We start from the raw sequence: 72,089 nt of genomic DNA, 5'->3' as shown, positions 1-72,089 counted from the left end.
TATGAAGACTATTATTGGGCCCCATTAAAGCCATTCCCTCAGTTCCTCATACTGTGCACAAGCCTTTGTTAGTTGTTACCACCAAGTTTACGTCTCTCTCCCCCTTAGGATTTAGTTTAAAGCTCTCCGGATGAATTTTTCCATTCTGCGTCAAAACACATTCTTTCCAGTCCTTGTGAGATGCAACCCATCACTTGCCAGCAGTCCATCTTCCAGGAAGCGTAGTCTGTGGTTCCAAAATCCAAATCTCTCGCATCAGCACCACCTTCATAGCCAGTCATTCACCCAGAGTATTTTTCTTTCCCTTTCCACTCCTCTTCTAAGTACCATAAGGATGGATAAGAAAACTATCTGGGCCCCAACGTCTTTGAGTTTCCTTCCCGCAGCATCAAAGTCTGATGTGATTCCTTCGTAGCTCTGCTTGGTAGTATCATTTGTTCCCACATGGATGAGAAAAAAGGGATATCTGTCAGTGGGCTTTATGAGCAATGGCAATCCTTCCGTCACATCTCTAATTCGTCCTCCAAGGAGGCAGTATACCTGGAAACTCCATGGATCTTCTAGGCATATTTGGGTTTCAATCCAATGCAGTAGGGAGTCTTCCACTATTACTACTGTTATTTTCTTCTTGTTGTGGGGTATGGTTTCATTGCCTCAGCTTAAATGAGCTTCAGCCTCTCACTTGCTATTGCGTAGGTCTCCTGCAATTCTTCCCCAGTCCTCTAGTCTAGTCCTCAAATGCCTGGAAGCATTTCCATAGTTCCACTGATGATGGGTGTCTTCTCACACTTCTGCTCCTGTCACCCTTTTCCATAGAGTTTCTTCCATTTTGTTGTTGCTCTCCACAACAGTCTCCTCTTCTGCTTCAATATGCTGTTGTTCTTCCACCTTCTGTACGTCTCTTTGTTGCTGTTGTTCCAGGGTTCTATCTAAGAACTCTTCATCTTCTCTAATATTCTTCAGTGTGGCAATCTGCCACCCATTCCAGGCTCTCACATTTTCTTCAGCACCACCAGCTTGCACTTGTTGCATGTGTAAGCCATGTTCTTCTCAGGCAAGAAAACAAACATTGCACACACCTTGCAGGTCACCACCACTGGAGTGTCCTTGCCATCCATAGTCTCTACTGCCTTTAGTTTCTTTCTTTCTACTTGTATTGGAATGGCCTGTGCTTTGTCCTGTCCTCCTTCAGGGTAAATAGGAGAGTCCCAGTGGTATGTGATGAGCCGTACAAGGGGAAAATTCTTTTTAGGGACCTCCCCTTTGACCTCCCCTACTGAACTCCTCTGCCAAACTCCTGTTAGCTCTCCCTATTTGCTCGCTCTCTGAGAGCTGGCTCATTTGCATCTCCTCTGGACCAGCTGACACATTTCCCTTTGCTCAGCTCAGCTAGGCGCCAGGAAACAGAATCCAGCTTCCTCTTTATTTGGAATCAGCTATTGCTCATGTCGCAGGGCTTATGAAGTTGCCGTCCTGGACTCTTAGGGCATTTAATAAATAAATATTAAACAAAATAAATAAGAACTTTGAGGTGGTCACTTGATTGTCCTTTTAATAATATCCCAAATGTGTGGCTCTCCTACCAGGATAATCATGTGATTGTGTCCTTAACCACATGAAAACATTTATGCAACTCTTTGCAAACAGAACAAAAACAACCCCATCTATTATGTTGCCTGGAACTTATGATGATTCAGTAGCTCATGTTCTTTTATACAAACCACACTCATGTCACCCAAATGGTATATGTTGGAGGAGAAGAAACGGTCAGAAAACAGAAGTAATTTGTTCCTGAAATTCAGTAAAACCCTCCACAGGTAATATAGCATTTCCAGTTCAAGAATTATTTATGACTTTCAAAATTGTGCCTAAAAGCCTTGCGCATGTCATCTAAATTAATGCAATTATCTGTCCTTGAAACACTGCTAGATGAAATGTTTCTTGCCAGAAAGTGGTCATCTCGAATGCATGATCCAGAATTTAGGGCTAAGCTGAAAATTTCTCTGTTCAGTTAACGGTTAGCAAAATGGGACCGGGGGTTGAGGAGAGACATTTGGCAATATTTCCAAGGACTAGGGGCATGTTTTCAGGTGGAATGTTTAGCCCCAAGCACCTTGTACTGCTTCTGGCACCCATCAGCTGGTGCCTGCCATTTCATTTTTCCCATACTGCCTTTGGACTGATGTTGCATTGCACATAGTATTGTTCTGAGAGGCATGAGGGGCAAGAAAAATTGCACCCCATGGTTGCCAGTTGGCAGCCACCATTTTATTTTATCCTTAATGCCACTGAGTGACACAGTTATTGGCTGGGTGGGGCATTATTTTGGCCATAATGGCTGTTAGAATGATGCTGTGTGAGGATATAGCATGAATTGGAGGACCCCCGGGGCAGAGGATGGTAGCCGCCAGAAGCAACAGTCTGTGTTGCTGTGAAACAGGCAGCAGTGGAGACAAAAGGGAGTGTTGGCTGTAAAAAAAAGTAGGTGAGTATTGTTGCCTCCAAAACCACATTCATGTGCATCTGAAAGATCTCCTGTGAACTTTTCTGCCTCTTCCCACTCCATATTTCTCTTACCTAAGATCAACTCATGGCTTTCTGATGGATTTGAAGGAACAGCTTGTGTATTGTTAACCAATTACTATCCTACATGCAAAAAAAAGACAATCAGTGGCCATCCTCTGACCATGAAGTGGAGAAATAATACAGCAGTAGCCCTTAAGAACAACTAGTAGAAATGTAAATATTCATAAAACAGCTCCCCACTCCTGTTTTATAATTTGTGAGTTATGTTTGCCATTTCCCAAGGTTCCATTGTACTCTAGACTCACTCTCTGTTTTCACAATCCACAATGGGGCAATATGAGATTAAACTGTCTGCTGTTTTCACAAATTCCTACTGAGTTGTGTGGGGCAAAGTAATAGATTTTAGATTTGCAATGATGGGCTTAGTTGAAAGGGGGAAAAGGGCACTGGCTCACACAAATCTAGTTTAGCTCTCATTCCATTGGTGTCCCACAGTGTAGGCTCCGCTTCACTTTCTCTGGTGTAAGTGACTGGCTGCCATTCATTCCTACAGTGAAAAGTTCAGTGCACTCGGAGGGACGATTTGTAGTGGGGTTTAAACTACCCAACCAACCTTGGTTGGCTTGGTTTCCACCAGTAACAAAGGCAGAAGTATGCACTGTCTCTCTGTATGTATACCACCATCCTTCCAAACACACCCTGCCCACGATAAAGGCCCTCCCCTCAAATTCGGAACAGTGCTGAAACATAAGACGCTGCCTTATACCAGGTCAAAGTATTTCTCCATCTAGCATCTATAAAACATGAACAACTCAAACAGAACTTTTCATGGCATGCAAAGATGTTGCCAAAAACTGGTTATGTTGTCTTGTAGTTTTAAAATAAAGTTTTTCTGTCAGTTATTTTTTTCTCTTTGAATGATTTTGTAATTGTCTGCAATGAATTCTGGACTTCCTGATGTACATTTCACTTATTGTGTCTCTGTGATGTCTCTGTGAAGCATGTGCATTAGAGCAGGATACCCAAATTTTCTACTTCCAGGGCACTACTTCGGAAGGCTGAAAATCACCTAGGCCCACCAGTCACAAAATGGCAGTGCAAGGGCATGGCCAGTTACAAATGGCAGTGGATGGAGTTTGGCATAATCAGCTGACAATTACTGGCATTTTCTACTAATCTCTAACCCCTGTTTAGGAATTGTGAGATTCTTTGCACATCAACATCCTTGTGGCAGGAGTTTTCATATAGTCCAGCTTCCCTTGGCCTAAGTACAGGCAATGTATCTAGGGAGAATTTTTTGAGCCAGAGACTCTTAAGTCAGGGATGGAGAACCTGTGGCTGTTCTTCATCCCTGCTCTAAGTGCTGGAGGCTGCTTATCTGATATCCCTCCCCACAGGCCCCTTAATATATATATATATATATATATATATATATATATTCCACGTTTATTATTTAGATGGCAGTGGCAAAACTAATCCTTAAGAAACCCTCCCTGGATTCAGAAAATCTGAGTAATTACTGACCAGTTGCCAATCTCCCCTTTGGGGGCAAGGTCCCTGAGCGTATGGGTCACAGGGTTCAGGCTCTCTTGAACGAAACTGATTTTCAAGATCCATTTCAATCAGAGCTTAGGCCTTGGCTGTCCTGTATGATGACCCCTCTTAGGAAAGAGAATGTGTCCCTATTAATTCTCCTTGATCTCTCAGTGGCTTTCGATATCATCAGCCACAGTATTCTTCTGGAGCGGCTTTCTGAGTTGGGGGTAGGTGTCACCATCCTGCAGTGGTTCCAGTTGTACTTGGATGATTGTTTTCAGAGGATGGTGCTTGGAGACTATTGTTTTGGGGTTCCACAGGGTTCAATTTTATTGCCGATGCTTTGCAATATCTACATGAAATTGCTGAGTGAGTCATCTAGAGTTTTGGAGTTCCTTCTCAGCAATACACCGATGACACACAGCTCTACTCCTTTACATCTGCAGATGTGGCAGTGGATGTGCTAAATCGATGTCTTGTGTTGGTAATGGACTGGTTGACTGGACTGGTTGAGAGCGAATAAACTGAAACTTAATCCAGGCAAGAAGGCACTGCTAGTAGATTGTTCCGTAGACCAGATGGATGGGATGTGGCCTGCTCTGGATGGGGTTACACTCCCCTGGAAGGAGCAAGTACGTAGCTTGGTGGAACATCTGGATCCATTACTGTTGTTTGAGGCTCAAGTGGCCTCAGTGGCATGGAGCCAGAGTACCTTTCATCAGCTTTGACTGGGGGCCCAGCTCTGCCCCTTGGTTTTGTTACAGTTGGTTTAATGTTTTGTCGTCGTAAGCAGCTTTGGATTGCTTTGCGAGGATAGTGACTAATAAATCATCATCATCATCATTAGTATTATTTTTGAAATATTAACCCTTTATTTATCTTTCCAATTTCCTTCAACACCTCTTCCGGCCCTTTTTCCTCCCCCCCTTCACTCAGTTACCTTCTTCCACACTGCCCCTGCCCCATCACAGGCACACTCAAAGGTGCTCTATTCCCCAAGCAGCTGCCCAGTGCCTGCTTAGTCTTTTCAGGCAGAGCGGACAGCCATCCGTGAAATCAGTCAGCCTGCCTGAGCAGGAGACTGGGTGGGAAGGAAGGAGAGCTGGGCTGTGGGAGTGTTAAGCATTAGCGTCAGGAGGTGCAGCCTTAGCCTCAGACACTTCTCCTTTTCTTCTTCCTCAGTCCACCTCTTTTGCCGTCCTCATCCCATTATTCCTCCTCGTTCTGTCTCACTTAGGTAGCTGCTATCCATCCATTGTTGTTTTCCTCTCTTTCCTTTCCTCTCCTCCAAGTCTGTGTGCTACAACTTGCTCTCTAATCGCCTCCCACTTTCATACGTTCACTCATTCATTGTGAAAGGCAAATGTGAGAACTTTGCAAAGAGGCTTAGGCAGGCCTCCTGCTTTGCAGGAGCTAAAGACCAGGGACTCAGTAAGAATTCACTGTATAGTGAACTTACAGTACAATGGTGTACATGTCTACTCTGAAGCAAGTCTCTGTGTGTTTTAATGGCGCTTACTTCCAGGTAAGTGGGTAGAGGATGGTAGCCTAGACTTTGGTTTAGGGTGGGCATTGGAGGGAAACAGGGTTCTTGTGCCTTTAACAGTTGCATGGCAGGCAGAAATTCAACACTTCAAGCCGTTTATAGTATGGAAATACAATTATGGGGAAAGCTTCATCATGACTTCTCTCTAATTTTGTGTTTTGCCATCCATTGCCTCAGGCATCCATTTTGTGACTGGTGCCCACAGCAGTCTCTCCAAATTTGAAATGTGGCTTCTGGTCCAAAAAGGTTGGCACCCCCTGGTTTGAACTATAGTTTGAAATGTGTGCTAAAGGCCAGTTAATGCCCAGTCTCTCAAGTTCAGGAGATCCCTTCCATGTGCCAATTCCCTTTTCTAAGCATGGTTGGCTTCTGTTTTCATTCATAGTTAGAAGTGGTTTGGAAAACTCTCTAGCTAACATTAGCATTGATGCAGCCAAAATGTTAACCATGGTTAGTTGGAAATAAGAAAGTGCAACCATTAGGCAGCACCATGCCTGTCTTCCCAGGCCTGAGAGCTTCCTAGCCCACCAGGTTTAAAGGCCGGGTTGCCTTTTAGCCAGGTTAGCATTCAAGTGGAAACAAAATTTAGTTTTTTAAAAAAACTTATCAAGTCTGTTTTCTGAGTGTGTGTTTCACAAATTATATATCTAATAACACTATGAGGGTTTGGGGCTTTTTTGAGGGTTTGCTTGTGATGGTGATGATTACTGTAAACCACCCAGAGAGTTTTGGCTATGGAGTGGTATATAAATGTAATAAATAAATAAATAAATACGTGCCTTTGCACTGTGCATGCAGAGCGCTGGTGGATCTAGGTCTGGTCCAACCAAAATACTGTGGCATGGACAGCGTGGTCAAGTGAGAAGGCACTGGGTGGAATGCAGTGCTGAGGCCTACCTAAATGTGGACTGAGGCCCACTGGTGGTCCCCAGCCCACAGTTTGAGGAACATTGCATTAGAGTCACTTAGGGATGGATCTGTCAATTCTGGTTCTCCAATTTCTCATTTTTTTTATCTTAAATTCACACGTCCACAAAGTTTTTTTTTTAAAAAAAATCATCATGAAAATTCTTCAGCATTTTAGCATGAATTTCTTCTAAAACATATTTTTGTATGCAATTTTGACAAATTTACACCTTTTAAAGCAATTTCTCCTAATATAATGCATTTTTGTATGTTATGTTTACCACTATTTTTTATGCACATTTCCCCTAATATATGCATTGTTGTAAACATTGGCTGGAGAACTGCATTGCAAAATTCACGTAAGTGTGAATTTCAAATGATGGCTATGTTTCAGTTCTCACATTGTTTTGGAAAGTATGGATTTGATAGATTCGGATTTAAATGCAAACCGAAGCAAATTTCTCCCCATCATTAGAGTGAATACACATTTTATTGAATTTTGTTGTTCAGGAGTGTCGTGGCAAATTCAGAAGTGCAGGGTCCCTTCCTGACAGTCATACCATGCTGCCTCATAGCCATGTCCCCAGGATTCCCCTTCTCTTCTGCAATTACAGAATTACAGAACCAGAATAAAACTGCTGTGTACATAGGGTCCCCCCACCTATTATTTATTTATTATTAATGATATTTATTAGTCGCTTTCCCCCAAAAAATGAAACTCAAAGTGACTTACAAAAAAAATCTCAAAAACATACACAGAATAAAGTTAACAGTACAAAAGCGTACCAAGCAAAACTCAATACAATAAATAGAGCAATACGATAAAAATCGCAACACACAATACAACTCAAATACAGGTTTTGTGCTACCCCCCTCCTGTCCTCAAAACCTATTTATCTCTCTAGGGCTAAATGCTGCCAGAAACGTTTTGATTTTAAGAATTCTGAAACTGAGCCAAGTGTGGGACTAGGATTTGGGAGGCCAATGTATTGTGCCATGAAGTTCATTTCTCACTTACCCTAGTAGCCAACAGCATGGAAGGGGAGGTGTGTGTTAACAGAGAAGTGACTGACTCACCTCCTTTCACTCTGATTGGCTCCAGTCAACATGAAAGGACAAGGAAGCATGCTGTTAGCCACTGAGAAGAGTCTTCTCACTTGGTTAACACACTGCTTTCATGTTGATTGGCTCGTACATAGGGATACTGCTGGGACCCTGCTCTCAAAAAGTAAGGGGTCTGTGACCCCCTGTGACCCTCAATGACTACACCCCTGGTTTTGGTAAAAAAAAAGCAACCTGTTGCATGCGAATAGCAAATACAAACAACTATGCCAATTATTTGCTTTGTTTACTTTCAGAAATCTGGGGGAGGATTAAATTGGTGGTGCAGGTAGATCTCTTTGTGAAAAGATCTGCAGTTATTACAAACTTCCAAGAGAAAATTATTTAATATGCTCTTCAAATTGCATGTTGTTAGTATGAGTAATTAAGGCTAATCCTTGTTTAGCTGTCATCTGAGGTTTACAATGCAGCATTTTCTTGATTTAGCTAGGAGAGTTGTATGATTGAAGACTCCTATGGCTTAGAGGCATTCACACTACTTTTTACACGGCTCGTGCCTATGCTTGGGTTTATTTTTCTGTTTTATCATGCCACAAATGCAAATTGACATTTTGTGGAATGTAAAGGTTGCTGGTTTCATCTATGCTCAACAAAACTCTCTTGTGTGATATATTTAGGTGGTTTTTATTCTCGTCTTCTGGGGCACCCTGGCGTTCCTTGGCCCCAGTTACCATTTAGGAGCAAAGCTTTGGTCTGGGGGTATACCCAAACTGTGAAACTGATAGGGATGTCTATAATATCCTTCTTTGCCATATTTCCTCCTTAACTGTGGAGGTGTGTATTACCTGAAATGTTTAGTGGAAGTCATCACAGTGGAATCTGAGGTGCTTCCAAAACTGTGTATCTGGAATGCATGCACTGAAAAGAAGATTTTTTTAAAAACAGTTTTTCCACTGATGTAGTTATTAGGGATGTATGGACATTCCTTTGTTCTCCCTGAACGGGCTTGATACTTTGCATGCTCTCTAAGCAAGTATACACAAAAAAGTGTCCACTACACACTACCATGTCCATAGCCACTATAGGGATGGGGAGGAAATTAGATTCACTCTCATTTAAAGGCAAACAACCTAATTTGCACTTTTGGAAAAAGTGGGGGAACTGAAACACAACCACCCTTTGAGGTTTTCACCCCTCCGAATTTTGCACTGTAGTCCTTCAGCCAAGTAACGTATATGCAAGTGCATGTACTGGGATAAAGTGTCCGTAAAATGCTCTTCGTGAAAATAGCATACAAAATGCATTGTTTTAGGAGAAATTGGGATACTTGGTAAAATTGCATACAAGTGTGTATATAGGGAGAAATATGCATTAAAATGCTGATGAATTGTCATGAGGACTACTTAAAAATTGACCACAAATGAATGTGGAAATGTGGAGAACTGAATTTAAGTCTGGAAAAAAAGAAACCAAAATGGACAGATTCACCCATCCCTATCCCTTCCCCTGCCCTTCCTGAACTTAACAGGGACAGGAGAAAGAGGAAGCAATTGAGGCAGCTCCAAGGGCTTTGGTGAAGCATAATTTCATTTTCAGGTCACTGGAATTTAGGGAGTGAATGAACAAAGTTCTGGGTTCTTGTGAACTGGATCTCCCTGCCATGTACATTCAGTGTATCTTCACTGAAGGCGTCTGTCATCTTTATGGAATGATTAAGACACTGGTTTTGTGGTCGTTGGGAGTTATCCCTAGTTTATTCCTAGCTCTGTTCATTATATATGTTAGAAGAGTAGCCCAAACAACTTAATTTAGTCTTCATTGATATTATACTAAACCAGTGGAGACTTGCAACAAAAGGTTGCAGCATATCCCAAGTTAGTCTGAAACAGGAGCCATGTGCAGTGCTGTTAGCATTACACCTTTCTATATAGCACCAGGACATGATGCACATCCATTGATCCCAACTTTCCAGGATACAAGGCAAAATATGAATTTGGAATCAGACTGTTGGTCCATCATAGCTCTTCAGAATCTCTAGGAAGGTCTTTCCTATTGGCTGCTGAGGATTGAACCTTTAACTGGATATGCCAGGGATTGAACCTGGGCCCTTCTGCATGCTAAATATGTAATTTACCACCAGGACCCCTTAGCACCCTACCCCCCTGAGGTGGGCATCTCCCTCTGCCTAATGGCAGGGCCAGCCTTGTCTAATGTTCCGGTCCCTCTTCCAACTGACACCCTCAACGTTGGTCCTTCTCAGGAGAGAAATCATCTTAGAAACTAACACAATCCTGTTTGCTTAGTCTGCTGAGTAGGTAGAAACCACTATATCATTTTTGGGGATCCCAATTTTTCCTCCATACTGGTAGGCACGCAGCCACGTGAGTTTGCAATTAGTATATAATGGATGTGTGGTTGATCCCATTTGCTGCCGATCCTTCCATGTAATGTCTGGTAGAATGTTCCTTGCATTGGGATGCCATTGCATTTCCCCAGCTGCTTGCCCCATCAGCAGCAGTCAGTGATATATGAGGGAGGAATGAAAAACAGAGGATGCTTTGCATTTGTTTAAATATTGATAGGACATCTTTCCGGATCAAGTCCATGTAAGGTGGCAAACAAAAGACAAGCAGAAAATTACCATACAATATTATAATACACTTTAAAGTTTAAAAAATACAACCCCTCCCAGAATACATTAAAATATAATTCAGCCAGTACAGAAAACAAAATATTTCCATCTAGCCTCATTTTTATTGCAAAATAGTTTTCCTTTGCATTAAGAGAAGTATTGTGTATCATACTAGAAGTAATGGGAGGTACTGCTGTATTCTTTCATCCTCCGATCACAAATCCCAGGAAATATAATGAGCCTGGCTTTTTCAGCTGAGATGCATTCGGGTTAGCATTTCCTAGCTGCTGAGAGAGAGAGAATAAATTATTTGCATAGGTACAATATCCCTGCCAAAAGAGCACCCCTCCTGATGAAAACATACAAAGTGATGCCCAGAAGAAAATCTTGGAATGCTTTGTTTCTCAACCTAAAATAAAGCCATAAGTCTTGAGTTAAATTGTTCATAGTTGGAGCCTTCGCAAGAGAATATACCATGCTTTGGAGGTATTGTATGAATAATGTAAAAGGGAAAAAGTGATTCCATATAATAATGCAATTGTAAAGGCATAAATTGGCATAAACCCCTAATTCTCATATTGACTTGCTTATTATTATGTTAAGAATGATGCCAATAATGTTAGATTCCTTTAAGAGGGGGGAAAAATCTTTATATCAGGAACATGTTACCCCATTCTTATTTATTTATTTATTGCATAAAACTTTTCAATCTTAACACTAAAACAGACCAAACAGAGACCATTTCTACTGTGCAGCAGGCAATGTAATCTCTTGAGCCTTCCGTAGGGAGGAGGGCCTTGTTTCTGAGAGAAGATGAACACAGCTTAAATTGTTACTCCCTATTGCTTTAGCTGGCATTCTTCACGGAGGCTATATGTATTTTGGATTGAGCAATGCCTGAAGACCCAATAATACTGGCTCCACCTTGCTCTGAGTTGTGTACAAAGACTAGGGATGGGGGAGAAATTTGATCCATTCACATTTCAAGCCAAATTTATCAAACCTGCACTTTCTGAAACAATGTGAGAATTGAAACACAGCCATCCTTTCAAATTTACACTTATCTGGACTTTGTGATGCAGTTCTCCAACCAATCCGTGTTTACAAAACACATATATTAAGGAAAAGTGTGCATAAAAATGAATATATTTGTGAAAACAACATGCAAAATGCATTATATGAAGAGATGTTGCTTGCAAAAATATGTGCACTAATCAAAACTCCATAAAAATGTGTTTACGAGGAGAAATTCACACTAAAGTGCTGAAGAATTTTCATGAGGATTTTTTAAAATGCAAATTGCTCCAGAAATGTGGAGAACTGAATTTAAGATTGGAAAAAATGAAAAAACAGAGAGAACTGAAACTGACAGATCCTTCCATCTCTAACAGAGATACAGGCAAAGGTCTCTTGGTTCAACACCCACCCACTCCCCAACACAGATGTCCAGAGGGGCTACGGGAGAGCCTCTCATTCTTAGGTACTTCAGCCATGGGCAAAGAAGCTCTTAGTAGCAGCTCTGCCAAAGTTCTTGCCTTCTCAGTCATGATGCCAAAGGCTGACAGAACATCTGTTGTTGTCCATATTGAGTAGAAGTGGATAAAATACATACATAACACTGAGGGTGTTCTTGGGCAAAGGGACTGTGATAGATGGGAAGCTGCATCCCCAGATTTCCATTTTCCTAGCTCCAGTTGCCTGCTTTACTGTTACTAAATGTAAGTGTACTGCCTTCAAGTCAATTCCAACTTATGGCAACCCTATGAATAGGGTTTTCATGGTAAGTGGTATTCAGAGGTGGTTTACCATTGCCTTCCTCTGAGGCTGAGAGGCAGTGACTGGCCCAAGGTCACCCAGTGCATTTCATGGCTGTGCAGGGATTTGAACCCTGGTCTCCCAGGTCGTAGTCCAGCACCTTAACCACTACAGCACACTAATTCATGAATATTGCTGGTAAATTCATCTTTCGACAGGTTCATTGTGACGGTTATAGGGAGAGGGGGAGCAAACACCTGTGGTCAGGTCATGTGTTATGCTTTCTCATGCCCACCTCTCCGACCATAGTTATGTGTTACCTTTCCCCAAATCACAAGCCAATCGCCCATCTAGTCCAGCATCCTGTTCTCACAGTGGCCAACCAGTTGCCCATGGGAAACCCACAAGGAGAACCTGAGTGCAAAGAGCACTCTCCCCTCTGTGGTTTCCAGCAGCTAGTATTTGGAAGCACATGGCCTCCAGCTATGGAGACAGAGCACAGCCATCATGGCTAGTAGTCACTGATAGCCTTGTCTTCCATGAATTTGTCTGATCCTCTTTGAAATCCATCCAAGTTGGTGGCTGTCACTGCCTCTCGTGGGAGCGAATTCCATAGTTTAACTATGTGCTGTCCATCTAGCTCAGTGTTGTCTTCACGAACTGTTAGCAGCTCATCAGGGTTTCAGACAGGGAGGCTTTCCCAGCCCTACCAGGAGGTGCTGGGGAGATTGCACCTGGGTCCTTCTACATGTAAAGCAGATGCTGTACCATTGGACTACGGTCCTTCTGGCGTGGTAGCTGCAGCTGGTGGGGAGTTGCCAGGGAGAAGCCATGGGGGAAGATCTGAGAATATCAGTAGATTCTAAAGCCTTGAGATGACACAAACTATAAAGCTACAGTCACAGACTGAGGCTAAAGCTACAAGGGGTCCTATAGCAGCTAAAAGGCTGGTCACCCTACTGACACGATACAACTATATTCTAGAAGAATCTGAGGCAGCCTCTTCAAATTAAGCTGAAGGGGGGGTAACAGATTTCTACAGTAGTGAGAACTCTGAATAATTTCAGAACATGATTCCCCTGCAAAGAAGTACAACCAGTAGACACACCATTATGTCCAGTTTCATCAAATGCCCATATCTCAGGTTGCTCACCAAATTCCTGTGTAAAAGAACTCAGTGTGGCCCCTATGATCCAGAAATGGAGATGCCAGGAATTGAACCTGAGACCTTCTGCATTGGGTTGCCTGGTCTCTGATTTTCTCCCAGACACTCCAGAGTTTTGGGGTCCTCTGGGGTCTCCAGGTGAGTCATCCTAATCTCCGGACTCTCAGCTTTCATTTAAAAACAGAAAAAAAGTTTCTAGGCAGTTTGGTTCAAAAGAAATACACCAAAACATTGGCACTCCCCTTTTGTTAAATGAGCTCGTAGCTGGCTGCTCTAACCCCACCCTTTCAGGTTTATAGCCAGTTAGTGAAGCCAGGGTTGTGATTGACAGGGGATTTGTTGACCTCCAGGCAATAGTTACAACTCACTGCGAGGCTGGAAAACTGTTGTCTTTTCCTGGTTTATAGCTTTCAGCAGTAGCAAAAGTCCCTTTCTCTGTGTGTACAGGTCAGGAGATGTAGAACAAAAAATCACCGCAGTATCTTGGTAGGCAATTGTTTCCTGTAAACTATTTCAGTTATGATTATAATAAAAGTGTACATGCAGGGTTTTTAAAATTACTTGCAAAGATAGCATATTACACATCTTATCTTTCAAACAAACAGAAACAGCACGATGAAAATGTCGACCCAGTGTGCGGCAGCTGTGAAAAAGGCAAATTCCATGCTAGCGATAATTAGGAAAGGTATTGAAAATAAAACAGCTGATATCATAATGCCGTTGTATAAATCTATGGTGCGGCCGCATTTGGAATACTGTGTACAGTTCTGGTCGCCTCATCTCAAAAAGGATATTATAGAGTTGGAAAAGGTTCAGAAGAGGGCAACCAGAATGATCAAGGGGATGGAGCGACTCCCTTACGAGGAAAGGTTGCAGCATTTGGGCTTTTTAGTTTAGAGAAAAGGCGGGTCAGAGGAGACATGATAGAAGTGTATAAAATTATGCATGGCATTGAGAAAGTGGATAGAGAAAAGTTCTTCTCCCTCTCTCATAATACTAGAACTCGTGGACATTCAAAGAAGCTGAATGTTGGAAGATTCAGGACAGACAAAAGGAAGTACTTCTTTACTCAGCGCATAGTTAAACTATGGAATTTGCTCCCACAAGATGCAGTAATGGCCACCAGCTTGGATGGCTTTAAAAGAAGATTAGACAAATTCATGGAGGACAGGGCTATCAATGGCTACTAGCCATGATGGCTGTGCTCTGCCACCCTAGTCAGAGGCAGCATGCTTCTGAAAACCAGTTGCCGGAAGCCTCAGGAGGGGAGAGTGTTCTTGCACTCGGGTCCTGCTTGCGGGCTTCCCCCAGGCACCTGGTTGGCCACTGTGAGAACAGGATGCTGGACTAGATGGGTCACTGGCCTGATCCAGCAGGCTCTTCTTATGTTCTTATGTTCTTAAATTTAAAAGAATTGTACATGGAACTTGTTTAAATTTTCCTGGGCTGTTGAAGAGGGCAGTTTATTTGTCTGATTCATAGCCTGTTTTGAAAGCCTTCCCAATATGAAGCTTTAATCCTATACGTGTTTTATGGGAGTAAAAATGCAATGCTAATCCCACATACTAGGAGTAAACCCTACTGAATTCAATAGGACTTACTTTTGAGTAGACATGGTTAGGATTACGCTAAAAATCAATGGGACTTTTGAGAGAACATCACAAAGGATTGTATTTGTGTTGTAAATCTTTCTCTCCTCCTCCAATCCTATTTTTTAAAGCAATTAGGCAGGGCTTACCTAGGTGTCACTGCTTTTATTTTGTAGGAAACTAATACTGATTATTTTAAAACATTCTGCAATAACCAACTGGTTTTGACAATAAACTATTATATGGGATGTATGTATTTGTACATCTCCAGTATGTTTGTATATGGAATCTTTCCAACAACCCTGTGAGCTAGGGTTGGAAACCAAGGCAGTTCACAACAAGAAGTAAATCCATTTAAAACCCAATAACCATAAAACAATTATAAAAGAGTTGCAAAACAGCTTAAAGTGGCACAATTCTGTATTTTGGGCTGGATGAGTGAAGTTCCTTATCACTTGAGGCTGCAGTTCTGTGCACGCTTCCCTGTTTGGGTAAGCCCCATTGAATACATTGAGACTTGCTTCTGAGTAAAAATGCATAGGATTGCACTATAAATATTTTTATGAGTCGTGCAAATAATAAACATCTTTGACAGTCATGTATATATAAATATTTATCCATACTATGTCCCGATAAGTATCTGATTTCACACTATGGTTTTACATTATTATTTCCTCTACATGGGCCGCGAAAAAGACAAATAATGGGTTTTAGAACACATTAACCCAGAACTATCATTAGAAGCTAAAATGATGAAACTGAAGTTATCATACTTTGGACACATAATGGGAAGACATGATTCACTAGAAAAGGCAATAATGCTGGGAAAACAGAAGTAGAAAAAGAGGAAGACCGAACAAGAGATGGATTGATTCCATAAAGAAAGCCACAGACCTGAACTTACAAGATCTGAACAGGATGGTTCATGACAGATGCTCTTGGAGGTCGCTGATTCAGAGGGTTGCCATAAGTCATAACTGACTTGAAGGCACGTAACAACAAACAGTTTAAAAGTACCCTTCTTCCTTGGGGTGGTCATAGTCCCCCTCTATTGCTTTCACTCTGAGGGACAGATTAGGCTGAGAGATGGTGAGTAGCCCATGGTCATCCAGTAAATTTTGTAGCTCATTTCCATTTTAAAAAATTAATTAAAATTATTGATATGCAGACAAAGTTTATTAAGCAAATCCATACAATACATTTAAAGCACATCCAACTCACATTTAAAGTACATGACTTCCCTCAAGGAATCCTGGGAAGTGTAGTTTCCTCCTCACAGTTATAATTCCCACCAGCCTTAATAAATTACCGTTCCCATGATTTTGTGGTGGGATCCATGTGCTTCAAATGTGTTGAATGTGCTTTAAATGAATGGTGCAGATCTGCCCTAGGTGTGCTGTGCATTCATTAGTGAATTGAAAAGAGCAATTTTAAAAGATACTTTTTTAAACAGGGGAAGGGTATAGCTCAGTGAAAGGGCACATGCTTTGCATGCAAAGGTCCAAAATCCAATCTCAGGGAAAAGAGTATTGCCTGGAATCCTGGAGAGCCAATGGTAGTCCATGTCATCAGAACTGAGCTAGATGGTACCAAATGGCCTGACTCGGTATAGAAGAGGAAAGAGGACTCTGAAATTTATTTATGTATTTTATTTATAATATTTATATACTGCTTTATTGTAAAAAAAACCCTCAAAGCAGTTTATAGAAGGAATCAGAGCTTGGAAGATTACTTTTAAAAAGTAATAAATTACAGTTACAATTACTTGGCCCAAAAAAGTAGTAATTACCGTTACAATTACAATTGCTCTGAAACTAACTGATTACTTTACTTTTTCTCAAAAGTAATCACTACAATTACATTTCAGTTACTTTTTAAAAAAAACTCCTACAAAGTGCTGGCCTTGGGTGCTGCACATCTAAGAAGCCTAAAACAATATTAAAAATAAACACACACACACAGGGGGTAGTAGAATAAAAATTTTTATCCATAAGATTCACATAATGGCATAACAGAATCTCACATCCTCCCAAGCAATGAAGATACCCCAACTCTTGAAATCAAATTTTACACCTGAAATGCTTTTATAATATGTTTCTGTTATGTCTCAAAAGAACAAGATGCTCAAAGAGCATGTCAGACAAGGAATGTCTTTTTACAGTCATTACGTTGCCACCAGTACTGAACAGGCGTTCTACTGCGGCGCTTGAAGGCATGCCTGTGTTGTGCTGCAAAAAACACCGCAGCACACGTGGAAAGCCATGGAGTGATGACACTTCCCTGCTGGGAGACCTCAGGTACCTCACCAGTTCCTCCTCAGCAGTGTCCACTGCTGACTTCTTGCCCTGGGGCAGAAAGTTAAAGAAGTCATCTTCTAAGTCATCTCCTTCCTGGTCTTTATCTGAAGACTGATCACTGTCCTCATTAACTACACCCATCTTTATTTCAGCTTTCAACAAGGCTTCCATTGTGTATCTAAGAAAGAGAGAGGATATGTTAACACATATGTTAGGAAACCATCATCTGCTCTTCATTTCCTGATGCTTGTCATGTCCCCTGGTTCAGGGTCCAGCCTGAGCCTGTGGATGATGACATGGAAGGTAGGAAGGTGACCAAGTCACCACACTCATGGGGCATCACAGCAGACCCTTAAGGATTACCTGCAGCAACCCAAGGTTGTGATGAGGAGCCCCAGGAAGAAAAGGACCAGCCCCTGCCTACCACCTTAAGCCCTCTGATGCCTCCCTTGAGACAACATTTCCCTTGGAGTAATCCACCCAAAGGGCTTCCCTAATGTTCTTACTTGTTGGTATGGGTGGTGGCCTGACACGATTCCAGCCAATCTAGTTTGAAGCGAGGGTGTAGGCAGGCTGCCAGAAGAAGCCTCTTGTCCTCCCAGATAGCTGCAAACCGCTTTCTTAGGGCTTTGCACACACCTCTCAGCAGCTGAAAACAGTATGTGTACCTCTCAGGTTTGTTTTCCAGTCCTTCTAACTTGCGGTCCAGATTGCAGAGCGTTGGTAGCAAATACCCCATGAACATGCCGTTCTCCCGTTGCAGGATATCTAGGGACTGGACTAGTGGCTCCATAATCTCTGTGTATTCCTGTACCACTTCAATCTCAGCAGCTGTGATCCTGGCCAAGGAGCAGCGGTCCATTATGGCATGCATTTTTAGTGGCACAGTTGACAGGAGCTCATGTAGTTGCTTCAACGCATCAAAGGTGGAATTCCACCTGGTCTTATTCGGTACCTTCAGATACACACCACATTGCGCACGGATATACTCAGCAATCCGTGCTGACTGGTTCTGCTTGGACAACAACTTGCTGCACTTTCCCATCAAGGAACGAAACTGTTTCTTGAAAGGACCAAGAAGACTACTTTTGGAGGAGTCAGAAAGCATGGCCTCTATGTCTTGTGTTGCCACAAGGTTGAGGGTGTGGCTAGCACATCTCTGGTGTGGTGGTAAAACAAAATCCTCTCCTGAGTCTGCAGCTTCTTTCTCTGCCTCAGGTCCTGTGTCCACGATCTCACAGATAGGCACAAACCTATCAGCCTCCGCCTCCTCCTGGTTATCACCATCATCGTCACTGGTGCCTGCAGCTTCCACTGGTTCTTTGGCCATGAAAACTCTAAACGCTTTCACAAAGTTGGAGCCATTGTCTGTAGTAGTGCACATAACTTTGTTGTGGATCCTGTACTGCACATGTACATCATGCAGTGCTTTTGAAAGGACATCGTATGTATGGCGCCCCTTCAGACACTTAGAAGCCAAGGCCCCGACCTCACGTTTCAGGGTAGTTGGGTTGATCCAGTGGGCTGTTACCCCAAAGTAACTCTTCTTGCCATTGGTCCAACAATCTGCAGTGGTTGCTATATATGCCACAGCACCCATTTGGTTTTCAAGAGTTTCTCTCATGTGGCATGCTCTCTTCTCAATTCTGTCTCTCAGAGTCTTGGCACATATGATGGTGAGATCTTTGGGGAGTCCAATGCGAACCAGATTAATGAATGATGGTTTGTCCACAGTCTGAAGTGGTAATGTCTCCTCTACAATGAAATCAATGATTCTCCTGTCAAGATTGCTCTGGGTGACAGGCTCCCTGCCAGATCCCCACCTCTCAAGGGTTGTCTGCTGCTGCTTCAGCATTTTGGGAGGAGGGGTGTCATGCATTGGTTCAGGAAGGCCACGTCTCCTTGCCTTTATTGCTTCTTCAATTGCTCTCAGCTTCTCAGGGTGTGCCCTCTGAGGAAGAAGAACAAAGCATGAATCCAAGAAAAAATGGAAGAGGAACTTCACAATTTAAACATAAATAGACAATGAACACTCTTTGAGGACCAGCATGATAAAGGCTTACCTCAAAATGTTTCTTCACATTGGATGAGGAGGAAACAGCTGATCTCAGATTTTTGATCCTTGGAAGGCAGTAATTGCATCGTACAACAACATTTTTCCCACTCTGGCTCACAAATGAACAAGCTTTCTCAAAGCCAAACCATGGTACTTGCTGTTCTGCAGATGTGGCTGTGGGCAACTGGCACTGCTTCATGCCCTCCTCCTCCTCGTGCACAGGGTCTCCTTTCTGAACCTCACTTTCTAGTTTTGCCTCCTCAGGATCAACAAGCTGTGACTCAAGTGGCCGCACTAACTGACTGCTGCTCTCAGCAGCAAAACCTGCAACAGGCGTCTCTGTAATAAACAAGAGATAATGCTCCTATATGGGTGAACTTCAGCTGTGATGTGCCCCCATCTCTTCCCCATGCTGCAAGATGCCCCAGTCAGAGTGGAAGTAAGCAGGTCGATAGCACAATTAAAAGAGATCCTATTTGCATCATTTTTGCTCACTAAATAACCCTGCCTGGGCCAGTCTAACCTACTATCTCACAGGGTTGTTGTGAGAACAAAATGAGACTAGGGTTCAAATCCCCACATAGCCATGAAGCTCACTGAGTGACCTTGGGCCAGTCACTGCCTCTCAGCCTCATGAAAACCCTATTCATAGGGTCACCATAAGTTGGAATCAACTTGAAGGCGGTACATATATTTTTTATTTTGAATATGATGATTATGATAATAAATATGCAGCATTTCAAATTAATTCTGTATGAGAAGCATTCCATGCCAAGCTTGGAAAACCAAGGATGAGGTATAAAATGTAGACAAAAATACAAATGCTATATCAGGCTGCATTAACAGAAGTATAGTTTCCAAATCATGTGAAGTATTAGTTCCCCTCTATTCAGCACTGGTTAAGGCCTCATCTTGAGTGCTGTGTCCAGTTCTGGTCTCTGCACTTCAAGAAGGATGCAGACAAACTGGAACAGGTTCAAAAGAGGGCAACAAGGATTGTTGCCAACAAGGGGACTGGAAACAACGCCCTATGAGGAGAGACTGAAGGAACTGGGCATATTTAACCTGGAGAAGAGAAGACTGAAGGGAGATATGATAGCACTCTTCAAGTACTTGAAAGGTTGCCACATAGAGGAGGGCCGGGATCTCTTCTCGATGATCCCAGAGTGCAGGACACAGAATAATGGGCTCAAGTTGCAAGAAGCCAGATTTCGACTGGACATCAGGAAAAGCTTCCTAACTGTTAGAGCCATACAACAATGGAACTAATTACTAGAGAGCTAGTGGGATCTCCGACACTGGAGGCATTCAAGAGGCAGCTGGACAGCCATCTGTCGGGAATGCTTTGATTTGGATTCCTGCATTGAGCAGGGGGTTGGACTTGATGGCCTTATAGGCCCCTTCCAACTCTACTATTCTATGATTCTATGAAAATATTTATATAAGCATGACTATCAAATATGTTTATTTATATAACCTCCTATGTTTGTTTACTCAGAAGCAAGTCCCAATGTATTCAATGGGGCTTACTCAACCAGGGAAAACTGCAGCTTCAAGTGATAAGGAACTTGTTCTTTTAACAAGTCCTTTAAGTTGAGACCTTATCTCAGTCTGCGTCTGTGTTGAAATTGCTTTTTAATATGTTTTAAAACTTTTTCTTAAAAAAATGTTTTTAAAGCTTTTAAAAATGTTTTTAAAGATGTTTTTTAATATATTTTAAAGTCTGTTTTTATGATTTTTAAAGTGTTTTTAGTGCTTTTGTTTGCTGCCCTGGGCTCCTACTGGGAGGAAGGGTGGGATATAAATCAAATAATAAAAATAAATAAATAAATAAACTTCATTCATTTTTTAAAAAAATGAGTATTAGTTTCCTACATAATAAAAACTGTGATAAACCCTGCCTAATTTCTTTAAAAATAGGGTTGGAGGGAGAGAGATTTACAACACAAACACAAGTCTGCACTATGTTTACTCACAAGTCCCATTAATTTACAGCACAATCCTAACCATGTCTACTCAAAAGCAAGTCCTAATGGAGTTCAATGGGGTTTACTCCAGGTACATGCTTTACTCCCAGAAATGGCTTTACTCCCAGAAGAGCAGATATTGGATTAAATACTTTCATATTTCATAGCCCAGGGTCTGACTCCTGGACAGAAGAGGAAAAAAAACATTAAGCCATATTACTTATGCAAACTGCAAAAAACTCAAAACCACCATACTCTGATGTTCAGCCTAGGCATGCCTGGATCAACAACTCACAACTCTGGCGTCATTGGCTACAATCATGAAAGGGCGGGATTACAGCCTGAGCTTTGAAAAGTTACTTTTTTAAACTACAACTCCCATCAGCCCCAGCCAGCATGGCCACTGGATTGGGCTGATGGGAGTTGTAGCTAGAGCATGGACTGTTTAAAAAAGTTGTGCAGGGGGGGTTTACGTTTTGGTGTATATCTTGGGAATTAGACCACCTAGAAACTTACTTTTTTTAAAAATTGAAGCGGAGAGTCCGGAGAGTAAGGGGTGGTAGCCAGAGAGCCAGAGCCCCCCCAAAACCAGAGACTCCAGCCGAAAACACACACACCGGGGCACACACACAAATCATCGTCACTCACCTCCACAGCTCTTCTCCATTCCGCTGCTGCCTTTCTTGCCCTGGCTTTTTCCTCCGGCGTCCATTTTTGTCCTCCGGCGTCCATTTTGTCCTGCCTATTCACCTCTTCCCTCGTGCCTCCTAGCACAGATCACGAGGGAAGAGACAGTCTGTGCAGAGGTCCAATCAGTGTGAGGCACATGTCTTGTGTTAACCAATCACAGCCAGGAGCTGACTTCCCCTTGTTCCCGCCCCCAAGTAACATCCAACCTAACGTGGAAACATTAAAGTTGCAGCTGAAAAGTAGGGAAATTACTAGTCATTCCTTTACTTGCCAAATGTAATGGAATTACCCACTCGTTATTTAAAATTGTAACTAATTACAAGTAACTCGTTATATTTACTTCCAAGCTCTGAGCAGTAGGGAGCAGCTGTTGTGCTCTTCACCTGCCTCCCACTCTATCAATTTCACTTGGAAAGGGCAGTTGGTGTTAGCTGGCCCTGTGGCTCAGATGTTTTTATACATGAAGAATTAATAAAAACCAGATTCTAGCAGTTTGAGAACTAGATATTGTTCCCTTTAGAGAATATTGCTCTAATGGAAGATGTTGAGGAAGAAAACCAAACGTCCATCTTGAGGAAGAATTTTCTGTAATTTGACAAGCTTCCATAGCTCATTATGAATTCTGGTTGGTTTCAAGTTTTAACAAAGTCATACTTAGAGTTAACTTATTGAAATAATTGGACTTGAGTTAGTTATTAGTTTTAGTGGGTCTATTTATTGATTTAAAAGCATTTCTAAATATTTTATTTATTTATTTATTTATTAAATTTATATCTTGCCTTTCCTGCCAGAAGGAGGCATACACCAAGTGGTGTGCACCAAGAAATGCCTCAGGTGTTCATTCTGTATTATTTTTAAACCTATCTTCAATTGTTTTTGTGCTGTTTTAAAAACTATATTAGCTGTTTTTATGATACCTTCGTGAATAGTCTTGAGATACATCTCAAAGGTTATTCATAAATTCAGTTATAATAATCATCAGTGCTTTTTTGGTAAAAAATAATAGTGAAGTGTCGGTACTCATATCTTGATAAATGTTTTGGTGCCAGCACAAAATGGCTGGCATGGGCACACACACACAACCAGCAACCAGGAGGTCTTGTGTATCTTTAAAAGTTGTGCAGGAGGAAGGGAGAATTCCACCTTGTGGTTTTTCCTATTACATGGTTGCTAGAACACCTGCACTTGGCTGACTTTCTCTTCTCCTAAAGATATAGGATCAGTCTCAGGGATTGAACCTGGCAACCCTATTGGTGCTTCACTTTGAATCTCCTGCAAGCCACAAACCTCAGTTGATGGGATTGCAGATTCATGAGGGGGGAGGAAGCTGCCTGAGGAGGGAGGGGGTAAAGTACTCTGGTAGTAGGCCTTTGCTGTACAAAGACATGACCTTTGTGGAAAAAAACAGGGCCTATACTGCAACCACTCTGAGAATCATCTTCCTGATGAGCTCTGGAGCTGTTCTTTTATTTTTGACTTTTGATGGGTTTGGAGAACTCACCTGCTCCAAAGAGCTTTTGATTACTGAGCTTTGCTAAATATATTATTGCTATGGTTGTTAAGTTTTATGTTTTGTTTATAGAAATGAGAGAAAGTTATACTGGTGAGGGGCAGGGGACAACAGAGAGGAGGCTGGAATAACAAAGGAAAAAAACTCCTTAACATGGCAACACCTTGGAAGGGAGTATACTTCCAGTTACCAGTTGCTGGTTACTAGTTCATTAGTCTCTAGTGATAACAACTCCAGAGCGTGGAAAAGTTACTTTTTTGAACTACAACTCCCATCAGCCCCAGCCAGCATTGCCACTGGATTGGGCTGATGGGAGTTGTAGTTCAAAAAAGTAACTTTTTCCAAGCCCTGCAACTGCCCTCTGCCCTACACATTTCCTGGCTGGGCTGGCCAAATTGTAGCCCAGGCTCCTGTAGAGGTGGATTGGGTTTTAAAGGACCACTTGTGGCTGAAGGCAGTACAGTATGAAGGCATGGGACCGCAATACCTGGTGGAACGCCTCTCCCAATATGAACCTACCCGTACACTACGCTCAACATCTAAGGCCCTCCTCCGAGTACCATCCCATCGAGAGGCTCGGAGGGTGATGACTAGAACCAGGGCCTTTTCAGTAGTGGCCCCCGAACTGTGGAACAGTCTCCCTGATGAGGTGCGCCTGGCGCCGACGCTACTATCTTTTCGGCGCCAGGTGAAAACCTTTTTATACTCCCAGGCATTTTAAAGTGTATTTTAAACAGCATTTCCGTATTTTGGATGTTGTTTGGTTCGTTATTGTTTGTTTGTTTTGTTTTTTGATTTATTGTATTTATTGTATTTATATATTGTGCTTGTTTTTATCTTTTTGTACACCGCCCAGAGAGCCTTCGGGCTTAGGGTGGTATATAAATTAAACTAAATAAATAAATAAACCCCTTGGCATCTTCACAGTAGGTATGGAACAAACTGAAGATTGGATCTGGGTGGCTAAGAGAATGAATGGATGAAGGATGAATGGGATCTGTGCTTGCAATGTGTGTGTAAATGGACGTACGTATGGAGTGGCTTTGGCCTCATCCACTTTTTGCTGTGGCCCTGCCCATTGCTGGCATACAGCCCGCAACATATTACCTCCAAGGGACTGCAGCCATTGGATGAAAAAGTTTTCTCACCCGTCCTTTAAACAGCACCCCTGTGTCTTTTATGCCTAGGAAGTACGTCTCTGTGTAGAAGCCAGATGAACCTTGGGCCATCCCTGCCACTCTAGATGGGCACAAGGGAAAGCGGGGAGGATCCAGTCCTACGTGCAGTGCAACTTGCTTAGAGTTTTCTTTGGCGTGGCACATGCTAATGCTACCATCGCTGCCTGCCAGGTTTTAGTTATAATTCATTTTAGCTCCATGTTAATTTCTGTATTATTATGAATCATCACCTCTGCTTTCCATTCATGAAGCTTATGGAGCATAAATTTATCCCTTGAATTTATGGAGAGTTTTAAACCTGGTGCCTGTTGTAATTGAAAGGTGGCAAGTAACTGACAACATCAGTGTATGCATGCATCATTTGAGGAAGGCTGCCTTAACATGCATTAGTTTTAATCCCATTTGAAATTGTGCCTGTACTGAATTATGCTTAGGTAGCATTGGGTATCTCTTCTATTTTGCTAAAGGCTTACATTAAGGGAAATAATTTTGCCTTTGTTGAAAGTTTTGAATTAAACCTGGTTGGTGTATAAGATGATCTTTTAGTATTAAAATGAAATCTGAATGCAGGTGATCCTAGTACTCCTGTACAATACTTTCTCACGATCAAGGCGGTGTGGAGCATGTCTACTTGTGATAGTATTCTGACATTATTGTTGGATGACATTATCAGAAGTGCTGAGCTTTGCAAACAGCGACTTCTACAGTGATCCAGTTGAAATGTTACCTTCTGATTGTTAAATACCGCATGTCTCCTTGTCTTTGACATTACTTCTGGGTCCAGACTTGTTGTGGATTTCATAAAACATGGTTTGGGCTTGCCATTTGTCTAGCAATATTTTTTGCATGGCATGATGGTCTTATTTCTGAAACACCCCCCCCCCCCCGATTGGTCTGTAGTCAGTGCCGGATTTAGACTTGGTGAGGCCCTAAGCTATATAAAGCTTGGAGGCCCTTTGTTAAAAAATTACACCATATATATATATATATATATATATATTCACTACACATAAAATTTAAAAAAAAAACCCAAAAAATTCTGAAATTTTTTGAGGCCTCTGCAGATTGTGAGGCCCTAAGCTGTAGCTTGTTTAGCTTATGCCTAAATCCGGCACTGTCTGTAGTTCTCAGGTTGGTGTGTTTTCTTCATAGGCAAGGAAGGCAAAAGCAGGCCTTCTTGTTTATTTTGTAGAATCATTGTAAAATCCATACTTGATACCATAAATGGCATTATCTTTGTCCAAAATGGAGCAAATGAGAGGACATTTCAAAATATCTGGCAAATGAATTGAAAAATATTGCAGAATTGTTCTAGATGTTACATTTGCCATAGAGGGAGTCAGCATCCCAGCATAAGTTTCCAGCTCCCTGGCCACATCACTTAGTATGACTTTCTCTTGGGGCCATTGTAGTATGAGCTTCCTCATCTCTTCTGTCAGATTCCATCATCATGGACCACTGTCAGGAAAATTTAAAATATGGTTGTCCCTATTTTAATAGTGAGTTGCACTGAACAACAAGTGCGGCACCCCATCATGAGTGTGACATACAGACCAGATTTAAGTTGATTAATCTACCAATTAAGAGTTGCAGACCCAGATATTATCTCCTTGCAGGCATCATTGTAGAGATTAAGTGGGGTGCTGAAGGCCACACAGGAAATCTAAGCCTGGTCTTCTGAGACTGAGGAACACACCTTAGTAATTAGCACACCTCCTGTTTTCCACATAAATTTCATGACAACTCAATTTTCCTCTGCTGCAACAGCGTTCCTGCTTATCCTAGAAACTTTGCTGAAGCTGAATGGCATCCCCAAGATAATATGTGCTCATATTAGAATCAGATTTCATCACCAAATAGGAAGGCAAGGAAGAGCAGAGTGATGGAGATGAAGATGGTAGATACAATATTGCAATGGAAAGAAAGGAAAGCTTAAAATAAATAGGACATAATGCTTTAATCGCATCCATGTATATACTTGACGTACTTCAGCTCACTTCAGCCCCTTTTCCTGTTTCTCCATGCCTCCTTTGAGGCTGGGGCAATTCATAGCATGTGGCACAAATGCCTATCAGAACAGCCAAATTCAATTCCAAATCCTAATATAAGCAGCTTTTGGAAGATGGGAAATTCCTTTGAGGTCCACCCAACTTCAATTTTACCCTACCCCTTAAGGGAAAGCATTTTCTCTTTGAAGCTTCTGTCTGCCCCATTGCATCCTGGGCTGGAGGTTTTGGTTGTGCTCTAGGGCACTCTGCTCCGATACATTTTCTGCACCTAACCCTTTCATTAAGCCTCTGCATATGTGTGTATGTGCAGGATGAACCAATGCAACATTTTGAAAGTAAGGTGAGATTAAGAACTTGAAAGCTGCAGAACAAGCAAATATTTTGTTTTGGAATTGTTGGTGTCTAAATTAAAGACAAATAGAAATGGCAACTATAATTAATCTAGATGCTTCAAAGTTTAATAGGAAAGTTGATTTATCATTTTCCTTTTAAATCTTGAAATTGTTATGGTTACTGGAAAATTATTCATTGTGCTGTGTTCTTGTTGAAAAGTGCCATGGGCAATAAGAAATGTTTGAAGAGTGTCTTCTTTTTCCTAGATAAAAGATAAACTGTTTTAAATTTCTTGTTAATCTGGCACACGTTAAATAGGGTAATGGGTGGAGGGGGGATAAAGGTAAGATGGAGGAAAGACTGGCAAAGGAACATGATTTATAATTATGTATTTTTTCTGGATAACTGTTATTAGTGTTAACGCATTTTTATAAAACTGTTACTAAATTTCAAAGCTACGTCAATGCACAAAAAGTAAATTGCACAGTAAGAAAATACTTACTGATGCTTTAAAAATATCTTAATATGTACATATATTGAACATCATACCCAGTTTTTAAATACACATAAATATCAATCAATAAATACATTAATACAAACATGTATTATAAATATTGTTTTGGGATCGGGGGTTGAGATAGATGATTCCTATGAGCCCCCTTCCAGCCCTGCCCCTAGAGGTGGGTTCTGCAGCTAAGAAGCCTGCTCCACTGGTCAGATGTCTCCTTTGTTAGTCTAATAGAGTGGCCAGGTGGGCTAATAGGTCTGTCAAGTGCCCATTAATTGGCAAATGGGCCAGGGAGATGCTATTGTTATTGAAACTCTTCAGAACAACCCCCCTTCCTGGGGCCAAAGAGAGGCTTGTGTTTGTAACTAATAGGAGAAGAAACTGGGAACCAGAGAGACATGCAGAGAGGCCGCTCCCTGCACGATGGCTTCAGGATGTCTCCTATAAGCCTGATGGACTGCTAATGCTTTGAACCCCTCCATCTTATGCTCAGGCTGTGAATGTGTGTAAAACCATATTTCAGAAAGACACAATAGACTCCGCTGAACTTCTTTCCAAGGAAACCAAACCATGTGCAAGCATAGGAACCCCTGGAGATCTCTCACCGCTCGGACATTGGGGTGGTGCACCACAACAGATTATTAACAAATGTACATCTCTGTATCAGTACATACAATAAATACCACAAATATATCATCATCAATTAATATATACATATCAATTCCAATATACACTCTAAACTACAAATGTCATACCCTCAAATCACTTAAACAAAATGTATGAAAAAGAACTACAACCTTCAAATTTAATCATTACTCACATAAACACATCACACACCTTAGAGTGAATTGTACACAAATTTTCTTTTAGCCTTCTAGCCTCCTTGTCCAACTTTTAGGGATGAGGGAGAAATTTGGTTTCATTTAATGCTGATTATTTATTATTTCAGTCAAAGACCAGCAAATACAAAACAAATAAGTTGTAGCCATAAGATACATATTTACAAAGGCATCTTCCAGTTTACAAGTCTATGTCATTGAGACTAAAACAGGAATGGTTCAATCTGAACAGACTTTTAAAATATTTACACCTACATTAAAATGTTTACACCAACTTCTTCCTACGGGCCATGGCGGCTACACAAAATTTCGCCACCATATCCGTGACCCATGGCTCACGATCAGCGAGTAAGAGATGAACAGATTTTTCTTCAGTGAATCTGGGCCTTTTGTGCAGACACGAATAGATGATTTAATGTGAACTTACCTAATTAGCACTTCCCAAAACACGAACCAAAACACAGCTGTTGTTTGAAACTTGCACGTCTCAACATTTTGTGCTGCAGTTCTCTGATCAAATAATGTGCACTTATTTATTTATTGTACCGCCCCATAGCCGAAGCTCTCTGGGCGGTTTACACTTAAAGGAGGAAATTAGGGACAAGTGTGGATAAAATGTATATATGAGTGAAAATAACATACAAAGATACATTATATAATAGAAAATTGCTTGTAAACTGTGCATGTTAGGTAAAATTGCATATAAAATGTGGATATTAGGAGAAATGCACACTAAAATGCTGATGAATTTTCATGAGCATTTTTTTAAAAAAATCACAAACTGATGAAGAAATGTGGAGAATGTGACTCCCACTCTTGAGCAAGGGCAGGTTTGCCACACACATTTCCCGGAAAAGCCTTGAGTGGTTTCTCCCAAGGGGAGGGGTTTGTGAAGCACATGGGGCTTCTTTATAGGGTGGGCTCTGCTAGTTGCCTTTTCTGGGGTAGGATGTGTGGGTTTGGGTTTTTTTAAATTTCAGATTGAGCTTTGGGACGCCTCTTTTTTGCCTACGCCAACTTGTTGGGTTGTTCTAATTGAGGTTTTGGAGCAGGGTATGTGAATGTTTGGTTTGTTTGGCATTTAGTCCAGGCAGGTGAGGGAATTTAAAAAACTTTATGCATACACCCTGTGACATTATTGGGTTAAGGGCATTCATTAGTCATCTTCCACAGCCTTGTGGATGCCCTTTAGGTCTGGCATGTATACCTTGGTGAACGCTGAACAGTGGGGCCAATGTGTGCATGCCAAGTTCACATACCCAAGGCCGACATAGCTAGGAGGGAGAATTTATTTCCAGCCCTTGACTGGGTGGCCACAGAATGAGGCTGTAAACATGCCCAAGGGATGGTAGGGATGTATTGCTTCTATACTTAACAAACCCACTTGCCTGTACTCTTCTTATCATTTGATTAATTGGCTTTGCAGATTTTCTTTTTTAAAATAAAGAGAGAAACTGAAATTGACAGATTTGCCATCTACATTTTAAAAAAATTCATCGATGGGGGAGTTAATATTTGATTCAGCTGACTGAATACAACATTGAGGTCTATGTCATGTATATCTACAAAATGGCCAGTTAGGAGATAGTAAAAACAATTTTATTTCAGTAGATGTTTGGATTCTTGGTTTTATTTATTTATTTATTTTGTTGCATTTATATACCGCCCATAGCAAGTAGCTCTCAGGGCGGTAAACAGAATAGGATAAAATACATACATCATCATAATAAAATCACAAAACATATAAGACACAATGAAAACAAAATACAATTAAACAAAATATAAGATGATAAAAGGACCAGTATTACAAGATTAAAAAGATAAAAAGATTAAAATGATTAAAATGCCTGGGAGCATAAGAAGGTCTTTACCTGGCGCCGGAAAGATAATAATGTAGGCGCCAGGCGTACCTCTTCGGGGAGGCCATTCCACAACTCGTGGGCCACCACAGAAAAGGCCCTAGATCTAGTAACCAACCTCCGGGCTTCACGATGAGTTGGTACCCGGAGGAGGGCCTTAGATGCTGAACGAAGTGAGCAGCTAGGTTCATAGCGGGAGAGGCGTTCCACCAGGTATTGCGGTCCCACGCCATGTAAGGCTAGTTTCTGTTGGTTCTGTTTGTTGTAGTGGCTCATTGCAGTTAACCATCTTGACTGAAAAGTGAGATATAAATAAAGAAATGCAAAATTAAAGGTCTGTCACTCTTACGGGAGATTGAAATATCTGCTTCATTAGTTCACCCCTGAAAGAATCATAGTGTAATGCTTAAATTGGGTGGAGATTGTGTCCAAGTGAATAGTAATGCACAGCTTAGGAGGTGATGGACTGGACACAATCATTTGGCAGAATGAAAGATGCTCACCCTGTCAAGTAAGATCTGTGGCCAGAGCTATCATCAGATCCACATCACTTTGGGAAGTTAGTTTGGCAAGGACAAGTAAAGCCTTGTCTGTCGTTGCTCCAAGTCTCCATAGAAGCTGCTTGAAAGGCTGCAAGATCCAGCAGCCAAGTTGGAAACCCTTCACTTTAGACATCATCATTTGCGTACTGGATATTTCCCCTCAACCTGCCACTACTGAATCCATGCAGCAGCAGTCAGAGAGCTGAAACATCAGCAGACCTGGGGGAGGGCTTTTGTTCAATATCACCCTCTAATGCCTCTGACATTGCCATTCAGAAGCTGTTTGAGAGTTGCTAGATCAAGAAGCCAGGTAGAGACCCTCCCCTTGAACATCTCCCAGGGAAGAACTATTTGACCTTGACCCACATATGTGTGGCAGGCGGTCACACATATGTGGGGGACACACTTTTAGGTTTGTGCCTATGGAGGTCGGAGAGGGAGAGGTCCACCTCTTTCATACCATTACACTCCCCCAAACTGAAGTAGCATTCTTGCTCAGAGAGTGATTAGTATAAGTTGTCTTATATTCTTCCCCTTCTTTCTATCAGTTGAATAGGATGCCTTCAGTCTCATGGTGAGAGCTAATAGAACGGGGTCTGACCATTGTGCGATGGTAGGTTGGCTCTCTGGGTTTGCACTCCCTTTTCCATGCTCTTGCAAGAGTGATGTGGTCTAATATATGTCTGTGGGGTGGGGGTACTATGTCTTTGGGTTCAAGGCAGGTATGATGATATCCATTTGTTATTGATTTATTTTTTTATAACATACATCCTGCCTTTCTGCCAGACAACAGGCCTCCAAGGTTGCTGAACATAATACAATAAATACACAATAAACATTCGTTTAAAACAAACATACACACACGAAGGCAGTGATGAATATCATTGCAAGAAAGCACAGTGGTGATTTCATGATTGAGCACCTGCCCCTCCCTAAATCCCTCTCCTGCACATAGACATTAGCTTGTCAGGGAGAAGGCTAAACTACCTTTCTCACTAGCCTCACTAGTCATCCACAGGCAGGGAGTTTGTTTATTTATTTTTAAAAATGCCAAGCATTTAGTTATCTGCTATCTGTCTTGTATTTGTGGGTGCCATGGCTATATTGGTATTTTAAGCACTGTATATATTACTATTGTTGCTACTTCTGTTTTTGTGCGCTGTTATCGTTGGTTTTTGCTTATATTGTCTGAGTTGAGGGGGAGGACTGTTTTGCCCCCTCTTTCACCAGCAAACACTCCTACACGCACCATTCAGCCAAAAGTTCTCCTTTGAGAATGTTCAGCCCAGTTACAAGTGCTACTTGTTACCGTGGCCCACTGCTACTGCATGTCAGTTGCCAAAAATCTTTAAATGGAAGCTGTTACATGCTAGAGACTGTCAAGACTTGTAACTGGGTGATCTGTCAGAAATGGGAAATATCATATATTCACAATCTAGAGAATATTAGCTATCAAAAATTGCATTGATCAGTTCAGAGAAAAAGTAGAGCTGACAAGGTTATTTGTTTCTGCTCTAGATTTGAGAGTGCAACAAGGCAGTGATTCAGTGGGTGGTTTTGTTTTTCTGGGTGGAAATTCCTAGTCTCCAGAATCCTCTGATCATTTGACAGTCTCAGGGTTCCCCCTTCTCTCAGCTGGTGAGTGCATGTGGGGGTATCTGTGTGTGCCAGGATGTGTTGCTCATTCCTTGCAAAATGACTTTTGTCCAAAGTTTGCCTAAAGTTATGAAATAAAGGTTGGTCAGTTATTAAACATTGTCCTATTCCTTGTATGAGGTGTTCAGCATGCCGGCTGCTGTGGAATGTTTGGTTACAGTGTAATCTTATGCCTAAAATATAAATCCTGTTTTGCTCGTGGTGCTTAATCCCAGGTACTTTTGCCCAGAACTGCAGCAAAGGCTGGTGGCAAACACTATTTCACTCAGTAGAACTTGTCAGACTCAGTCATCATGTATAGAAATGCACTTTCAGTGTGTTCAGTGGCATAACATTCCTTTCATCCTGTCTTGCTTTCTCTTCAAGTATAACATGTTTCTCTTTTTTCCTTATGGGATAATATGGCATCTGTGTTACATATTAATCCAGTTTTAATTTACTTGCACGTATCTCGGTGCGCATCAGACGATAAAATTGAACTACCAAACAGTGAGTCATATTCCCTCTGTATTAGAGCTAGAGTAATTTAATGGGGTTATTTTGACCTCTCTTTTTGCTGGCTGGAAAGTTGCTGTTCTTGTTATGGTGACTATGCAGTGATTATAAGGTGTTTAGAGTGCTTTCAAAGGCTTGCCTTTGCACTGGAAATCATTATAACTCCAACAACTTTAATGGCAATTATCATTTGCATTAGAGAGGTGAGAACTCAATAATTAGACAGTATTGAACGGGTTGCTTTCTCATGAATACAGGCAGGCTGCATGTTAATGTACTGGGCAAACTAGTTTTACATTTTAGGTACTTGCAGATGGGTGTTTATTGTGAGCTGGGAGCTGCTCATGCCTGAAGGTTTTTCTTTAGAGTACACACAATGCCAGCTTGTATTTTGTAATCCAAATGCCAACTTGTGTTTTCTCTCAGTTTAGCCTAGATTTACCCTTTCCATGAAAATTTGGATAAATTAAATATTTTTTTCTGCCAGTCACCTATTCGCAATATCTGAATGGTCCATTTGCAGTATTAAGCCCCTGTCTGGAAACACCCTTTGTTGGAAGTAGTGACCCATTCGCAGTTTACACAAGAAACGGGATAAAGCTTTAAGCCTAAGTTCCGTTCACACTTTTTTGCCGCCACAATTAGGAGAACATTACTAGAACTCTTAGTTAAGGCAATTAAAACAGAGTTAAGTAGGACACGGTGAACTTGTTGTGGTCTGACAGAGCACTGAAATGTTTATGTATGGATGCATCATCTCAAAGTGGAAAAGCAATTCAATAAATCAGAGTCACAAGGCATAGAAGTCAAAGTCCTATGCATAATTCAGAAACTGCACAGATTTGCTGAATGTGTAAAAAAACAAACCAGAATCTCAGCTCTCAACTTTTTGTCTTAATCACAAAAGGAGCTTTAGAAATTCTCCTGCCAGTCAGATATATAATAATGAGTTGTGTCAAATTTATATTTATACCTACCAATACTTTCATAATATATGAAATCTAGTTGTTAGAGAGTTACTGCCTGGTGAGTTTGGGATGAGGAGAAGATGGAGAGGAGGGTTTTTATCATTATTTTTTACACCTGCCCCACAATCTTTGTTAGCCTTCAGCTGCTCATGTTGAACATCTACCTGCCTGTAGTAATAAGCCTCAGCTGGGCAGCAGAGGTGGGGGTTGGCCTGGTAGGAGATTCCCTTGAAAGTGCACTGTGGCAGGGCAGCGGACCAGTGCTGCTAGGAACCTCAAGTGGGTAATCCTTGAAGAACAGTGGCCTGACTTTATGAGGAACATTATAAAATGATGTGACTTTAAAAAAAATTGCAGATTGATATACGTGGGGATGAGGTGAGAGATATGACTTCCCTTAGCGAGCTTAGTGGGTTCATGGCAGAAGTAAGATGTGAACTGGGTATTTCCTAGTCCACACTCCTCTTATGGGAAAGGCTGTAGCTCAATGCTAGAGCACATAGTTTACTTGTTCAGAGTGTTGTTCCAGAATGTCTACAGTAGAGAAGGTGGTCCAACAAGAAGCTTTGTTTACATTCAGTATGAACAGGTACTATACCAAATGAAAGGCATCTTTTAGTAAGACTTGTAGAAAATCTGGCCTGCTGTGTCAGTTGCTGCAAAAGGGCCAAGTGCCAGATCCTGATGTAGCAGTTCTGTACAGAATCTCCACTATAAGGATTTCCAGTGGTGAGCAATATCCATTTGAGCCACCACTAGCAAACAGTTAATGCAGGTATATCTCCTGAGAATAGGTTCAGGGCTGATCTATATAATGTTTCCAGAGCAGTGTAAGAGTGTCTTCTCTAGGTTAGACCCTCACCCCTTCAGCAACACTTGAAGAAAGGAACCACATGAGCTAGCCTGATTATGTGGCTGCTTCCAATGCCAGTGTTCCTGCCCCCCTATGGAAGGAATAATATTAGAATGTGAAGGAATCATGTCATGTGACCAACATATGAGTTTTCCTTTCTACCCATTACTGGACCAGCATACAAGTGGACTATGTTATAGTAGCTCTCACAGTATTCCAGCAACCTTCGAATCAGACCTTAGGTTTGCCTGAAGCAAAGGTCTAATTGTGGTACTGTATTTTATCCTGTATACTAAATTTTTCCATTAATGGCTATTTCCCTCCTCATTAACAAAGAACAGTTTTAGTACAAATTTCAAATAGTTTCAAACACAGATGTATTGGCTCGTGTGCCAACTAATGCTTTGACAAATTGGACAGGGGATCTAAAACTTAGAAAGGGATACATTGGAACGGGCAAACCTTTCATATGCCTGTGCATGCAGAGCTGCTTCAGAAGCTTTTTGCTCTCTAACATAGAACTTCACGTTGTATTACAGCAATGTAGCCTGTGCAGTATGTTTTCTGTGTCTATCGTGCAGCATATTCTCTCTGTAAACTGGAAACAGTGACATCTAGTGACGCAAGACTGTATGATTTCAATCCATGGAGGTACTAGTGTCTTGAGAAACTGTTGTAAATACATAGGTGCAGAGCTTGGAAGATTACTTTTAAAAAGTAATAAATTACAGTTACAATTACTTGGCCCAAAAAGTAGTAATTACCGTTACAATTACAATTGCTCTGAAACTAACTGATTACTTTACTTTTTCTCAAAAGTAATCACTACAATTACATTTCAGTTACTTTTTAAAAAAAACTCCTACAAAGTGCTGGCCTTGGGTGCTGCACATCTAAGAAGCCTAAAACAATATTAAAAATAAACACACACACACAGGGGGTAGTAGAATAAAAAATTTTATCCATAAGATTCACATAATGGCATAACAGAATCTCACATCCTCCCAAGCAATGAAGATACCCCAACTCTTGAAATCAAATTTTACACCTGAAATGCTTTTATAATATGTTTCTGTTATGTCTCAAAAGAACAAGATGCTCAAAGAGCATGTCAGACAAGGAATGTCTTTTTACAGTCATTACGTTGCCACCAGTACTGAACAGGCGTTCTACTGCGGCGCTTGAAGGCATGCCTGTGTTGTGCTGCAAAAAACACCGCAGCACACGTGGAAAGCCATGGAGTGATGACACTTCCCTGCTGGGAGACCTCAGGTACCTCACCAGTTCCTCCTCAGCAGTGTCCACTGCTGACTTCTTGCCCTGGGGCAGAAAGTTAAAGAAGTCATCTTCTAAGTCATCTCCTTCCTGGTCTTTATCTGAAGACTGATCACTGTCCTCATTAACTACACCCATCTTTATTTCGGCTTTCAGCAAGGCTTCCATTGTGTATCTAAGAAAGAGAGAGGATATGTTAACATATATATGTTAGGAAACCATCATCTGCTCTTCATTTCCTGATGCTTGTCATGTCCCCTGGTTCAGGGTCCAGCCTGAGCCTGTGGATGATGACATGGAAGGTAGGAAGGTGACCAAGTCACCACACTCATGGGGCAGCACAGCAGACCCTTAAGGATTACCTACAGCAACCCAAGGTTGTAATGAGGAGCCCCAGGAAGAAAAGGCCCAGACCCTGCCTACCACCTTAAGCCCTCTGATGCCTCCCTTGAGACAACATTTCCCTTGGAGTAATCCACCCAAAGGGCTTCCCTAATGTTCTTACTTGTTGGTATGGGTGGTGGCCTGACACGATTCCAGCCAATCTAGTTTGAAGCAAGGGTGTAGGCAGGCTGCCAGAAGAAGCCTCTTGTCCTCCCAGATAGCTGCAAACCGCTTTCTTAGGGCTTCGCGCACACCTCTCAGCAGCTGAAAACAGTATGTGTACCTCTCAGGTTTGTTTTCCAGTCCTTCTAACTTGCGGTCCAGATTGCAGAGCGTTGGTAGCAAATACCCCATGAACATGCCGTTCTCCCGTTGCAGGATATCTAGGGACTGGGCTAGTGGCTCCATAATCTCTGTGTATTCCTGTACCACTTCAATCTCAGCAGCTGTGATCCTGGACAAGGAGCAGCGGTCCATTATGGCATGCATTTTTAGTGGCACAGTTGACAGGAGCTCATGTAGTTGCTTCAACGCATCAAAGGTGGAATTCCACCTGGTCTTATTCGGTACCTTCAGATACACACCACATTGCGCATGGATATACTCAGCAATCTGGGCTGACTGGTTCTGCTTGGACCACAACTTGCTGCACTTTCCCATCAAGGAACGAAACTGCTTCTTGAAAGGACCAAGAAGACTACTTTTGGAGGAGTCAGAAAGCATGGCCTCTATGTCTTGTGTTGCCACAAGGTTGAGGGTGTGGCTAGCACATCTCTGGTGTGGTGGTAAAACAAAATCCTCTCCTGAGTCTGCAGCTTCTTCCTCTGCCTCAGGTCCTGTGTCCAGGATCTCACAGATAGGCACAAACTCCACCTCAGCCTCCTCCTCCTCTTGGTTATCACCATCATCGTCACTGGTGCCTGCAGCTTCCACTGGTTCTTTGGCCATGAAAACTCTGAACGCTTTCACAAAGTTGGAGCCATTGTCTGTAGTAGTGCACATAACTTTGTTGTGGATCCTGTACTGCACATGTACATCATGCAGTGCTTTTGAAAGGACATCGTATGTATGGCGCCCCTTCAGACGCTTACAAGCCAAGGCCCCGACCTCACGTTTCAGGGTAGTTGGGTTGATCCAGTGGGCTGTTACCCCAAAGTAACTCTTCTTGCCATTGGTCCAACAATCTGCAGTGGTTGCTATATATGCCACAGCACCCATTCGGTTTTCAAGAGTTTCTCTCATGTGGCATGCTCTCTTCTCAATTCTGTCTCTCAGAGTCTTGGCACATATGATGGTGAGATCTTTGGGGAGTCCAATGCGAACCAGATTAATGAATGATGGTTTGTCCACAGTCTGAAGTGGTAATGTCTCCTCTACAATGAAATCAATGATTCTCCTGTCGAGATTGCTCTGGGTGACAGGCTCCCTGCCAGATCCCCACCTCTCAAGGGTTGTCTGCTGCTGCTTCAGCATTTTGGGAGGAGGGGTGTCATGCATTGGTTCAGGAAGGCCACGTCTCCTTGCCTTTATTGCTTCTTCAATTGCTCTCAGCTTCTCAGGGTGTGCCCTCTGAGGAAGAAGAACAAAGCATGAATCCAAGAAAAAATGGAAGAGGAACTTCACAATTTAAACATAAATAGACAATGGACACTCTTTGAGGACCAGCATGACAAAGGCTTACCTCAAAATGTTTCTTCACATTGGATGAGGAGGAAACAGCTGATCTCAGATTTTTGATCCTTGGAAGGCAGTAATTGCATCGTACAACAACATTTTCCCACTCTGGCTCACAAATGTACAAGCTTTCTCAAAGCCAAACCATGGTACTTGCTGTTCTGCAGATGTGGCTGTGGGCAACTGGCACTGCTTCATGCCCTCCTCCTCCTCGTGCACAGGGCCTCCTTTCTGAACCTCACTTTCTAGTTTTGCCTCCTCAGGATCAACAAGCTGTGACTCAAGTGGCCGCACTAACTGACTGCTGCTCTCAGCAGCAAAACCTGCAACAGGCGTCTCTGTAATAAACAAGAGATAATGCTCCTATATGGGTGAACTTCAGCTGTGATGTGCCCCCATCTCTTCCCCATGCTGCAAGATGCCCCAGTCAGAGTGGAAGTAAGCAGGTCGATAGCACAATTAAAAGAGATCCTATTTGCATCATTTTTGCTCACTAAATAACCCTGCCTGGGCCAGTCTAACCTACTATCTCACAGGGTTGTTGTGAGAACAAAGTGAGACTAGGGTTCAAATCCCCACATAGCCATGAAGCTCACTGAGTGACCTTGGGCCAGTCACTGCCTCTCAGCCTCATGAAAACCCTATTCATAGGGTCACCATAAGTTGGAATCAACTTGAAGGCGGTACATATATTTTTTATTTTGAATATGATGATTATGATAATAAATATGCAGCATTTCAAATTAATTCTGTATGAGAAGCATTCCATGCCAAGCTTGGAAAACCAAGGATGAGGTATAAAATGTAGACAAAAATACTTTTGACAAAATGTTGTTAACTTTTATCTTTTATCTATATGAGCCTGGGTAGGGAACATTTAATCTAGCCTACTTGCTTTCAGCAAGAAGGGTTAAGTGCCTTCAGGCTAGGGCAGTCACCAGAAGGCAACAGCAGAGACAAAGGAGCCTAGTGTTGTGGAGATGTTAGATGGGAGCTTTGGGGAGTAAGGATGGAGGCTCCTGAAGGCTGCAATTCTAAACACACTTACTAAGGTATTAAGCCCCATAGAACTCAACAGGACTGACTTCTAAGTAGATATAGTTTGGACTGTGCTGTTGGTAAACCTTGACTAGGGTTCTTCTGCAAAGACATCCATATCCAAGCAGGGTTGGCAACCCCCTGCCTGGAATACCCTGCCCTTATCTTTTAATGTGGCTGCTCCAAATGTTTTTACAGATTTGACCCTTTACTTCAGAAAGAGGTCTGAAAAATGAGTAAGAGTAAGAAGTATCTTTTAAAATTGTTCTTTTCAATTCACTCTTGAATGAACATCATACCTAGGGCAGATCCACACCATTCCTTTAAAGCACATTCAACACCCATTTGAAGCACATGAATCCCACCACAGAATCATGGAAACTGCAGTTTGTTAAGAGTGGTGAGAACTATAACTGTGAGGGGGAAATGACACTTCCCAGAATTCTTTAGGGGAAGTCATGCGCTTTAAATGCGAGTTGGATGTGCTTTACACCTATTGTGTGAATCCGCTTAATAAATTTTGCCTGCATGTATATTGTTTTAATTAATTTTTCAAAATGGAAATAAGCTATAAAGTGTAGTGGGTGACCATGGGCTACTCACCATTTCTCAGCCTATCTGCCCCTCAGGATGAAAACAATGGAGAACCATGACTACCCCAAGGCATACTTAAAATGTAAAGGAAGTATTGTACAACCATAGTATGCAATTGGATACTTATAGGGACACAGCATGACAAAACTGGGTGGAAGTAAAAGTTCTACACTTAGGAAAAAGAAACCAAATGCACAGTTATAAGATGGGGGATACTTGGCTCAGCAGTACGACATGCAAGAAGGATCTTGGAATTGTTGTTGATCACAAGCTGAATATGAGCCAACAGTGTGATGTGGCTGCAAAAAAGGCAAATGCTATATCAGGCTGCATTAACAGAAGTATAGTTTCCAAATCATGTGAAATATTAGTTCCCCTCTATTCAGCACTGGTTAAGGCCTCATCTTGAGTGCTGTGTCCAGTTCTGGTCTCTGCACTTCAAGAAGGATGCAGACAAACTGGAACAGGTTCAAAAGAGGGCAACAAGGATGATCAGGGGACTGGAAACAACGCCCTATGAGGAGAGACTGAAGGAACTGGGCATATTTAACCTGGAGAAGAGAAGACTGAGGGGAGATATGATAGCACTCTTCAAGTACTTGAAAGGTTGCCACAAAGAGGAGGGCCGGGATCTCTTCTCGATGATCCCAGAGTGCAGGACACAGAATAATGGGCTCAAGTTGCAAGAAGCCAGATTTCGACTGGACATCAGGAAAAGCTTCCTAACTGTTAGAGCCATACAACAATGGAACTAATTACTAGAGAGCTAGTGGGATCTCCGACACTGGAGGCATTCAAGAGGCAGCTGGACAGCCATCTGTCGGGAATGCTTTGATTTGGATTCCTGCATTGAGCAGGGGGTTGGACTTGATGGCCTTATAGGCCCCTTCCAACTCTACTATTCTATGATTCTATGAAAATATTTATATAAGCATGACTATCAAATATGTTTATTTATATAACCTCCTATGTTTGTTTACTCAGAAGCAAGTCCCAATGTATTCAATGGGGCTTACTCAACCAGGGAAAACTGCAGCTTCAAGTGATAAGGAACTTGTTCTTTTAACAAGTCCTTTAAGTTGAGACCTTATCTCAGTCTGCGTCTGTGTTGAAATTGCTTTTTAATATGTTTTAAAACTTTTTCTTAAAAAAATGTTTTTAAAGCTTTTAATAATGTTTTTAAAGATGTTTTGTTTTAATATATTTTAAAGTCTGTTTTTATGATTTTAAAAGTGTTTTTAGTGCTTTTGTTTGCTGCCCTGGGCTCCTACTGGGAGGAAGGGTGGGATATAAATCAAATAATAAAAATAAATAAATAAATAAACTTCATTCATTTTTTTAAAAAATGAGTATTAGTTTCCTACATATAAAAACTGTGATAAACCCTGCCTAATTTCTTTAAAAATAGGGTTGGAGGGAGAGAGATTTACAACACAAACACAAGTCTGCACTTTACTCACAATCATGAAAGGGCGGGGTTGCAGCCAGAGCTTTGAAAAGTTACTTTAAACTACAACTCCCATCAGCCCTAGCCAGCATGGCCACTGGATTGGGCTGATGGGAGTTGTAGCTAGAGCATGAATCTGTTTAAAAAAAAGTTGTGCAGGGGGGGTTACGTTTTGGTGTATATCTCGGGAATTAGACCACCTAGAAACTTAATTTTTTTAAAATTGAAGCGGAGAGTCCACAGAGTAAGGGGTGGTAGCCAGAGAGCCGGAGCCCCCCCCAAAACCAGAGACTCCAGCTGCAAACACACACACCGGGGCGCGCGCGCACACACACACACACACACACACATATCATCGTCACTCACCTCCACAGCTCTTCGCCATTCTGCTGCAGCCTTCTCCTCCGTTGTTGTCCGTGCCCTGGCTTTTTCCTCCGGTGTCCATTTTTTCCTCTCAGAGTCAGATGCTAGCAGGCTCCCCCTGCCTATTTAACCTCTTCCCTCGTGCCTCCTAACACAGATCACGAGGGAAGAGAGAGTCTGCGCAGAGGTCCAATCAGTGTGAGGCACATGTCTTGTGTTAACCAATCACAGCCAGGAGCTGACTTCCCCTTGTTCCCGCCCCCAAGTAACGTCCAACCTAACGTGGAAATGTTAAAGTTGAAGCTGAAAAGTAGGGAAATTACTATTCGTTCCGTTACTTGCCAAATGTAATGGAATTACCCACTCGTTAATTAAAATTGTAACGAATTAAAAGTAACTCGTTAAAAATAACGAGTTACTTCCAAGCTCTGCATAGGTGCCATTTCAAAGCCTATTAATTTCTTGTAAAATTCTTGAATCTATCTTGAATTTAGTCCTAGGCCCCACTTGCTTCATAACGACAGTGTCCTGTTGCCCTTTAAGACTAACAAATTTGTTGTGCCATAAGATTCTTTAGAAATATATATCTATGGCTGCATATGCACAGCATTTTATTCTAGAATCAATGGAGACTGCGTTCTTGTTTTTTCTACCTCGTCCCACTTTTTGCCCCTGAAAAGCGCATCTTGACAAACTAGTTTCATTCAAAAAATAAAAGCTCATTGCAGATGGATATCACATTACCCCGCAGTGTGTCCATTTGAAAATAAATGTAAGTGGTCCCAGAACCTGCCGAATGATGTTTTGGGAGAGCATATACCAAGATTGCACAGGGAAGGTTTTCAAACACATAATCTAATCAAGTGAAGGGTTTTCAAACACATATCAGGTAACCACACCCACAGCAGAATTTTCAATCAATCTAGGTTAAAAGCAACATGTTGAGGACAAGCATGAATGATCGAGAAAAAGTACATTTTTGTGCTACAAACAGTTAAGTGTGTATGCAGCCAATATCTGTAAACACACGTGTACAGATTCAGTGGGGTTGGGGGGAGGAGAAATTATGAAGTGACACCAAGTAGGCCAGCAAGGCAAGAGAGAAACCTGAGAGAGCTGTGAGGGCAAAATTAAGCTGAAATAATCTTGTCAAGGCTATGGGTGTAAATTTGATCCAGGGCATATTTCAAGCTGAATCTATCAAATTTACATTTTCCAAAACAATATGGGAACCAAAACACAGCCATCCATCAAAATTCACACTTATCCAAATTTTGCAATGCAGTTCGCCATCCAAACAATGTTTACAAAAGTGCATATCGGAAAGTATGCATAAAAATGAATATATGAGTGAAAGTAAAATACAAAAATGCATTATATCATGAAAAATTGCTTGCAAAATGTGTTCATTAGTTATAAAAATGTGTGTATTAGGATAAATTCACACTTAAATCCTGGATAATTTTCATGAGGATTTCTTTTAAAATATTTGCAAATTGCTGCAGAAATGTGGAGAATTGAATTTAAGATTGGAAAAATGAGAAATTGAGAGAACTGAAATTGACAGATTTTTCCATCCATAAAATGAATAGAAGTATACTAATGATATAATCTGGAAATCTGGTCTGATGTGTTGCTTGCTATCACTTCCAGGCCTAGTTTGCACAAATGGAATGCATAACTTGAGACTGCATGTATGCCCTCAGTTTTACCTAAACAAACAAACAAATGTAAATAATCCAGCCTCTGGGGGCACTTCGCACAATAATATTTAGTGAATTGGTCTAATTGGCACAAATATGATTTGGGGAAAACATCCATTGTTCATTTGTATTTGACTTTTGATTTGACATGGGTTTTGCTTAATATTTTAATCTGTTTTATAAATGATAGCATGGTAAGCTGCCTTGGGAGTTTGGTTCAGACCAAAAGCTGGGATATACATTAACCAAATAATGGGAAATGGACTGCCTTCAAGTTGATTCCAACTTATGGCAACTCTATGAATAGGGTTTTCATGGTTAGCAGTATTCAGAGGTGGTTTACCATTGCCTTCCTCTGAGGCTAAGAGGCAGTGACTGGCCCAAGGTCACCCAATGAGCTTCATGGCTGTGTGGGGATTCGAACCCTGGTCTCCCAGGTCGTAGTCCAACACTCTAACCACTATGCCACACTGGCTCTAAAATTCACTCATTATGGTAGGCACATAGGAAATTATATTTATTTATTTATTAAAAATCCTGCAGTACATGAAGTGGCCCTGAGGTATGTGCCTGAAATGTGAGCGCAAGCAATATTGTTTGCAAAAAGGGAGAGAAGGTAGAAACCACATTTCTCAACAGCTGTGGAGCCAAATGAATCTTTCTAGAATAGGAACTCTGTCCTGAAGATTTCTTTTCATTGCCCGCCCTTGGATTCCTTTACTAAACTCCCACTGCTATCCAAGTTTACAATTTTTTTTCTGGCTCCTTTGCAGTTTATGAAGAGGTGATGTTAAGAGAACCCCTGAATGATTTACTCATCTTTTCCTTATGCTTTCAGGCATTATGCAAAAAAGAAAGTTACACATCACCCCAAGCACATGTACAGACTTGACCTACATTGGGAGAACAATCTCCATGCAAGGGAAATGAGCAAGTATGTCCTCTACAAAATACCCATAAGTGTGGAAAGAGGATGTGCTGCCTTTATTGCTGCTTCCTAGTAACAAGCAAAGTTGCTAATGAAAGTTGATGTGGTATAGTGGTTAGAGTGTTGGACTAGGCTGGGAGAGTTCTAAGTTGCAATCTCCACTATGCTATTAAGTTTACTGGATTATGTTGGCCAGTCACTCATCTCTTAACCTACCTCATGAGGTTGTTTTGAATATAAAATAGAGAGACAGGAGGAAGTCCCATGTGTACACTGTGGAGAGGTAGGGCAGGATAAAAACATGATGAATCCATCGTGAAATAAATATTTAATAAAACAAATATTTAATTTAGTATGGACCCTTTCTTAACTGGTGGTTTGTATTAACACTTAAATAAGTGATGGACAGGAAGTGATATATATGGCAGGGTGGTGAGTGGTGATTTGGAGAGGCAGAGGCATGTACAGTGTAAGCACCAAAGGCTCTTCAGATGTTATAGGAAACTAGAGGGGGGAGATGAAAAAAGGAACATTCTTAATAGAACATAGCTATGAATATTCTATATTTCTGAAGAAAAAAGAATGTGATGAAAGATGGTCCTTTTGCTGTTGCATTATTATCAGTGTCATATAGTATATTTTCTTTCTTTTTATGATTATTATAATTTAAAAATGCTATACTTAACACTGTTTTAGACCATCCTTCAGCAAATCTATCAAGGTAGAATGCAATCCAGATAATAAAACAGCAATATAAAAATTTAAAAACAAACTACAGAGCAGAAGAGCAACATAGAAACTTCAGTACAAAACTTTAAGCAAGCCAGATAAATCATACAGGTGCGATTGCATGTTAAAAGCCTGGGCAAATGTCGTTGCTGGGCACTAGAATGATATCACATTCAGCAGCGGGTATTACACAAAGAGCATCTCTCTCTCTTTCTCTCTCTCTCTCTCTCTCTCTCTCTCTCTCTCACTCACTCACTCACTCACACACACACACACACACAGAGAGAGAGAAAGAGAGAGAGAGAGAGAGAGAGAGAATAATTGGTGGCAGATATTACACAAAGTGCATCTCTCTCTTTCTCTCTCTCACGCACACCCCACTAGAAGGTGCATAAACTGTGATATCATCCCATAAATTGTATCCACATTGGGACCACACAAATATTGCACAAGGCATATGTGAAGCTTCTTCTTCGCGCAATATACAGAAAGATGGGGAAAGAGGTAAAACAAGGCCAAACTATCTGTGATGTTCATCATGTGGTTCACCCTTGGGTGCACAATTTTTCTTTCAGCAAATTTCCTTTCAGCATGAGGTCTTAATCTGGACTGGGGACTCTGGTATGGGATTCAGGATTTTGTTAGCCCTTTGCCCCCCAACTGCAGGCCTGATCTGCATTGGGGCCACATGCCTGCTGTTTGCCTTAGAAAACAACTCCAATTGGAGCAAATAGGGGCTTTAATCTTCATGTAGATTGTGGGATGGGAGGCTGATCAGGATTGTTACCACAGTGAAGTAGAGGGGCAAAGGCCAAAGCCCCCCCCACACCAGGGTTTTGATGCAAGTTGGGACCCAAGTGCTGTCTAATTCTGAAAGAAAAATCCTGCACTCAAGGGTAAACCACATGATGCATCATCCATTGCATACATGGAACTTTCCCCAGGTCAGAGAAGAGAATTGTGAAGCCCTTTTGTGTTGGATCATAGCCACTTCTCACATATTTTAAAGCTTTTTCTCCCTCTTCCTTGAGGCTTTCCCTTTTAAAAAATAAATGCTATAATTCTTCAGATTCTGCTTTTGCCTACAACAAAATTATTCTACATCAAGGATCTATATTTGATAGGGGTCCCCTTCTATAATTTACTTGGCATAATGGTTTATCTGACGATCCGCTCTTAATTGAAATACATGATATATTGGGAAACCCCCCCTCAATTTGGGGGGGAGGTTTGCGTGTGAGGTACCTATGTAATAAAACCAACTGTATGTTATAGTAAAACATATTCATAATTAGGGTAGGCTCTTTAATCTTGTCCTCCCTGGAAGTTCAAAAACATATGTTCAGTCTTCGTCAAGCATAACTATAATGCTGTTGGTGAACAAGTACACACCTTGAACATTTTGTGCTGTTACCTATAAAACGTGTTTTTGAAAACTCATCTGTGATAATCTTTTGGGCCTTTTTTGTGTTTGCAAGATTTGTTGTTGATTTCTTAATCTGCTATTCTGCCTATAATTTTTTGAGACTCTGAGCTATATTTAACATGGTTCCTTTTTGCATCAAAATCTTACATTTCCATACTGTGCTTTTTAAAATAAAACGTTCTTATTTGAAATACCATCAAACTGCCAGAAAAACCATTCCCATTCTCTGTAGCAATCATTCAGTTGCTTTTCCCCCCTTCCTAATTTTATCTGTTTAAAAGAGCATTGAGACACAGATTAGTTTATATAAAACAGATGATCACTTCTATTATTCTTTAGCTCACATCTTTCCTTCTTTTGTACCACTTCATTCAAGTTTGGAGTAGCAGGAAATTGCAACAAGTTACTTTTTTGAAGGTTAGCATCTATCCTCATAATTTTGTCTGCATGCTGATCATGTGGTCACAACAGCATCCAGACCTGTTCTGATTGGGGCAGTAACTTGCTCTTCAGTGACAAATTATGTCTTGGCTGAATTCCTCAGCTTGGATGTAAGTAATTTAGTGTAAATCCAGAGTATGTGTTCTTTTATACATTTGGATTTCATGCTGACAATGATCAGAAACTTTATATTAGATTTTTGCCATTGACAGTGTAACCCAATTGCATTTTCAAGCCATGACAACATTTTCAGGATCATGAAAAATAACAGTGCAAAAAAGCTTTTTCTTGTTTTTTCTTCTTTTTCATATTGTGAGCTGCATCTTTAAAAGAAGAATGCACCTTAGCCTGCAGAGTCAGAAAACATTCAGGGTGGTGAAATTGACTGCTCTAACCTGAGCTTTGGAGGCTACTGTAGAATTTATTTATTTATTTATTTATTTATTGTCTTTATTTTTACCCCGCCCTTTTCCCAAAACTGGAACTCACAGAGGCTTCCAGATAAAAGCACACATATAATTAAAAACATACAAAAGTCTAGATTAAAATCAAATTAAACAATTTACAGTATTAAAACCATTCATACATACAGAACAGCAGCAACAGTTTTTCCACAAGATGGTACTGGTTTTATTTAGTCATCCATCACATTGAAATTTCTGAAGTCAAGCAAATACTGGTTTGCATATGGTATGTTCTAGGGTTATCCTTCAGTTGCTTTTTCCTGCTTTGCCCTTTGGCAGCAGCTCCGAGCTACTACTGGATATGTATACCATATTTTCTGTGCATCAGATCCCTTTCATTCTTATATCCATGTTTTCCTCTACTTAGGTCTGTGTATTTGTTAAGTAGGAGTTTGATGCTGTGTGGTGGCCGAATAACTATGATAATCAGGATGATTTGGTGGGCTTTCTTCCCTCCCAAGCTAAGGAGTGATGTCAGTGCCCCCGAGCTGGATCAGGGCCTCCACAGAGATTTGTGTCTGTATTTCTGTACTTTTCCGGCCCTTATAGCGCTGTGTTTTCCTATATCTCTGTATTTCTCTAGGTGCATGGGCTTTGCAAGAAGTGAGGCTTTCCCAAATGTTTCCTGTGGAATACTGAAGAGCTCTGATTTTTTGTTTTGTTTTGTTAATGCACTATAGTGGAAGATTTTTGTAAAAAATTGAAAGTGTCATTTACGTTGTTAAAAAAACCCTTCTTTGCTTCACTTTAACAAAACAAACAAACAAACAAAAATAAATCAGAACTCCACAAGCAACATTTTGCTCAGCTTCATGTTGTAAATGCCCAAAGAAGGGCTATAAGGCCTATCAGAGGAGACAGAGACATCGGAAAGGAAGTGCTGATGTGAAACTGAAGCTGTAAAGTTTAAAAAAAAACATGTGCAAGCAAGTATACAGATCACTAGGCTGCTCTGACTTATTTTAATATAAGAATGAGCAAGAGACAAGACCTTTCCGCCCTTTCCCCACAAAAAAAATCCCTGAACCTATTTGTCTGCAATTTGGTAGGCTTAATCCATTCTGTAGGGGCTTCTGTGTCTGTAAACTTCATCCACTTAGGGGGAAAAGTTATAGGCATGTTGTGATCCCCCATTATAGTGAGTGGAGAACACAGAGATACACATAACCCAAATTACAGAGCCAAGCCGAGTGAACACACAGCAACTCAGAAACAGGCAGGATTTTTTTTTAAAAAAACCATATAGATACAGATACAAGGTGAATCATGGGACCCATGCATACACCTAGTGTAAAGGCTGCCAGACACGTGATACCTCTGTCAGCATGTTTATTGTCCCATGCAAACATTGCAGTTCCCAAGGAATTATGAGTGTAGTGTAAGTAAACAAGTATAAGTAAAAATATATATTATCAGATGTATTATGTAGAAGGCAACCTTTACCCATACCCAAACTGATATAGAAGCAATTATGAAGTTTCTGGCTACCATGCTTGTGGAGGTATACTGTACATACATAAAGGCACTGTTGTCAAATTTTGCAATACTGCTTTTCTCCACCCCTGTTTGTAGAAGGTCAATTGCCACCATCGTTTTCAGCCAGGATCTTCACAGTCTTCTTCTGAGAAGTAGGACTGGTGCCAGCATGTGGTCCCCTTGGGCAGCTGCTAGTGCTCCAGCACCCTAGCAGGCCTCCCAACTATTCTGATGCTTGCTCCCTGCACTGGATGACTGAATGTTGGAACAATGGTTTAAATTTCCCACAGTGTCACAGAGTGACACTACACAGGGAGCTGAACAGTGGCCATTCTGTTGAGAACGTCTGAATTCTTTTCAGGACCTTTTCAGTTGTGGCTCCATGTTTGTGGAATGCCCTGTCCAGTGAGGTGTATCTGTATCCATCACTATTAATTTTCAGGAGAAATTTGAAAACATTCCTCTTTACCCAGGCAGTTGATGTCTGAAGAGGACTGTTCTTGGCAACCTGAAGATCACTGAACAATGCCTTTAAAAAAAAGAAAAAGAATGATTTTACTATATATTTTAATGTGTTTTAGACTTTTAAAAAATGTAATTGTGTTTTGCAATGTGTTTAGTATGTTTTTCTTTTTGTTAAATTGTTTTGTTTGTTTGCCTCCTTGGTTTCCTTCAAAAGGAAGGGTGAGATATACGTTCAATTAAATAATAATAATAATAAGAAACCTGAAATTGGTATTTCTGTGAGAAGACAGAAGAGTCTCCACTTTCCACCTTCTATGCATATCTAAAGCTTTTTCTCAGTTTCACCTTCATTGTTCCTTAGGCCAGTTCATGTGGTGATGTTTAGCTACAGAATGTTCTCATGATTATGCGCTGGCACATGTGTGCTTATGACTGTATAGAAGTAATTTGTGAATGACTGCTACATAGGTACATTCTGCAGCAATTTCATGATCCTTACAGTATTTTTGGTACCACCTCAGTGACTGAAATTGCTGCAAACTGTATCTAGGCATGTCTGCTTCACTTATCTTCTCCAAGAGAGTGTGTATATATATTACCTAGTTTGCATGGAGGCAAATATCCAAAAATGAGCGTGTGAACCAGGCTGTCTCCTTGATGTAGTCCTCTGAGTTGGCATCACTACAGGGTTCAGTAATGGCATTGCTGGCAAAGATAAACAGAACAATATAGAACAGAAAGAACTGTACTTGTAGTATTCTGTATGCCTAAGGGGAGAATCTCTTAAAATACTTTTGATACAAAGCCAGCTTGCACAGAGGAATTGGCCATGGCTATATCCAAGTTAACTTACATGCATTCTAATGCTGGTGAAGATTTCAGTGGAAAATCCATTAGGGCTCTTCGCATCTAACAACTCTTTTAAAAAGGAGTCCTGATATTAGATATGTTGTAATACATGCCAATACATGAGACAAATTATCCAAATGTAAATACATTTTTTGTGGGGAGAAGGGAAACAAAGGCATTTAAGCAGAGCTAGCCTGGCATAATATCATTGACTTCATTTTAGGAAGATCCAGTACAGATCTAGAGAGCTAAAATACTGTTGCGCGCCTCCCCCAATCTCCGAGCGGTGAGATTTCAGGGGGTCCCTGCGCCCATCCAGGGTTTGGTTTCCTTTGGGAAGAAGGCCAGCGGAGACTGCGGTGTCTTTATGAAATATGGTTTATTTATGTACACACATTCCAACCTGAGCTTAGGATGGAGGGGTTCAAGGCATCAGCAGTCTAATATCCAGCTTTTCCATCTAGGTGCAGGGGCATCCTATCGCCACGATGCAGGGAGCCAGCCTCTCCGCATGCCTGCAGCCCTAGTTCTCCAGAACACACACTGCCAACTCCAAAACACACTTCTCCCCGCCCAGGAGTGGGGGGGAGACTCTCCTCCAGTAGAGTTTAAAATGACAAAAGGATCTTCCCAGCCCCTTTCACCAGTTGCCAGGGCAATTAACAGGCCCCTTAACTACCTGGCCACTCTATTTGATTAACAAAGGAGATTCATCTGGCTAGCAGAGCCAGCCTCCCAGGCATAGGATTCTAAATCAGAGGCTGGAAAGGTGACCCACAGAAATCATCCATTCCAGCCCCCCCCCATGCTCATAACAATACTGAGATCAAGTTAAGCAAGTGAAATTATTTGGCTTTTTATTAGAAATATCACTTCCTTTGCCCCATGCAAAAGATTATTTTATTTTATCTTATTTGTTCATGTGCAATTACTGCTACCATCAGATTCCATGAATTCATTCATAAACAGAATGGGTAGTAGAGTTGGAAGGGGCCCAGGAGCAGTTTTAGCAAGCTATGCCTTCTTTCATCCTATTCTGTTCTACCATCTGCTGTGCCTCTGAACAAGTCTCCCCAGTGTCCATGGAAGGAGGGCCAGAGAGCCAAGCTGTACTTTACCAACCTTTAAGTCCATTAAAGAAGGCTATTAAAGAAATAGGTATCTTCAGGAATAAGCAACCTATGTCTTTTCTTCCATGGTGCACATTTCTTCTGAGTAGCGATGTCAGTGAACGTTGCAATTCCCTGGTTCAGAATATGAATATGCCTACCCCATAATTACTCAGTAGTAATAAGAGCAACAGTCAGAAATTAATTTGTAGCACCAAATGCCAACCAAGATGTTATACCTGCACATAGTGGGATAACCTGGCTTCAGTTGTTCATGCTCTGGTAACCTCCAAGTTAGTTTACTGCAATGCACTCTACGTAGGACTGCCTTTGAAGACGGTTCGGAAACTGCAGCTTGTGCAAAATGCAGTGGCCAGATTGGTAACAGACCAGATGGTTCGAACATATAAAACCCATTCTGGCCCGCTTGCATTGGCTGCCTGTATGTTTCCAAGCTCGATTCAAGGTGCTGGTTTTAACCTATAAAGCCTTACACGGCTTGGGACCACAATACCTGATGGAACGCCTCTCCCGACACAAACCCACCCATACGCTATGCTCAACATCAAAGGCCCTTCTCTGGGTGCCTACTCGGAGGGAAGCTGGGAGTCTGGCAACAAAGGAGAGGGCCTTCTCAGTGGTGTCCCCCAAATTATGGAATGATCTTCTTGATGAGGTGTGCCTGGCGCCAACACTGTTATCTTTTCAGTGCCAGGTCAAGACTTTCCTCTTCTCCCAGGCATTTTAGCATATGTTTTTAAATTGCTTTTTAAAAAATGTGTTGTTAAATCTGTGTATTTGTTTTTAATGTTTTTAATTGTTATAAACCGCCCAGAGAGCTTTGGCTATGGGGCATATATAAATGCAATGAATAAATAAATAAAATAGTGTGCTTTCCCTTGAAGTCCAGTTTTGTAGTTCAGAACTAAAACCTCTAAACGGGAATTTTGAAGGCTAGGTAGCTGTGGTAAAACCTAGGAAACTCTGAACCTTTGAGATAAGGCTAACATGCAATCCCTGCCCTTGTCTAATCAAGCACTAGGAAGTGTCTTAAAGCCATCTGTAGCTTTTCCAAATGCTTCTCATAATTTTTTGTGAGCTGTTTCCCCTGGCTTATATTTGCTTGACAATTTCAGTTTATGGTGAGTCCAAAATACTTCTCTCCCAGAAGTCTCGGTGTTATTAAATGAAAACTGGAGTATTTATAGACAACACTGTTGGCTAGTTACTTGCAGGCAAGATAGCACTTGGCTAGTTTGAATGTTTGTGAAAATTAATCTCTTATCTAATAACACTTTGATTACTACTGCTACTACTACTAAAATTAATAATAATATTTTTATTGTTAAAGCACTTTGGGGGAGTTTCATGTGAAGCAATTCATAAATGAAACAAACAGATAGTAGCCTGCTCCAGCTGGACTGTCCATACAGGATCTTCTAAAACCAACTGCCCTATGTGAAGGGCCCTGATTATTTGTTATGTTTTGATATCATTTTATTAATATATTTTGATGTTACTTGTAAGCCATATTGGAACAATAGATGCTGACAGAGAGATAATGAAATGCAAGGGCAGTGCAGTGCCTTGGGAGTGGATTCAAAGGAAAAGTATTCTACAGTTTTTGCAATAGTTTTAACAGTTGAGTTTGTTGGACTAGAAACAACAGTAAGGACTGAGCCATGTTACCTCTGTAATTTTGCATACAAATTCTCACATGGCATTTTTGTTGCTTACAGACAGGATTAGCTTGGATTATTGAGCTACACACTGGCAAGGGATTATTTGTGCCAGATTCTTACTGGTCAGATCACTCTGTACTTGCTTGTGAAACCAGATCTGTAGACACATGTACTGGAAGATGAGTCAGACCTGAAATGTAGATGGAGTTGTTATTTAAAAAAACAATGTTTGACTTTTGTACAGAGGAAATTGAGGGCCTTAATCCTTCTTCACTATTAGCATTTTAGTTAGTTTGTTCCTCTTACACAGGGTTTGAGGTTGCATATGACTCATGATAGTAGTGTTCAAACTAATGCTGAGCCAAAAGTTCTTAAGGACGAACTTTCTGCTCAGAATGCTCCCCTGATATTCTATGAAAGATTCATGCAAGTGATGAGACAGCTTACTATAAATTGTGAGTGACAGAAGTGATGTTGTCTTTTGCTTTTTCTTAAAACGTCTGCAGCCAAAAGCGGTGAAGAAGTTCCTCCTGTCAGGTGATGACTGGGAGCCACCATTTTCTCCCCTGAATGCAGCATTGATTTATGGATGTAGTGTCATTCTGGGGGCATTCAATGAAGAGATGGTGGCTGACATGGTGACAGAAATGGTGGCATGCCATATAAAGAGGGTTTCATGGTGTGGTTTCCATTGGCCCAACCCATTTGAGCAGCCCTTGTTCAAATAATAACAACAACAATAATAATATCAGATCAGATTTATTTATATGGTCATAGACTCACTGGAATAACTGTAATAACAGACCCCAAATAACGTGGAATGTTACATTATACAGAATGTACAAACCAGACATTAAAAACTTTATATTAGGGAATAACACTTGCGAAGGAACACTCTGCAGCCAGCAAGATTGAACCCTCTGTTCACCAGCTGATGAGCAGAGTTTCAATCCTGCTGAATGCCAGAGTCTTCTTCCAATTATTCAAACCCAAATATATCGAGGAACAAGTTTCAACAGAAGAGTTCTTTAATTCTTGAAAATCTATCTCCTTGATTTTGGGATTGATTCATGCTTAAGCTTCGCATAATGAAAAGCAGTGAAAATGTTCACAGAAAATCCCCAAATATGTATTTTATGCTGAATATTTGCCCCCCAGGACTTCATGAAAGAATCTGTAAATACAACGTCAACCAACTGTGCAGATTTCCTGAAATGGATATGAAGATGATCGTTGAGAATAATGGCCCCAGCAACTGCTTGGAGGGATCTCAAGCCCATCTCAAGATTTAGAACTGCCTTCCCTACACATTTAGGTTCCACTTCTTCTCACTTGTGAAATCAACTAGCCCGTTGCTGGGGGCCCGTATGATTTGACATCTTGGGAAGATATTGCATATGAAGCACCCTTGTTTTGAGATTTTACTCAACTTACACAAGGCCAGAAAATACTCAGTTTTCCCCAGGAATAGTAATCACAATGTTCTCATTAACATAATTAGCAGGTCTGGCTCTACCATTAGGCAGAGCAAGATGGCTATCTATGGCAGCTGATTTTGGGTGTCATTAAGGGGCAACAAATTGTTAGTTGTTTAATTTATTTTATTGTTGTATTTTTATTGCCAGAATAAATTGACCAGCTTTGTGAACTATATACCTTTACTTGGGGGACTTGGGCATCATTTTCTATGTCGTCTCAGTAAGCAAAATGTTTTATTTATTTATGGTTTCAATTTCAAACCTGTCCTTTATTAATTCACATTCCCAAGGCAGGTTACAACAAGGGATAGACAGATCAGTCTTTTGCCAGTCCATGTCAGCTTTGCCTTTGTTTATTTGTAAGACCTTTCCATTCCTTTTCCACGTTAATCTGCATGAAAATTTCTATTTAAAAGTATAGTTAAATTAGAGGTGGCCCAAATTGTCAAGTTTGGTTTCTCCGTTTCTCATTTTTCCAATCTGAAGTTCAGTTCTCCACATTTCCACAAGTCCTTATAAAAATTCATCAGCATTCTAGTGTGAATTTATCTTAATATACACATCTTTGACTCATATAAACTTTTTTTGCAAAGCAATTTCCCCTGTGCATTTTTATACACACTTCACCCCACTATATGCATTCTGTACACATTCTTTGGCTGGGGAGCTACATTTCTAAATGTGGAGAAGTGCAAATTCCGAAGGATGCCTGCATTCTGAAAGATGCCTGCATCATTGTAGCTTCTAGTGATAGTTCTGGTTTAATTTGTTCTAACACCCAGTTATTTGTCTTTTTCGCAGTCCATGGTATCTGCAAAGCTCTCCTCCAGTACCACATTTCAAATGAGTTGATTTTTCTCTTATCTGCTTTTTTCACTGTCCAACTTCCACATCCATACACAGAGATTGGGAATATCATGGTCTGAATGTTCCTGACTTTAGTGTTCTATGCATATATTCAAAGATCTCGCTTCTCTGCTTTGTTTCTTTTTCCACTTGTCAAAAGGGCCAGTTTATACTAAGCTCATTTGGAACACAGACCTTTGGAACCAAACCAGAGGCTTCTCTTTTGTGTTAAGAACACCTTCCTGTTCCCCATCTATGTCCCCTGCTGCTCTGCTTGGCCTAATCTACCGCTTGTTTTCGCTGCCCAGTTGCTGAAATGAATCTGTTTTACTCATGTGTGGTGCTATGTTTTCATACTCAGCTGCATTCGGCAATCAAAAATTCAGCTGTAACTCCTCTTCCCCCACCTCACTCCAGTGTGAATTGAGAATAAGGACTTTGAAGTCAGTGAAATATTACTGCTGTAAACTAGAGCCAGAATGAATTGGCTACAGGTTATTTCTGAATCAGCATCAGACATGTGACTGAATATATGTTCTTACAAAGAAAGTAACATTTACCTTCCTTAGGTACTGTGGGCACAATATGTAGGGTTGTTTTTCTGTGGCAACACCTAGGCTAGTAATGGGGGAACCTGTGGCCCTCCAGGAGTTGTTGTCCCATCAGTCCCAGTCAGCAGGGCCAGTGGTTAGGGAAGATGGCGGGTTGTAGCTCAACAACATCTGAAGGACCACAGGTTCCCTATCCTTGACCTATGCCACTGGATTCCATTCTCAGTGACATTCACTTAGCCCTCACTATGCTATGTGTCTGTCACCTGCTGAAAATATTTTTGTTCAAACACGTATTCAATCTTGGCTAGCTGTTTAGTTCTTTTATGTTGGATTGGGTTTTCCCCCTGTTTTTTCTGCTCCTTATTACTCTTGGAATTTTTTGAGATTACTTTTATTGGGCTTTTTTAAAAAAAATAACTCATTTTAATTGTTAGGTGCCCTGGACACCTTACAGCAGAAAGAGGGAATGTAAATATATTATTGATGGCATTTATCCCATGGTTTAACATGTTAATTATACTGTAATAAACATGGCTTTAATATTAAACTTTTCCTTATTATCCAAAGTCACCAGAGTCCATTTTCGTAAATATAAAAATATATACTTAACACTTTGTACAATACTGGTTTTTGGTCCAAACAAAAATGGATCAGAAAAGCCAATAAACTCACTTTAAGAGTTCCCAATTTTAAAGGTCTTTAATGGATTTAGGCAACTTTGAATAATGAGATTTACATAATAAAATCTGAGACAATACTAAACAAAAATTTGCTGTAACACACAAAATTAAAATTTCAAGTTCACAGATTTGTTATGCCAAAGTACATAGAGAAACAGAATTGTATTTACACATCTGTTTCATAATAAAATAATGAAAAGGCGAGACAGGTGATAAGGAGTTGTAAGAATGAAAATAGAAAGAGCATCTAATTATTGAATGAAGTACTACTGATCTAACTAGTCCTTAGCATGGACTAATCATTCTTCCTCTATCAGAAATTTTTAGTGCACAGTACACGCAAGTCGCTCACTTCACACGTACATCAGCCCAAACTTTGCATAGAAATCACTCATTATCCACATTCTCTACTCTATACAGACTCCTTGGCCTTACCATACCATACCATATCCTTCTGATATAACTACAATTTCGAGGTGTCAGTAAACGCAGATGAGCGCACAAAGTGGTGCAAACAGAGGTATTATACGAAGCCATTCGCTGTGCAGGCTATATTTATATCTATAGCCAGACCATGCCAAGTCAGTGAAGGAAAACTGTTGAATTCTAAAGTAGTTTTGCTTAAGATCTTCCCAGCCACCAACTCTAATTATTAAAAAACCTAAATGGGGAGGGGGGAAAAGTGAGCAGAGTTTAGGTAGACCTGGCTTCAGCTAAACCCAGCATGAGGTATGTGATGTTCCTGTATTAATGTATATATGGTAAGTGCTGTTTGTATAGGAGATATGTGGTAAGTGGAATGAAAGAGGAGGGGGGAGTAAATGAGCAGGAGAATGCTGGATGATTGGCTGAGTGTTTGAATGGCTGAGAGTATAAATGGAAGGATGACAGTTGAATCTGGGTGGACGTGAGTGGGTTGTTTTGGTGGGTTTTGGAGAGTTGTTTGAAGAGCTGTTTGGTGGTGTTTGTCAGGAGAGTGTGGAGAAGGAGGGAGGTGGAGTTCGGAATAGTAATAGATGAAACCATATGCTTATGTGCCTTTATAAAGTAATCTTGTTATCTTTGTTATATAAATAAATACTTATTTGGTTTACCAAAGGCCTGATCCTTGGCTGGTGTTTCACAGACCAGAAGGGAGGGTAAGGAAAATACCAAGGCTGAAGAGTAACAGTAACAAATGGTGGCAGCAGTGAAGGGAAGAATATAACACCACAAGTATTCAGAGCTAACCAGAATTATATGCATTCTGTATCGATCAAAGGGATTGGGACAGTTTAAGCACGCAGTCACAGAGGTAACCTGATTGAGAGAGACTCAGGCAGAGTCTCTAGGGATACTGGTTATAAGATGTGACTGGTGGTGCTGCCTAGCAGTGGGATCTATTGAGATCTGTGCTAGAGCGGAGAGGGAAACCATAAAAAAGGACAGTCCAGACTGGTGGAGTCCCTGGTGGTGCCTAGTGACAGGCAGTAGCCACGAGCAGGTAGGAACCTGACAGGGAGACCCAGGGAAGGGCGTCACAAGGTACAATTCAGTAATTGAACAATGCAGGGCAACCAGCTGTGGTAAGAGAGTCGCTGTCTGTAACAATATTTTTATTTTCTACTCCTAACAGCCGTCTTTATCTTCCGACCAGTCAGTGAAGATCCAGGTGTGAAGACTATATTTTACCCGTTATTCCTGCCCAGGTTAAATGATGATGGCTGGGTGAATGAAAATCCTGAAGAGCCTGCAGGCTTTGCTGGTGCACCAGGAGCTGCACCAAAGGTCAATACTCCTGGGCTGTTGCCTGTAAAGGTGAAATTAGCAGTAATACTTCCGAACTGGAATACAGATCTTGCAAGAGCGGGTGCCTACCAGAAGGCAGACACACCCAAATGACATTGGTACAAATCTTTTATCCTCTATCCCGACACTTCATGCCCTCCCCTGGTTCCTCATTGGGCAGAGTACTTCAGAGTTCACAGCCTATCAGATTCGCCTGTCCCTGTCACACGAAACTCCTCCCCTGTTTACATCTCCCACTCCTCAGTTTTAGGCTACCTCATACCCTTATTTATTATTTCCCATATATAGTATATTGCTCCCCTCCCCTCCTCATTAACTAAGCATAAAAAGTCCCTTTACGTCAAGCAAAGTAATGAAAGACTAAAGACCTCATCTGAATCAGCCAAGCGTGAATCCCCTTTCTATATTAAAACAGACTTTGACCACAGACAGATCTCAACTGTCTGTGTCCCAGATGGTTATCTTACCTCATTCTATCTTTACAGGAGAAAAAAACCCTTTTTGCTTAGCAACACTTATCTAAAACATCAAGCAAAGCAATTAAAAAAATGGAAACCTTATCTAAATCAATCAAGCGTGGATCTTGTCTTCTATTTTAAAATTAACTCTATCTAAAAGGCAAACGAAGCAGCTACAGCTTGATAATTTGTGGTCGGTTATGTCCTGTTTAAAGAAAGAAAAAGCCCCTTAATTTCAGCCTTTATAGAACATCTACTGCAAACAATCTACTAACCTATTAACCATTTATTCTTAATAATAAAATCACATATTTTATTTATCCTTAGAATATTCTGAAAAAGCAACATATTACATTTCTCACAATTCCCCCCTCTTTTTATTTTATTCTTTTTGTTGTCTTTTTCATAACGAATTTCTTAGATTTCTGTTGAATTCCTCTAGCATGATTTCACATCGATTTTCCTGGGAAGATAGAGGATCTTCTTCTGGTTGTGCTAAAAGTAACATATTTTCATTATAAGGAGGGGGTTCCATAGGCATTTGTTTGGTCACAGCTGTTTCTATTACTCTTTGTACTAACCCACGTATACAAGGTATGATGCAACATCCCACAGCAGTCAATACTCCCGCTGCTACTATTAGTGAGGTACATATGGATACGATCCATCCCTTCCATTTTCCAAATGTGGATTCCAACCATCCAGTGAGTGGGTCGTCTATCCCTGAGTTTTCTGCTAACTCTTCAGCTAGTGTGGTAAGCCCCTGTAATGCCTTAGTGATGGTCCCATCTGGTGCAGTATTATTCGGGATGAATGTGCAACAGTTACCTCCTAACATTACGCAGACTCCTCCTTTTTCTGCCAGGATCATTATCATGCTGTTTTCCCAAGCCATCCTGCTTGTAGCATCTAGTTGTTCTGCAATTCCTGTTACAGCATCTCTAGTATAATTAATGAAACATTGTTGATTATAATATATAATTGTTCCAATCCACATTTTTGTTTATGGTCGCCCACCAAAACAGAGTTGACTCAAATCCGTCTGCAATCTGGTTTCTAGCCTTGAATTCATTAGGGACTCCTCGTGGGACTCCAATTGAATCTACATAGATGTTTTCGGTCAAAGGAGGTGCTCATAGCTTCCCTCTTAGTCCTTTTGCTGGGGTTTCTTTATCTTTTAAATGCAAGGGTGAATAGTATTGTCAATTGTACAATGGCACATATCCCCGTCCAATTTTCAGGGAGAGTGTTTCTCAACGTTCCTCCTCCACAGTACCACCATAGTCTGCCCTAGCCACCGTCAGACGAGAATAATTGCCTGGCTGATCTCCTGTCACATTTAGTGTGTTGACACAGGTACTCAGCATTCCTACTCGTCGATTCAGACCACTGCCTTTTCTCAGGAGGCAGAAAGAGTGGTTCTGATTAACTTGGGAAAACGCTGGAGGTGTCTTTATGTCATGAGTTCCTGACATGTCTCATTTCTCCAGGCATTCTCATATTGGTATAAAGCTAACAGGCAACTTATTTTGATGGTACCGTCCTCCTTCCCTATAGGAAAGGGAGTTATCTGTGCTATTGGTTTGCCTGCTGCACAAGCATAACAGTTACTTTTATTTAGACTTTTTACAGTATATTTTATCCATTCTACCCAAGCATTTATTTCCGCATATCCTGTCTCTATTTTGAATATCAGGACACGGGCTAGGACCGTCCTAACCAAACTGCAATTTAGACTCTATCTTCTCATGAACTCCTGTCTCGCCCCTCTGCCTCCCCCCTTCTTCCTCTGGTTGTTAAGGCAGAATATGCATATGTTCCTAGCCTGTTTGTCTTCCATCTCGCCCCTGGTGTTGTAGAGGGTGTTGAGGCAGGGTTGTCCCTCCTCACTGTCCTCGCCTAACAACAGGACATTGGTCAAGTGAGCGATGTAACTGGAAGCCAGGCGCAGTGTCTCAATCTTGGAGACGGGCTTAAGGGGAATAAGGGTGCGGAGAGCCATAAAGGCCATATTAATTTTCTGGGTCCGGACCTTCTGGCGGGCATTGGCTGCCTGTCGCTGCCTTACCATTGCTTACAGCAAAAGAGATATAAGAAAATGATCACAAGGCAGATACTGATTACAAATCCCACTATTTCAAGGAGGATGGAAATCATAGGGACCACAGTAGTATTATACATTCCACCCAACTTTTATATCTACTGATATGGTACCAATCGCCAACCTGGAAATATAGGAATCCCCCTTCCGGGGTATCCTATCAAGAGTGGGTCCAATTTGAAGGGGTATTATTGCCAAAACTTGTGGTTTTATTTGTCCAAGTTTTCTGTATGATAATACTATTGGTTGTATTCCTAATTTTCTGATAGGAAGTGTTTTGGTCTATAGTACTATGGATACTCTGCTTTCCATCTGCTCATTTCTTCTTCTCTCCTTACTTCCTCTGGAGTCCAGGAGCTATTTTGTAGTTTGTCGGTGAAATTCCACTCCTTTTCACACTGATTACACTTTAAACTATTTCGATGTTCCCTTATTCCTAATTTTCCTATGCTCTGCCAACCCCAACCTTTTTGTCCCCACCTGAAATTATATAAGGGGAAGACTAGGTTTTGCCCTTTATGATATGTTATCCAATATCCTTGGTCCCCCTCTCCCCACAAGACTATTAGCTATTTCTTTTGGCAATATTCTGCCTGATATATTTTAAATCTTACGTGTGGGCACGGGGTCCTAACCCAAGTTTCCTTCCATTCCCACCCTGAACTCCAAGTATCTAATTCTGGAATTAGTAAAGTCTCAAATCTCACCTTATCTGTCCAGTTTTGATCCTCTACGTCAATCCTCCAGTGGTCCTCCGCAGGAGTAGCCGTGGTACTTGTCCTGGGATTTCCGTCTGTATTATACTGGTCCACATAGTGGGTAAGGAACCTGGTTTTACTCTAGTGTAATGAGTCCAGCCTTTTTAGGAACACCCAGTCTCCTGACTTTGTCTCATAAACAGCGCTCTCCCTTTTTTCCTTAGAGAAGATATAGAAGAAAATAGTGCCAGTACATAATTTTTCATAAACTGATCCTTAGTTCTAAAGGTTAGTGCTTTTGCCACACCCCTAAATATAGTAATCCATAATCTCCAACTCATATATACAGTAACAGTTACAAAAATGTATAATAATCATAATATATGAACATGCAAAAGGAGGGTCAGACTATAATGAGTCCTGAAACCCTGGGCCATGAAGTGAATGTCCACCATCCTTGTCATGACCCAAAACAAAACCGAAATATTCTTTTGCCCAATACTTGTTGTTTATCATTATGTATTGAGGCAATGGATGTGTATTATTCTTAACATAAAAATACAAATAATTTTAATACCATGATTATCTCTGATATTATCCTAAAACACCCCTCAACCACAGGAGAATAATTTCTATAGTTAAAGAGTACTTCAGGACAACACCAGATAGGCATCCAAGTATTCCATTTTACCTTATCCCCAAACAAAACAAAACAGAGAATTCCCTTAGAGTGAAATTCTCACATAAATAACCAGACATTGTCTTGCCATGAAATTTACATGCCCTCACATATACCCCCTTTTTCCTGGCAAAACAGTATACAGATAAGAATCCATTGAATGGGTAACATTAGTCTAGGTCCACTGGTCCAGGCAGTTGGCCACCTGCCACATCCATCGGACCAGACACAATGACTTTCTCCCTACAAAGGACTCCAATATTTAACACTTATTGTTATCAAACTTTCCCCCCACACTGGTTCTATGATTTTATTGACCCTTATCTTGTAACGTTGTCACAAAGAAACAGGCACTTCCTCCTGTTCCATAAATAAGAATCTATCTGTGTTTAGTACAGAAACAGTTCCTTTGTGGACAGTTTCTGAAAAGTTATTCTTTTCAGCCTGTGTTGTAACAATTTATTAAACTACGAGTCTCCCCATATTAACTATAAAAAGCAGAAGTTTTGTTTCAACTCCTCTCCTCTGAGCCGAGTATCAGGCTGTAGCAAAAATAGCAGACGCATGTGAACCTTCCCCTGAATGCTCTGTTCAACTGGGAAAGTCAACAACAACAAATTTTATTTGCTTGTAGCCATAGGCCACTGCAACAAACTGTGAACACTGTGACAATAAAATACATTTATACATTTATATCCAATAAAAACAGATACAACAATCCAAAATCTAATGCGAATGTGAGTTGACATAATTTGCTCTGATCTTTTTGGCGGCAAGGGCAAAATTTGCCACCGCCAATGTCACCATATTTTGTTTATCCACCAATAAATCAACTATTAAAATATCGATGGGAATCCCTACCCTAGAGCTAATCAAGGGTTCTAAGAATTTTTGTCTTGGGTCGTTATACAGTGGGCACATTAACATGTAGTGAACGAGGTCCTCTACAGCCTTGTTTCCACAGACACAGTAACGCTCCGCTCTCGGCGTTCCCTTGTATCTACCCTCCAGAAAGGCTGTGACCATTGTCTGGAATCTTATCCCGGTGAAGGCTCTATGTACAGGAGCGCTAGTTAAATTAGTGAAGTATGATGGGATGGCATGATTTACTTTTACAAGGGGGAACCACTGTGAAAAGGGCGATGCCACTATGGAAGCCCCATCTTGATCTGCGTCAAAGTTCAGAATCCAGTTACGGAGCTCCAATGGGGAAAAGGATATAAGATCACCAGGGGAGAGATTATAAAAATCTATTAGAGCTCTAGTGGCTTGAGCCCAGCCTCCTTTCAGTAATTGTTCTTGCCAACAGAGTTTAGCGATGGAAGTCTCGTCTGCCATTGAGATCTTCTTCCAGAACCTTAGCACAGCCAGATCTATTTTGGCTGTCAGAGATGGAAGGCCTAGTTCGGTCCTTACATGAGCAGATGGGGTTCCCTGAGGGAGCCCCAAAATCTGTCTCATGAAGGAATTTTGAAGGGTCTCAAGACTGGCTTTAAGTGAGTGGCCCCAGAGTTCTGCCCCATAAAGTAATTTTGGTAGGGCTTTGGCAGTAAAAATTTTCAACATAGGTAAAATCAGCTGACCCCCACGGGAGTAAAAAAACCGTTTCATTTGTCCTAAAACTCTTGCACCTGCTAGTTTGGTGTCTTCGAGGTGGAGTTTCCATGAGAGTTTGGAGTTAAAAGTTAAACCGAGATATTTAAAGGACTGCACTTGTTCTATGGGTTTCTCATTCAAAGTCCAGTTTGTTTTGGCCTTACTGTGTTTCCCGGAAACCATAATTTTAGATTTTGTATGGTTGACCTGCAAATGCTGGGCATGACAATAATCCCCTAGGCAGATTAGCATTCTTTTTAGGCCGATTTTGTTTAAAGAAAACAGGGCTAAATCATCTGCATATAATAAAGCTGGTATTTTTTTGGAACCCACAGAGGGGGGGGGAAATCTATTTGAAGTCATTGCAGGGATGATGTCATTTATGAAATAGTTAAAAAGAAAGGGGGCCAGTATACATCCCTGCTTGACCCCTTTTGAAGCAGGAATTTCACGGGAGAGAGCACCATTCCTACCAAGACGGACACGTAGGAAATTTGAATGAAGAGATTTAATTAACCATAAAAGCCTTTTATCTATATTAGTTTTATCCAATTTATTCCATAACAACTCTCTATCTACCGAGTCGAAAGCTGCAGCAAAATCTATGAACGCAACATATAAGGATGAGCTCGGCCCTTTTAAGGATTTAGATATTAAATGGTGTAAAATGTAGGCTTGGTCCATTGTACTCTTGCCCTTTCTGAATCCCGCCTGTTCCTGATGAATAATCGAATGGTTAGTGTCCCAATCCATAAGTTTATTCAACAGGAAGCGCCCATATAATTTGGCGGTGATATCAAGGAGGCTAATAGGCCTATAATTACAGGGGTCTGAAGGGTCCCCTTTCTTAAAAATAGGCACTATTATACTAGTACGCCATCCCAGGGGAACGGCACCTGTGGTATTAATATGTGTAAAGAGAATAGCAAGAAGTGGGGCCCACCATGAGATTTCTGCCAAAAAGATCTCAGGGGGCAGCATATCCTCTCCAGGCGCTTTATTTGCACGGAGAGCCAAAATCAACTCTCCAATCTCTGAACTGGAGACTGGGGGCCACACTGGAAGGGCTAGTAAATCGTCAGAGAAAAGGGGTGGAGTTAATGACACCGACGCAAAAATGGCGCTAAAGTGTGATACCCAGGTTTCGGGGAGGATCGGCGGAATAGGGACGAAATGGCTTCGGGCAAACCCATTCCGAATAAGCTTCCAAAATTCCAGATCGTTTCCTTGTAATAGGGCCTGGCCTAAGTCTCTCCAGTTATTCGCAAAGAAAGCTTGTTTTTTCTCTTTGAGGAGCTTCTTGTAAGCCCTTTTCATTGAAAGTAATTGAAGAGTGGCTTCCTCTGAGGCATCCCGACGTGTGTTTTTTATTTGGGCGCACAACTCGCTCTTCTTTACTCGGCATTCCCTGTCAAACCATGTTTTAGGGCCCCCTGCTGGTCTAACAGGGGTAGAGGAGGTCACCAATTGCTTAAGTGCTGTGGCAATCAGCTCATTTATTTCAAGAATGTCCTCTGGAGTAGAGGTGGCCTGTTGGCGAAGATTTAACAAGGCTGTTGTTCCCAAAGACTGGTTTACTGCCATTGCGATGTCTACAGACCACTTTAGATGTTTGGTTCCAGTCAAATTATCTAGTACTACACTAGAGGAACCTAAGGAAGTGTGATTTATTTGGCCTCGTAGGGTAAGGGAAAGGGGAAGATGGTCACTATCTGGTCTGCTTATAACGGACAATTCTTTCACAGAGGGCAATAATAAAGTAGATCCAAGGATATAATCCACCACACTTACCCCCCTCCCCGTAATGAAAGTATAATAACCGTGTGAGGAATCCAAATACGTTCCATTAAAACAAATTAATTGTTGTCTAACCAGTAGTCGAAATAAGGCCCTCCCATTGGAATTAGAGACCTTATCTCTTGACGACCGAGGTAACACTGACTGGTCGTCCAGAGAAACCCCGGCTAAGTTTCCCAAGAGCGGGTAGCTCGGACCCAGTCTTGCATTTAAGTCACCACAAATTAGAAACAAATGCATTGGATAATCAATTGAAAGCTTTTCCATAAAATTCTCTAATGTGCTCCAATTAAACAGTGCAATTTGAGGGGGGGAAGGGGGAAAATATACATTTAAACATAAGATGGGGGGAAAACCAGATATACATATTATTAGAACCAGACAGAAATCAGGGGTTGGTTCAGGGAGTTCGGTTACAACTACATCCAACGTGGTGGCTATTAAAATTGCTAAGCCACCACTACCTCGACCTCTGTTGGCAGTCTTCGTTGCCGATATGTCCCAGGATTTAAACCCTTGGAGGGCTAAAGAATGAGAATCCAGAAGCCAAGTCTCTTGAAGGCAAAGGATGTCATAAGCTTGTAAAAAGTTTATAAACTCTAGGTCGCTTGCCTTATTATTCCAGCCCGCAATTTTCCACGAAAGAAGGATTATATCAGAGTTTGTAGCATCGGGGCGACTCGTATAAGGGGGATTATTTGTATCCCCTATATGAGATGAGGACCATGGCCGAGCAGGAATTAGAAGGGGGGAGTGTGTTTTACTTGGCTGTCTCCTTCATTTCTCTGTATTACTGAGTTCCGTAATTTCATTGATATCTGGGTTTAACACACAAACATTAGAGAGGGGGAGCCCCGTATGACTTCTCAAAGAGCAGGAAATAGGTGCCGATTTTGCTGGTGATCCTAGTTCATCGGGGTCCAAATAACGCCTTTCTGTCCATGAGGGGCCCGATAAATTCCTTATCCTCCCAGGACGCTGGCTATCCTTAGCCTTATTTCGCGTGTGGTTTAAAACATGGGGACATGATGGCACTTTTGTTTCTATGGCCACTTGGGTGGTAGCAGTACTTGGAAGGATATGGTTCATAAGATTATTCAACATATCAGACTGGACAAAAAGTTTGGGAGGAGAGTTGGAGGGCATTGAGCCTGTCACATTGTTAGGTGAAGCTTTGTCCACTTGCAAGTTTTCTAATAACGTTGTAAGTCGAACCAGTCTGGAAGTAATAGCAGTTTGCTCTGACTTTGGTAGGTCGCAAAAGGACTTGATCAACTGTACTTCCGAATAAAAGGGTTCGTTGGGAACTCTTTGAGAGGAAGGTGCCATAAGCTCTGGACACAGTGGTGAAGAAGGCAACTCTGTGCTGTGCGCACAGCTTGATGTCCTGGCAGGTAAGGGCTGTGGAGAGTGGGGACTTTTAGTCGTTGGTGTTGATTTGCAAAAAACTAACGGTTGCGGTGTGATCTCATTTGCAAAGTATCTCGTCACTGTAATCCCCACCTCCTCGAGAGCAGCTCTGTTCTTGTAGACCACTCTCGCTAGAGTGGGGCTCGTAAAAGAAACAATAGCCCATGCTGTTCCTCGCTTGAACGGTAGAAGTTTAATGCTTTTAATGTGGTCGGTATGGAAACGGCCAGGAAGAAGTGAGTCTAGAAACTGCAATAGATGTCTTTTTCGGCAGAGCTGAGATTGCAAGCCAGGATGTATTGGGTAGTTTATCAATGCCACCGTGTCTGGCATCAGAGTCAAGTTCCACTGAGGATGTGGTGAGCATTTCAAGTCCGGGGTGGTGTTTTGCTCTGATCCTCCTTGGGTAACGATGCAATGATGAGCCCTGGATGTGTTCAGAGGGGCTGTGTGTGAGAAGGAGTTATCACACTTTTGAGAAGTTGTAGAGGTCCCTTTGGATTGGGTCTTGCTTTCTGTGTTATCCTTCCTGTCCTTCTTGTCCTTCAAAGGTTCCTTAGATGTCTGTGATGCACCTGCCACCAGGATCTTGTTTAAAGGCTCGAGTAATTTGAATAACGGTTTAAAATCCATTTTTTTATACTGTGGAAATCTGGGATTTTTTATGTTCTTTGATTTTTTGAGGGAATTTTTCCCTTTCCCAGGGTTTGCTTTAATCTTGGTCCTTTTCTGCGCCCTCATGTCACAGCCAACTCCTACCTCTTTACCACTCTTTCTCTGTATAAAATTCCCCATGCCATTTACCAGGGTTGTCAAAAGGTTGTTGCATTCAGAGATAAAAGTTTTGACTACATCCAGTTCTTCAAGGATCATAAAAAACCATCCTGCTGTGGGAGTGATATTTATGCTGTTGGATGGGTCTACTGCGTTAACTGGAGAAGGCAAGGGAGTAGTTTTAGACAAGCCGTCATCGCTCCCCTTGTTCGAGCCGTCATCCTGTGGACACCCACGTTCAGCTGCCTCTATTTCTTTAGCCAGATTTAGAGACTCAGGAGACATCAAGCCATCCCTAAAGCTATAATTGATATTTTTATAGTTTAAGGACCAGTCAAGAACATGTTCCGTTAAGGCTGTTGGAAAATTCTGGGCTGTCTCCAATGTGGATAGTTGTTCGCTCTTAGGTGAAAAATACTGCATAATCTTAGTTTGTCGGGAGCTTAAAGGGACCACGTCTGTTTCTGGCTCTAATCCAAGCTCTTTGTATCTTTTCCTGGTGAAGACCATTTTCCCTTTTTATTTTATTTTATCTTATCTAGCCTCGTTAATACTAAAAAGTTTCCCCAGGTTGTAAATTGGCGAGGGCAGAAGAATGCTCTTGCTAGGACAGCTTATCTTGGCTGGAGTCGATTGTCAAGTGGAAACAAACTCTTGTCGGTTTTAGTAATTAATGGCTTTCCTCTTTCAACTTTACGCTTTATGCTCTTTGCCTCCTCCAGCTAGCATTTCATTATTTACTTTTTGTCTCCTGTACTTTTAAGGCTTTTTAAATATTCTAAATTGATTTGAGGCTCGGCAGGAAAGAATAGCTTGGAGCGTTGTAATAAAACTCACCCAGGGCTTTAGTCCCTGGATGCTTTAAAACTTTAAAACTATAAATAAGGGTTAGAAAATTATTAAAACAGTAACCCGTCCAGATATTCAGACTTGTGTTTATATTAACCTGCCAAAAACCCTCCTAGCAGAGGAGAAAAATAGCTTTACTTGCGATAGTCGCCATCTTGCCTCCCCATCAACTGGGAAAGTCCCTGCCACTCAATTGAGAGAGAGACTGAAATGAAGTAGTCTCTTCAACTGGATGTTACCCCAAAAGTCTGTTCAGATCTGGACTTTCCAGATGACCGTTGGACTGGATTTCAAGGAAACTGGCACAGCTGAAAGTCCACTTCAGTAGATGCCCAGGTGTGAAGTTTCTGGCCCTACAAAAGAACAATATGCTCGTGGAGAAGTCTCCACCAAAGGACTGGCAGGACCAATGATCCAGACCAACTACCATAAAACGGTAGGAATATCTTTTAGTTTCTTAAATATCACTTCCTATTGAAGTATACATGTGTCAATTCTATATACAGAACACCTCAGTGTTTTTCATCTAACAATTTACCTTAAAATTGTGTTTGATTTAGCAATATTTATAACACTATTTCCTAATTAAATCAGTCAAACTCATTTATATCTCATTCTCTTTATATATATTTACTATAGTCATGACTCCCCTTTCTCTTGTCATGACATTATTCACTTTCCTGGGAGTATGTACTTATAACCAAATACTGCCTATCCCAATTATTTTTAATCTTGAGTGAGTGTCCCCACTCAGGCACTACTTCATAACTACTGAGAAACATTCCAAGTTTTCCTAAGAACCTGAATGTTTATACATAAATCCTTACTCATTAGACAACAAAGGGGTAGGATAGAGTAATTTCCCTCAAAAGGGATATACATGTAAAATCATATGGCAGTTCCAAATTTTTAAAGTAATTGGCCCTACACTAATAACCCAAATAAAATTTATGTTCACCCTATAACTTATCAGAAGTTTAATAGACTCTCTTCTTATTTAGAGGGACCTAGTTGTCAAAACTGGAAAACCAAGTCCTACCTTCCAAAGCCATTTTAATGATTTTAATTCTAAATCAAAGATTCTTTCTTCTGGGAACTGCTGCTTTTTGCTTTAAGTGCTTATACGAGTACGCCGCAAAGACAAGAATTCTACTGGAAACATGCCATATTTCTCTGTCTATGCCAGTGGGAGAAAAGGCATTTCTAAAAGTCACACGGGGAAAGGTGGGTTCTGAGAAATACAGTCTTCATACTTTTCCTTCCAGAAAGAAAGCTGCTGCAATAAACTGTTTTTCTCATCATTTGAATTTCTGATTAGTATCAGCAACCCACAGACTGATGGATTAAGCTGACTATCTGATCTTTTGAACATGAAGTTTGTACAAACTTGCAGTGTGTTTTAAGAACATGATTGCTATATTTCAATTGTAATGTTGAATGTAATCATTTATGCATTGTGTTTTATGTGACTACTTAAACATGGACTGTTTTTCCTTACATAGTTTAAGTGTTAAGAATGTTTTGCTCCTAAGATGTTTTTGTTTTAAGATTGCTTTTCTCTCAAAATGGTTAATGTATCTTATTGCTCTTCCATGCTAAGATATATCAATGGATGTTTTGTGGTATTGAGGAAATAGTAGGATGTGATTTTTCATTTAAAGTCCCTGTATGGACTATCCAGAGAATAGATCTGTTTCAACACCTCAAACCCATTGCATTAGGTTATGGCCTAGCTGATCTCCAGAAGTTACTTTCTCATCCTATGTTACAGAAACAAATGAGAGAGCAAGCTACACTCTAGATAGCACATGATTGCTATATAGTCATTTACATTATAGATAAGTTCTTATAGATAGAGACACACAGATGGTGGAATTCTCTCTTTGGTTGGGGTAAAGACGCCAAAGGAAGTTTAATTCTTATAGTGCACCCCACTGTGGTGATTTTGATATTTTAATTCTAGTCTTTGTCTTAATGGCCCTTATGATATGGATTTAAACTCAAAAGGCACAGTTACACCGAATGGAAGTCAGCATTGGAGTCCAGGGGCAAGATAGTGACTGAGAGGTGAAAGGACATCTGTATGAGTATGCCCTTCACCGGGGGAAGTGTAATAGCTTGGCTAACCCTATTTTGGTTCAAGTGGAATCTAGGAGGTGCAAGGCCAAGAGCTATAGCTTCCACCCCAACTCTCACACATGCCCCCCACCTAATGGTATGACTGGTAATGCGTTCCAGAGGTTTTGTGCAAAGAAAAATAAGGGCAGAATTAAACGCTGTTGCATAAATGTTTTGCATAAATGTTATCTTATTCCTTTGGCAAATTTCCCTCACCTGCAGTGAATCCCATTGTTCGTTAGAAAGAGCCTTAGTTGTTTTTAGTGTTAATTAAAAGCATACATGCAGATATACTCGCACGAATATGAAGTTTTCTGGCCTGAATTAATGGAAAAAGCATTCAGGACAGTGAAACAATTCAGAAGCAATCTTCCTGTGTAAGCCATTTAAGCTAAAAGGTGGTGCAGGCATTTAGTGTAACAAAGTTCTCCACAAGAGGAAATTAACGGTTTCCCTGCCCTAAATGCTTTTGGGGGAGGACTGTTACACTGAAGTTTGAATTAAAACCTTTCCTGTACCTATAGAAATGCTGACAATACATGTAGAATGATATTAACAAGTGACCTTTTAAGTTTAAGTAAGTTGGCAACATTAGGTCATTGACTATTTGCTAGAAGTCAGCAAAACTGAGAATAATACAATGTCCATTCAGAGGTTGCAGTTTGCTTATCTTGTAGCTACAGTGCAAAAGTACAGAGCATGACTACCCCCACCTTTGGAATGTTCATGTATTGCCAGATTCTTGATACCCAAAGTGTATAACTGCCTGTAAAATCATGAATGTGTTAGAGCTCACAGAACTGACATAAGTCTATTGTGAGCTCTCCGCTTTGCAAAACGTATAATAAAAGGCCTTGGTTGCTATTCTGAGTCTCTGTTGTTTGAGTGATTGGGTTTTCTCAACCAGAGGCACGAACCTTAAATTCTAGTGTAACAGACTCTCCACAGTCCAAGCTTCCAGTGGTAGGGTGTTCCACAACCTGTCTTTACCCAAATTGTAAATTATCTTATACCTCTTTCAGCATTTCAATAAGGCACTTATTTTGAGGTCTGGGTAATGCGCAAGCATATGTACGTTTAATTACTGCCAACCTCCAGATGTCTTTTGAAGACTTTAAAAAAAATGTCAACAGGACAATTCAGTTGTTCAGACTTTTGAAAGATGAGCCTGTCATTTTGATGATCATTCTGAATTTTTATGGTATTTTATGCTTTTTGCACTTGTATATTTGTTGTGAACTGCCCCGATAATTTCTATGAGTGGTGGTTTGTAAATATTTTTATAAATAAATAAACAGATTAACTGGTTAAAAGTCAGATAAATTAATCAGCTTATTTTAATTGGTTGGCAAGCGTATACTGAATACATGTGCATCCTTTTTTAAGTGCTGCTCCTTCAGCTAGGATACATTTTAGCTGTGCTCAATTGCTAGAAACCAAACAGGTGAAGATCTTTTATTCATTCTTTGCCCTGGCACCAAGCCCCTGAAATTACATCAAAAGCTTTCAAATACAAATCATTAAGGTGCCATTCAGGAACTTCAAACAATGAGACTGGCTCCAGACAACTCTTGCTTAAACCCTTTTAGTGAAAGAAACCATTCCTGTGACATCAAGATGATCTTCCATGACTGACATCTTAGAAAAACTTATGATGTGTCACGCACCTTTTAGTAAAGAGATGAATCTGTCCTTTAAACCTTAGACAATTAGCTGCCATGAGAACTTGTTTGCATGGG

The sequence above is a fragment of the Rhineura floridana genome, chromosome 1 (genome assembly GCF_030035675.1).
Source record: "Rhineura floridana isolate rRhiFlo1 chromosome 1, rRhiFlo1.hap2, whole genome shotgun sequence".
Lineage (NCBI taxonomy): Eukaryota > Metazoa > Chordata > Lepidosauria > Squamata > Rhineuridae > Rhineura > Rhineura floridana.
The sequence above is the reverse complement of the archived record's forward strand: the minus strand, read 5'-3'. Positions refer to the sequence as shown.